The sequence below is a fragment of the Zalophus californianus genome, chromosome 8 (genome assembly GCF_009762305.2).
Source record: "Zalophus californianus isolate mZalCal1 chromosome 8, mZalCal1.pri.v2, whole genome shotgun sequence".
NCBI classification, from domain to species: domain Eukaryota; kingdom Metazoa; phylum Chordata; class Mammalia; order Carnivora; family Otariidae; genus Zalophus; species Zalophus californianus.
In genome coordinates, this window is record NC_045602.1 from 61,049,253 (window position 1) to 61,121,341 (window position 72,089).

Sequence of the window (72,089 nt, forward strand, 5' to 3'; positions counted from 1 at the left end):
CCTCCCACTGCCTGTTTGATCTCAGAGCTCCTCAGGCAGACTTATTGTCTGCTCAGGGTCTTCAGCCTTATTATTTAACTACTTTACGCAGCTCAGAGCTGAGCGCAGACTGTGAATCTGCCACTCTGCTAAGAACATCAGCGACTTCAAGACCCTGTCTCATTGCTTTCTACCCTCCAAGGATGCACTTTCCAGTGGAGAAAACTGAAAACCCCATCAACCGAAGGATAACATGCCAAACGAGAGGGCCGTAACAGGTGCAACGCTGGGCTGGGGATAGGAAGGTGTTAACCCAGACTGGAGATATTTGTGAGGATCTCACTAAGGAAGCAGAACATGAGCTGGAGCTTGCGAGCTGAAAAGCAATGCATTGGGGAAAAATAAAAGCGATATGTTGGGGTGAAAACTGGGGGTGGAATGGAGGGCAATCCAGGCAGCATGGCAAGAGCAGAAGCATAGGCATCCTTTGTGGGGAGAAGCATGGCGTTCAGGGGACGGGATAGAGGGGGCTCAGATTGGCTTGAGTTGGATGGGAAGAGTTGGCAGGACACTCCATTTTACAGACCTGCACCCCTGGGCACATCCTGAGTCATCTGGTTACCTAGAACTGCTCCCCTGTGAACCCAGGCCCGGGGCCTTTGGTTTTCTAACTCTTTACCTTATCAATCAGCTCATCAGCTTCATCGAGACTGCCATTTTCTGCCCGTGTCTAACCATGACCTTCCAACCACCTCTTGCCCACCCCCCTCCCCGACCTGTGGTTCCTTCACTGCAGCCCGTCTCTTACTAGCATCTTCAACTAATTCACCTCTTTGGCTTTTAGTTTGTAAGACTCCCAATCCTGGTCATTTCGACGACCTCTCTCTCTGCTCTTTCAGGACGTGGAGGTAGCAGACAGCAGTTCCTTCCTGCCCATCCCAGTAGCTTTGACTCTGCTGCCACCAGTCTCAGTTGGGTTTTTATTAAGAGCAGTGGTCCATTCTTGCACACATCCTTAGCCAGCTAAGTTTCCCATCTTCCATTGTGGCCACGCCAAACCTTTGTTCCTCTTGGCAGCTTGTTCTCAGCGCAGAAAATGGAAGGCTTTCGGGTACATGCTCCTCAGATATTTAAGGTCTTCCCTGCACACCGACTGATCTACTTTTTGTTAGTTACCTGCGGCTGCACTCAAAACTTCGTGGCTTAACGTAACATTTATTATCTTTACGGTTTGTGGACTCTGGCTGTGGTTTAGTTGGCTGCCTCTCTGTCAGGATTTCTTGTAAGATTGCAGTCAAGGGACTGGCTTGCCTGGCTGAAGGATCCTCTTCTGAGTCTTCTGAGGTCCCTGCCGTGGGCCTCCACAGAGGGCTGCCTGACAAGCTGGCCGCTGGGCCCCTGGGAGACGTGGTCCGAGGGAGAGCAAGACAAGGGGGCCCAAGACAGGGGCCACAGTCTTTTTATAACCTGATATCACAAGTGGCAAATCATCCCCTCTACAGCATTCCGTGTGTTAGAAGTGAGTCAACAAGTCCAGCCCCCACTTAAGGGGAGGGGATGACACGAGGGCACGCGTGCGTACCCTGAGGCCGAGGTCACGGGGAAACGGTCTAGAAACTGCCTACCGCGACTTTCCCACTTCTTGCCACATGTTCCTCCGGGATCCCGGCCTGAGCTGGTTGTCATTGTGTACCAGGGCTCCTGGGCTCTCCATCTAGCTCGACCGTTGTTCCAGGAGCTCCTTCCCCTCAACCAGAGGGCAGGTTCAGAAATCTCCCGAGTTAAATATCAGCCTTTCCTCCACCTTGATCTGTGACCCCTGGCCTCTCCTCCTTCCCCTGCTGCTCTTGAGAATGTGACCTTTCTTCCCTGCATTCACTTCCACCTCCACAGCTCTCTCCGCTAAGGTCATCGTAAATGCCAGGTTACAGGGCTACCTTTTGAGCCTTTCCTTAGCTGACCCCCACAGTATTTCATGCTGGTAGCTCTCCTGTTTGGCGGCTCGGGCCTTGCAGACTGTGCGTTCCCAGGCCCCCTCTTTTTGCACTCACCGCCCGGTCTGAGATTGCCTGGCTTTACCCACACACCTTGGCTTCGCTCCTGAATTCCCACACCAAGCACTCCCAGCCCCTCTGCGTTCCAATGCCTGCGGTTTGGGCGATGAATCTTGGTCGTCCAACTCTGAGGGGAAGGAAACACACTTCTTGGCCTTGTTTAACTCTGCTTCAGTCTGCACGGAGCCCCCCTTCTACTGAGCTGGCAGGAAATCAATCTCAATAATTGTGGAATGCCCGCCCCACCCCCCGCCCCACGCAGGGGGGAGGGTAGTCACAATCAGCTCCTCCCATGAGGCCCTTCTAGGCAGAGCCATTGCTCTTTGGTTCTGGCCGATCATTGCTGAGATGTTCCCTGGTCCCACCACATGGTCCCTTCAGGTCCAGTGCCCTTGCTGCTTTGGGATCTTGGGCAAAGTGAGTGCTCCTGGGCCTGGCGTCCAGCCTTCCTAATGACACTGATCAATTGCCCTCTCTCGAGACTGACACAGAGCAGCGTCCAGACCCCAGTCCTCGGGGACCTGATATGTCCCCTCTTCTCAACCCCAACCCCAGGGGCCAATCTCTGCTCTCTCATGAAGCTCGCACAGCCCCCCCCCCCCCCCCCCCCAGGCCACCAAGCACAGACAACCACAGACAACCAGCCTGCAAAAACATGTCAGGAAAGAGAGTCCTACAGGCCTGACCGCCTGTTTGGAATGCAGGTGATGGAAAAGTGCAGCAAACAAAACCTACATTAATATTGCTGAGAGTTTGGCAGTGGTTTCAACAAATAGCACTCACTCCCTCATGAGTCTGTAGGAGACAGATGGAAATCAAAACTTTCACTTTACTACAAATAAAGGTGATTGGAGGCCATGGGTCTGGGTTTGCTCCAAGTGGCTAACTCTCCAGACCAAGCCGCTGCAGTCCCAGGGGGGCACTCAGCGCGTGGCCAGACTTGAGTCCCCGGGGGGCCAGGCTGTGCTCAGTTCCTTCCCTGTGCTGACTGATCAGATGAGCCGCCCCCTCCCTGTGTCTGTAGTAGGAGGACCCCTCTCATGAGGCTAGCTGCCCCTTCACAGATATTTCTAAACACAACCCTGCCACACCGTGAAATCCAGACAAGGCCTCCCTCCTGGGCTCCGGGCCAGTGTTTCTGGCTGTCTATCCTCCCAGGACCCGTCTCCCTGCCTCTGCCTCTCCCATCCCCCAGGTGGCAGGATTCTGCCTGCATTTCCCCCGCTGCTGCCTCTACCTTTTCCCTAAAATGCACCCAATACTCCTTTCAACATGCCCCTACAACAACATAAAATATCCAGAACCTTCGTCCTTTGCACTTGAGGTTTTCTCTTGCCGCCCTCCCACCTCCCCCAGCTTGCTGTCTGCCTGGACGACTCCTAACTGCCCTACAACATCCAACCCCAAGGTCATTCCTCCCTGACACCATCTGTGCTCCCACCGTGCAGTGCAACCCAGATGTGGGCCAGCTTCCCTGCTCATCTGCGGGGTCCTTCCGTGTAGGGGCAAGTTTAATTCTTGTGTGTGTCCGGGATGCCTATAGTCGATGCCTGGTGGGTATTAGGGGCTCAGTAAATACTGAGAAATGAACGGCCTCCTGGATCCTGTGTCCCACTGGCCCCATCAGATTAGCCTTGTCAAACCGATGTCCTCCTTCCCTCCTTCCCCCTTCCCCGTCCCCTTCACCTGGTGACCTTGTTGCAGCTAATTGGCTCAGAGCTCACAGGGAATTTAGTGGTGCTTTCCCTCTGGTGTGCTCAGCTGGAGGCAGGCGGTGAGTGGGCCTTGCTGGAGGAGCGGCAGCTTTGTGCAACCTCAAGGCCTCCTGCAAATCAGACTCACTCGCCTTCACTTCCTGTGCTCAGGGAGATTAGATACGGCCTAATCAACGTCGATTGTTTCTTCTTTTCTTAATATTTGAAACTACCCAGTACCAGTTGCCATCCTAGTGGGTGGCTTTCAGAAATCCCCTCTTTTCTGGTGTTTGACTTCTTTTGAGTTTCAAGAAACCAATCTATTTGGAAAGAACCTGCACTTAGAAGTTCTTTGAATTGCTGAGCAGCCCTGGTGGCAGGAAGTGACTTGGGATCTGGGTTAGACGGGCTGGTCTCGCTCCCAGGGGAGGTGGGAGTAGTAATGAGGGTTAGGGGCAGCTGGGTCTGCGTGAGGCTTTGGAGCACCGCCATGGCTGCGTTTAGGGCTGCAGTCTGATCTGACATCAGAGGAAGGCTGTTCAGGCCACAGAGCGAGCAGGGCACATGGCTGGTGCACCCACTCTGCTAGGTGCTCTGGGCCCTGGGCTGGCAGGGACAGCCTTGATAGGCTCTCCTCTCAGCCTGACTGGTGCTCACCTGTAAGCGGACTGAAGACCACGCCAGTAAAGCTCTATCACAATTGAAGGCGTCTTACACACTTTCTCCAAATGAAACGGCTGTTGTGAGAAGTGTTTTCCGAGACGGGCTTGGTGGCCCGGTAAGAACCACTTACCTGCACATCACTGCATGGGAGGTAGCGATCTAGTCCTTTCGTTGCCTGGGGAGACCAGCACTGGCTTGCTTCCTGGGTTCTTCTGATGTGTTTTAGGAGAACGGGGGGGGCCACTGGGGGTCAAGCGCCACGCATAGTGGCAGGATGTGTTACTTTGTGTAACCCTCCTAATGCCTCACAGTTTTTGTTTTGTTTTTTACTGAAATCCACTATGTGCCAGGAGCTTCTGGATTGTCTCTCTTAATCCATTTAGCAACTCTTTGAGGTAGGTTCTATTACAATCCCCACTTTTTCAGAAGAGAAAACAGGCCCAGAGAAATGAAATAATTTTCACAACTTCTTACAGTTAAGTCAGTGAGAGCAGGAATCTGAGCCGAGGCAGTCTGACCACGGAGTCTCTTAACCACTTCACTCTACTTCCTTCCTATGAAGTAGGTACTTCAGGTAGGTAGGTAGTCCCACCTCACGCATTGGGAACCTGGAACCCAGAGAGTTTAAGCAACTTTCCCAAGGTCCCACAAACAGTTGGAGACACAGCTGAAGTCTGTTCCAAAGCCTACAACGTTCTCTTACTACCTGCTGGGTAGAAAGTCAGGAAGTTCTGTATGTCTTCCTTTTAAAAAAGGAAAAAGCCCTCCTCCTCCTTCTTCCCCATTCCTGGTTTCTGCTCCCCAGAGGGAGTTATTTTCAACTTTCTAAGACTTTTCTCCTGTTATTTCTTTTTTTTTTTTTTTTTTTTTTTAAGGGTAGCACTAGGATTTATTGAACTGTGCCTTAGTACAGGCGCTGGGGCTTGCCCATGGTGCTCTTGATGTATAAAGCCCGGACGTTCTGCCAATTCTTCTTGAGCAAGGACACCAGGAAATTGACTGCTAAGTGGATGTTGTACACAAGCTCGTCATCTGTCATCTTCACATGGCCAACAGCCACTGCCAGACACAGCACCTTCTTCATCTGGAATTTGATGGTGGACTTCACTTCATCCACTTTGGCCACCATGTTTTCATTGTGGGTCAGCAAGGAAGGGAACTTGCCAGCCTTATTCAGGCCTGGGCCCAGGATTCGTGGAATCTGCTTGATCAGAGATTCTGAGGCCAAAAAGGCGTCATACTTCTTGGCCAACTTCTTAACTAATTTCTTATTCTTGTTGAGTTTCTTCAGCGCCTCAATATCCATGTGGGGAATATCCACTGCCTTGGCCTCATCACAGTGCTGCTGATCCCCCAAAACACATACGGAGAACTTGGGGCGGGGAGTGGACTTAAGCCTGACGGTGCCTGAGAAGCGTTTGTCCTTCTGAGGGTCATAGTTCTTCAGACTGATCTGCAGTTCCACCGTCTCCAAAAACTTCCGGCACTTGCGCTGGTTCCCGTGCAGGACTTCCCGCACCGCCTCGTACAGGGTGTCGCGGGAGACTTTGCTGCTCATGGTTCTTCGCGCCGCAGTAACCGGAAAAAAGCTCTCCTGTTATTTCTAAAGCATATGCCTACAGTACTCTAGACTTTTCAGTTTTAGATATTTTCTACTTATTACCACCAAAAATGAGGATTTCACTCTCTTCGACGCTCTTTTCCCTCCCTCACCCCACTTCTCAGTGTAGATACAATTGGGAGCTAGTTCAATATTCTCTACTGATATTATTACGACTATGTGAATATTCACAACTGAGCCATGTGATATACTCTGGTTACATTTCATTTTCATTTAGCTTTCTCATTTCCCTGAAATTGTGTCATTTTAAAAAGTTTGATTGTCCTCAACCTCTGAAGGCAACATTAATATCCTCTGACTATGATTGAGCCTAAGATATACCTTCATTTTCAGTTTTCTTTTCTTGCTGATAGCTCTCCTGGGTCCATTTTCTTTCTGCTCCAACCTAGACTGACTGCTAAGGAGTGCTACACAGATGTTATTCTGGGACAACCTGTCCGTCCATCCCATTTTTGTGGAACCTTGCCAGTCTGTTGGAATACTTTCATGTTGCAGCTCCCTTTGGAGGTTTGAAGGGCAAGCGTCTCAGATGGGGGAAAACAAAGAGAGCAGGGTTGAGTGCCACTTACACAGATGGAAGTGGCTGAGCGGGGCTAGAACTGGGCTTTCCTGCCTTAGGGGCTCCCTGCAGGAGGCCACAGTGCCCCCTGCAGCCTGGCACCGATGACCATTGTTACTGCTGGCCAGGCAAACCTCAAAAGTTCCAGACTCAGGGCACCTGGGGGGCTCAGTCGGGTAAGCGTCCAACTCTTGGTTTCAGCTCAGGTCGTGATCTCAGGGTCTGGGGATGATGGAGCCCCAGCTCAGGCTCTGTGCTCAGCAGGGAGTCTGCTTCTCTTCCTCTGCCCCCCACCCCATTCTCTCTCTCTCTCTCAAATAATCTTAAAAAAAAAAAAAAAAAAGTCCCAGACTCCACGGAAGAGTGCAAGGAGGCAGAGATCTGATCCACACCTCCACCTAACTTCTTTCAAAAGTGGGAGATAGAGTTGAACGCTAGACTTTGAGTCATACTTCCTGAGTCTGCCAATTAATAGTTGTGCAATTTGGAGCTGGTCACATAATCTCTCTAAGCCTCAATTTCATTTGTAAAATAATTAACAGTGCTACCTCATAGGATCACAGTAAAGATTAAGCACCATTAATATTTTAAAAAGGCATATCTTAAATGCTTAGTAAATGTTAAACACTTTCATAACAATGGTCTAGAATTTCTCAGGAGGTAGTAATACTTTTACTATTTAACCCCAGTTCTCTTGTATCCTTAAGTTCCTGGTCCGTGTTGGGATATTTATATGATAGCTGTGTACAATAGAATGTTTTTTCTGCCAAAGAGGTATTTATTTTTACTGAAGTATAGTTTGACACACGTTACATTAGTTTCAGGTGTACAACATAGTAATTGGACAAGTCTGTATGTTGCACTACACACCACAAGTGTAGCTACCATCTGTCACCATACATCATTACCATACCATTACCTGTATTCCCTATGTTATACTTTTGATCTCTGTGACTTCTTCATTCCATAACCGGAAGCCTGGACCTCTCACTCCCCTTCACCCATTTTTGCCCACTCCCCACCCCTTCCCCTCTGACAACTACCAGTTCTCCATATTTATGGGTCTGTTTCTGCTTTTTTTATTTTTTTAGATTCCACTTATAACTGAAATCATGCAGTATTTGTCTCTCTCTGCCTGACTGACTTTGTTTAACATAATACCCTCTAGATTCCATCCATGTTGTCATGAATGGCCAGATTTCATTATTTTTTATGGCTAATATTCCTCTCTCTCTCTCTCTCTCTCTCTCTCTCTCTCTCTACCTCTACACACACACACACACACACACACACACACATATATATTTCACACCTTTATCCATCTATCAGTGGACACTTGGGTTACTTCCATAGTTTATTGTAAATAACGCTACAATAAACATGGTGCATATATTGTTTTGAACTAGTGTTTTCATTTTCTTTGGGTAAATGTCCAGTAGTGCAATTACTGGATTATATGATAGTTCTATTTTAATTTTTTGAGGAATCTCCAAACTGTTTTTTTCAGTGGCTGCACCAGTTTGCATTCCCACCAACAGCGCACAAGGCTTCCCTCCCCACCCCACACTCTCCTCAACACTTGTTTCTTGTGTTTTTTAGTTTAGCCATTCTGACAGCTGTGAGGTAACATCTCATGGTGGTTTTGATTTGCAATTCCCTGATGATGAGTGATGTTGAGCATCTTTTCACGTATCTGTTGGCCATCAATGTCTTCTTTGGAAAAATATCAATTCGGGTCCTCTGCCCGTTTCTTAATTGAATTACTGGTTGTTGTTTTTTCCCTCTTTGGTGTTGAGTTGTGTAAGTTATTTATTTTGGATGATAACCCCTTATCAGATATATCATTTGCAAATAAGTTCTCCCATTTCATAGGTTGCCTTTTTGTTTTGTCGATTGTTTCCTTTGCTGTGTAAAGACTTTTTAGTTTGGTGTAGTCCCAATAGTTTATTTTTGCTTTTTGTTTCTCTTGCCTGAAGAGACATATTTGAAAAATGTTGCTAAGGCTGATGTCCAAGAGATTACTGCCTATGTTTTCTTCTAGATTTATGGTTTCAGGTCTCACATTTAAGCCTTTAATCCATTTTGAGTTTATTTTTGTGTATGGTGTAAGAAAGTGGTTGTTTCATTTTTTTTTTTTTTTTTGCATGTGGCTGTCCACTTTTCCCAGTACCATAGAATAGAATTTTCTAAACGAGTATTTATGCACTTGAGTGACACTTGGTTAGTAAGGTATATTTGTCCTTCAGTTTACCCCAGTCCACCCTCTAGGGATTGAGGACATTCCTTGGCCGGGTGAGGTCAACTGACCAATACTAAAATAAATACGAACCAAATGTCCCAATTCTTACTGATTTTTGGCTTCTACATTTTTTATTATCAATTGATACAAAGGTTTTTTTTTTTTTTTGTAAGATTTTTCCTGGGGAGAAATGAGTATCTGTACTTCACCTACTTCTTCCATATGCCTTATGCTGTCCTTTCAGTACTGTTTTGCTAGAACAGTTTGCATCCTAGTACAGACAGACTGAATAAAGAAAGATGATACAAGTTTGAAATGAACTTTTGGAGAGAGAACATCTAATGCAGTGTATTTCAGACTGTAGCTCTTGACTCAGGAGAGGTTATGAATCTTTAGTGAAATCACTAGCACTTAAAAATAACCTTTATCACACTTAGTAAGGAAAACATTTTGTGTGTGTGAAATTTAATTATATACGTGCATACATAAATTATATATACACACACAGTCATGTATGTATGTATACATGTGCCGGCTTGCAATATCAAATGTATTTCTTACTAAACGTTAGTTGAAAGGGTTTGTAAAATGTGTCTTAATGATTTTCAGTGAGTTTTGCCTCTGCAATTTAGATCCTTCATCAGGTGTCTCTTCTACATAATCAAATTAAAAAAACAAAAAACCAACCAACCAAACAGGACTTTGTTCTCTTCTTGAGCATCTTCTGAGCACCCACTGCATAAAGATTCTTGGGTAAAGGTTACTACTCTCAAACCTACAACCTCTTTGGGGGAAACAACTGAACAGTATGCAAGTTAGAATAACTGAAATATTAAAAGGTAAAAGTAACATGTTAGGAAGGTAGGGTGATTTACTCTGGCCAGGTTATCAGAAGGCTTTATGCAGCCATTAGGCCCCAAAAGTCAGCAACTGGAGACTGGCAAGTAAGGGTTGAGAAGTATGCTATTTTGAGGACTAGTAAGTAAAAATTTGGCTGGATCACATAGTTGGAAAGATAGTTTTTAGAACACATGCTTTAAAAGCAGTAAATTCTATTTTGCCTTAATACCTTCATGCATTGGCATCCATAAAGCACCTGCTAATTTACTTTAAAACATTTCAGCATGAAAACAAACAACCCCCCCCCCCCATATTTCAGCACAGTGTGATAATTCTGTTAAAGTTCTAGAAGCCCTTCTGTCATCCATAGCTCAATAAATAGAGGAGGCTTTGTTAATGTCAAATGTGTTTCCATTGGTGCCATGAATGGCTAGCTAATAATCTAAAATGATGTAGACACAGGTTATTTGTGAATTCAGTACTAGTATTCAAGATATGTGGATTGGCTAAAAACAAATCACTGTTAAATTAACAAGAATGTAATACTCTGTAACTTGTACTTCTGTAGATAGTACCCAAGGCCTGATTGCTAAATGCACCTCTGTCCAGTCATTAGTAGAGAATTCTGGTTGCCTTTTGTTGACCAGAGTGACAGATTTTGCCCCCAGTACTCAAGGCAGATGCCACCATGTGCTACTGCTTGTTAATGTTTAATGTTGGTGATACAAATTGAGTTATGAGCTTTGCTTTCATATTCAGATACTGGATACCATTATCTGCTAGAAAGAGTCTGGGTGGTAAATGACCAAATGGGCTGTCAGTTTGAGAAATAACTAAGGTATCTTGAGTTACTCCCCAATAATATCAATCATCAACACCTATTTAGCAAAGCAAGTTTATTTGATTACTTATTCCAGACAAGCGAGGCTTGTGTGTACAACTAAGAAAGAAGACAATCCAAATAAAAGGCAGGAAATATTAGTATGAACTACACAAATAGCTATCTAGAAAGGAACAGCAGCTGCAGCATTCATTTTACATAATACTGTGGAGTGATGTAGCACCATGTACCTCAAAGATCTCCTAAGTACTTTATAAGGTAATTATGTAAGTCTTTGCTAAAATGCAGCAGTAGCTTAAAAACTGTAGCAAGTCCAATGATAATCTTCTGTTCAACTAACTTCAAATATAAAATTTTATCAGAAAAATCCAGAAAAAATGGGGAATTTGGGAAGGATCTGATCTTGTACAGTTCTTTCAAAAAAACCAAAGGAATTTATTGAGACCTGTTTTCTTCCATCATCTGCACTACTCATCACTACCATCATGACCTAAATTCTAAGCTCTGGGAGATTTAATAGGTAGTTATTTAAACACACACACACATATTATTTTTTAAAACTAAAGTTCTATTTATTGGTCTGTTCAGTCTGTTCTGCTCTGAACCACAAACATGAAGGAACAAGAGAGAACTTTAATGCTACTGAAATCAAAGGATTAGGACCCTTAATGATTCCAATGATCATTCTAAGCTATTCTACTCTGATCAATCTTAGGTTGAAATTTGTTAAAGTCTGACCCTGTTAATGGATCTAAGTAAACATGAGGACATTCATAAATTCGATAGTAAATATTTTTTTAAATACTGATTAAGGTTCATCTGCAATATATAAAGAAACTCAAGAGAAATTTGGTGTTCCAGATTCCTCCAACAGCCCACTTTACTAGTTAGAGCCATAGTACATTTTTAGAAATGTACCACAGAAAAATCTTACGGAAAAAACCTTGGAGTCTGGGATTATTCAGTCTTGCAAAACTGTGGTTCCTAACAATGCACCATCACCCCCTTTTTTTAAAAAAGGGTCATGAACCACTTTGAAAAGCTGATGAAATTTATGAATTCCCCCCTCCCCTGAAAAATGCATATAAATAAAAATTTCTTATATACACTTGCAAAGGATTCCTCCCAAAGGCCCATGATCCCCAAGTTACGAATTCCTACTTCAAAGCTGAGGAACACAGAATAAGGTTAGCCCATGTGGACACTGTCCATCTTCACTTTATTGCTACTGTAGTCAAGTACTGACTGTTGTAGTCAGGATTGTTGCCTTAAGACACCCATTGTAAGCACCAATGGTCTTAAAATCCATTCTGCTGCCCCAATTTTACAAGGTTTTAAGCCAGGTACCCCCTCAAATGAGTTAAGCCCCTCAGATTTAAGCTAGCAATTATTTTCCTTTGATATACACTATTCTTCAGAGCCAGTCCTGAACACTGAGATTAAAATTTAATACCCTTATGAAAATGAACGTATGTCTACATATTGGAGGTTATTTGACTTTATAAAATATATTTCTAGGTATAGTTTCAAACTCGAAGTAACATTTCATTTATTTAGTGCCTCTGAACATAACATACGATCCCAGACCATAACTTCCCCTTTTACTTACTTGGAACCAATACAATGGAGCTCTCCTACTACAGTCACAAAATGTACTGAAAGTTCTACCTACTGTTTAGGATAGGAAACACTTCATTTCTGATCAAACCTGCCATCTCAAAAGCATCTCATCAACTCCCCAGTTACCAAACAGGTTGAAGAATGAGATCCTCGAGGTGTCTAACACTGAACCATTTGGCTATGTCTCAACCCCATGCTGAATGGACCTTTAAAACAAGAGAAAATGACTATACTGGTGGACAGGGTTAAGCCTGTAGCTTTCTTTTATTAAAAACTCCACTAGTCACTCCAAAGAATCTGTTTAAAAAGGAGGGTAAACATGAGAATTCTTAGAGACCCTGAAGACTGATAATCGAAGGGGAAAATAGGTAGGTTATTAAACACAGAAATGCAAACATATCACATATATAAAATTTACTCAAATCTTAAGAATTTTTCAAAGTCTGAAGTCAGGTGACAGTTATTTAGTCCTTTCATAATCATTTACTTTTGCTTGAAGAGTATTTATAGAACAAGTCTTGGAATATCTGAATAAAGGAAAAGAGCCAAAAGAGCTTTCCAACCGAGCTACAACTTGGTTTATAGGATTTCATTCTTGTTTTTTGCTATGTAAAAAGTGAATAATGGGACAATCATTACTTTTTCCTTGCTCTTCTAAGTTTTCCTTTGTAAGAGTTAAATGCTAGAATTTCCATTTCGGAAACCTAGGGATCAGGGAACAGGCATGGGTGAAGGATACTGCTCTCTGACAGAATTCCAAGCATTTCAACTTGGTGGTAAGGGGCTCGCAAGAGAGTATGGACTGTTATTCCTTGGGCTAAATGAGTCCCAATGAGTCCTATAAAATATACAACCAAGTATTTTCCCTGCACTATTCAAATGTACCATTTTGTGTTTTTCCTACCAGAACCTACTAAATTGCTGAGTGAAAAGCTGAAGAAGGTAATAAATACTAGCACTCCTGGCTGTCCAATCTATACATTTTCATTTTAAGAATAATTCAAGCATAATCCACATTTAAAAAATTAGACTAAAGAGAGACAGTAAAGGTTTTAAAGTTTTCTCTTTGAAAAGATGGTATCTTACAGTACATACAAAAATACTCTGAAAATACATACGACTTCATTTACAAAACACTGAATCAACATATTACAAGAATTACATGGTTATGGATTTTAATAAACTGAGCATGCATTCATGAAACTTAAAAAATATTAAGAAATGCATTGAAAAAAGCAGTGTAAAAAAAGACAACTCATATAGTTAAATAAAAGTTACAAAGGTCCTGAGCCAATTAATGGTTGGTAACAATGTCATTCAAAAATGCCTTTAGGTTTCAGTAAAATCCACTGCTTATTTCTGCATGCCTAGTCCATGAACTGTTTGAAGTTGTGGGGTAAGTAATGGCCAAGAATTACCATGCCAAGTTAATTTTACACCTCAAAAATACAAGTTTGCCATACTTCAAGGTATCTTATTGTTGGTGCTGGAATGAATTGCTCCTCAGTAAAAAATACCAGTCAACTAACAAGAATGGCATGAGCTAGGATATGTAACAATTTCACCATTCACATACTGACTTTCAGTATCTTGGTTATATTTTGATTCTTAATAAAGATGCATTTCAAAGGCCTCCATGGGAGGCAAAATATAGAGAATTTATGGTGCCCAACTCTTATGTAATCACTGGACTAATCCTCCCTGGTAACTATGCAACATTTGGACAGAAAGGCACAAAAAAATAAAAATTTAAATATTCCATGTGCCATTCTGGAAAAAAATAATTTAAAACAACAGAATAGACAATAAGTACATCTACACAAATGAGGAAAGCAGAAAAGATACCTCACATTCATTTATCTCAGGTTTCACAAAGTGGCTTCAATGCTAAAGTAAATGTGTTAACATTTGAAAAATTACAAGACAATTTTTTTTGTGTGTTTTCAACTTTTTCAGTTCTATACAATGATTATAACATAAGACTTAAAAAAAAAAAAAGTTCAGGACTTGTTTTATCCGTGTCCAAAGAGCCAAGAACTGGTTCCCACAACAGAGAAACAAGCATCGAAAGTTAAGGCAGTAAAACCTCCAACGCAAAGCCGTTAATACTGCAGATGACAATTTGATAGCAGGTGATCCTCACAGACGTGTACGTAGCAATCAATGAGAGAATGCTACGGCATCTGCAGGTCAAAGTGTGAGAGTTCAAAAACCACTTCAAGGTCGTTAGTCCGATGACTGAAACTTTCACCTCATCTTATGTACGACAGCCACTTCTATTTTAAAGAGTGGCTGCATCTATGCCACTAAATGATTGCATATTCACTTAAGTAAGGAGGCACTGCTTTTACCGATTAAGGGTCAGTCGAATGGAATTTTTGATGACTCGGATGTTATTTGCTGGAACTGGAGATGATGAATCTGGTAGTTCTTTACTGGGTAGTCTCTATTAAAAAGGAGTAGAAACAAAGAAGGAAAAGCAAATATATATTATCAAGTCCCAACTAGTAAATCAGTCACAAACTGAGTTTTCCTCCAAATCCCTTAAGCTCTTAGACACTCACATGTGTTAGATATTTTCTTCCAATGTTCACAGACATTTCCTTCTTTTGGGGACTTTTTTATACAGTTGGAGGTGAGAAGCAGAGGTACAGGGAAAAGGTCCAAGTGGGAGAAGTGTATGTATAGGAAAAAGGACTTTGTTAAATTACTTGCCACTTCTGGATTGAGAAATGCAAAAGAACATAGTCCTCCTCAAAGGCAATGGTAAAAAGAAGTAGGAAGAGCAGGGTCACTAAGCAGGAAACTCTTGGAGTGCTAAGTGAAAAATGGATGTGGTACAGAGGAAAACTGGATATCCATTTAGTTTCTGTAATACATTCATGGAGAAGAACACTGTAAACCCCACTTGTGAGATACTTTTTTCAGGAAAACTGACTTTGTACCCAGACCAGTTTTTTTCAGTGATGGTGAAATTCAGGGGTGTCTAGATGAGGGTTTCTGAGGATACTAAAGAGGACTCTATAGTGAAGGCAAATGCTGAGCTCTAAACTACAGACAGGTGTGTGATGGCAGCAGTGTGCGGAGTTAATTACCCTCCCGTGTTACCTTAGCTAAACCTGTATCCTACCCACGGCCATTCAAAACACATGAAAAATTTCAGACACATAAAAGTAGAGAATAGGACAATGAAGACTTCAGTGCCACAACCAAGACATTATTAAAATTTTGCTACATTTGTTAGGTTTATATTCTTGTCCTTTATACTTGAAATATTTTAAAGCCAGACCCAGGCATGTCATTTCATGCTTTTGTACTTAATATCCATATCAAACTTTTTTCTTCCATTATCATTTATAGTTTATACACCCATATTTTTTGTAAACCACTCTTTATGTTAAAAGAAATTTTATGACTTCTACAACTAATAGAAAGTATGATACTTTCTATTTGTTTTTAAAATGGCCAGTACATTGTGAGGAACCTGGCAGTGTGACAGCTGATTGTGACAAGTACTTTATTCTTTAACAGGGGGTTAAAACAAGCCATGTAAACTCTCAGAGAAGGGCTGTCTTTGATATATATACACAAGACTGATTTTTGAGCACCTGCTTATTAACTTCCCATGCTTAATAATACCATATTATTAGTTTCAGTGGTAATTCTTTGAAAAATAAATTTTTAAATTGAGATTTAGGGGCTCTTTAGCTCATGTTTTAAAGGTCTTACTATGAATACCGAAACATTTGGCTCTTCCAAAATATTAATAAGTACCAAGCCTAAGTTTTGATAGTAAGCAGTGGTGTACAACAAAAAGAGACTATCAAGTGTTGGTAAGAAATTACTGTGCTGAGCACTAAATTTCTTTAAAAATAAACAAAGGCTGAACATAATCTGAATAAGTAGTGAAGTCTTAAACTACTTCCTCTTTTCCTCCCTTCTGAGGTACATATATTTAATGACCAGACACTGCTATTTCTACCCCAACTCCCAACTATATTGCTGGTCTTTGAGGACAGGGACAAAATCTTATCCTGTTCTTTCACTCAGTGCAAGGATCTTACACTTTTTGTACCTGTAAATCACCTATGAATAAGACTTTGTTACCTTCTTGCGTGATGTATCAATAGTTGGAATAGGCATACATTCTCCTCCAATAGCATCCTAAAAACAGAATTATATACAAATGAAAACTTTCTTTCCTTTGTACGCTTATTTCGACACAAAACAAAACAACCCAGGGCGCCTGGGTGGCTCAGTTGGTTGGGCGACTGCCTTCGACTCAGGTCATGATCCTGGAGGCCCGGGATCGAGTCCCGCATCGGGCTCCCTGCTCAGCAGGGAGTCTGCTTCTCCCTCTGACCCTCTTCCCTCTCAGGCTCTCTATCTCTCATTCTCTCTCTCTCAAATAAATAAAATCTTTAAAAAACAAAACAAAACAAAACAAAAAAACCCACACAACCCAAACTTCACAGACCTATCTAATCTGATCCACTTTCAAATACAGTACTTTTCCTGATACATGGCTCTTTTAAAGCAATATTTTGAGGCACACTATTAATATATTTACCATTGCTTTTCTTTTTCTGTCTTCAGGAGCACGTGATTCCTTAAATGTTGATTCAAGTCGAATAAACTAGAATATAAACATTAAAATGAATTGCTATTATTACCTATAAAAACCATACAATCTATATAAGCTTAGAAACTAGTGATAAGGCTTTCATCAAAACTATTGCAAACATGGGTTGGTGAGGGAAAAGAATTTAGACTAAATTCAGCTGCCACCATTAACTTCTACAATTGGAGTGATCTTTTTGGTTAAATCAATTCAGATGATAACAAAGTAGTCTTACCACCACCTACTGGAGGCAGAAGACATCAACATTATAACACATAATAAATATGATTAGTTACCAATAATGACTTCTGTAAGTCAAGGAGAAACTTAGACCAATCATTCAAATTTTCAGATCTGTTACTGATTTGAATTTAGGATGAACAATCAGTATTATTCCTTCAGGGTTTGGGCAAATTTTCTTTTTAAACAGTCAAATCCTAAAGGAGCACTAAGACAGCTATGCAGAATTGTTAATTTCTTTAGTGCTAGTTTAACTTAAAAAAAAAAAAGAACTACAGAATTACCACTAAGGTTGTAGCTTTACCTTTTCTATGTCTTTCAACCTCTTAGAAGACCCATCTATGGATGGGGAATGGGATCTCTTGTGTGTAACATTCTTAGCTGACATTCCATTAAGGTGTGGTTGTCCCTGGGCAGGGTTGTGTGGTGTTGGGATTCTAGGAATGACATTTCGTCCTACTACAGTAGGAATGGTGCACACAGCTGGGGGTGATACAGCTTTTACTGCAGAATCAACTTCTGAAAAGGAAAGAAAAATTCTAGTAATTAAATGTATACGTAGTAAAATCATTACTAACGAAAGTGCAGATACCTACTTGCACCAATGACTGGGATAGATAGTCCTTGTGCTGGTGGGACACTCAGTGGCTTTTCTACAATGACAGCAGCAGGCTCAGCATTATTCCTATTAGAAGTTTTGAATTATCATTAGTAATTTGCGTTACTTATTTAAAAACACTCTTAACATTCAGGATTATTTCTTTCAAGTGCTCCTACTTTTAACGTTTCATTGAAGGAAGACAAAAGGGGAAGAACGGCAGAGGACCGAGTAAAAAGTGAGAAAAGAGAAAGCCTGTCCATTTCTGTGTACTGATCTAATCCTACATCTTCATAAGCCTATCCCATGTCCCACAGGATTATAACAAATTGTCAAGTATTTCAAATGACTAGCAACTGGTAAAATAAAATATATTAATAATTAAGCTAAGGTACAGAAAAGTTTACATCATCCCCAAACTGAAGAATGAAAAGAAAATTCTGAAATACAGACCTTTCTATTTCTCCTGAAGGAGGAATGTCCGGCTTGGAAGGTTTGTTTGTAGACACTGGGGAATTAAAAGGTGTTCCATTATCAGTGTCCCTGGAGCTATCCAAACAATTGCTATCTAGAGATGATCTTTTGGACTGTGGTCCACTTGAACTTCGACTAACATCAGAAAGACTTTGCTGAAAGAGGGGGAAAGCAGTTAGGATTTCAAAAAGCAAATGAAAATAATTACTGGTTTCAATTCTGAAGTACATAAAATAAATTATCTTTTGTGATTAATGAAGGGGAGATTTTAGTTCTAGATTGAATTGTATCTTTCTTTCCTTTTTACTCAATAGGTTTGGGAGCTGTTAAAAGTGCAAATCTGGTCCCAGGATCCTGCGTCTGAATGGAACCATACACTGGAGAGTTAAGATTATAAACTCACCTTTTTCTTCTTCTGAAGAATCTCTGCTGGAAGGTAGTGATGAAGTTGCTTTTTTTTAACATGAGTTGCTTCAATTTTCATTCCTTCCTTTAGCATGTTTATATTATTTGCCTGTCTGTACACTGTAACAATGTTAATATGTTAAATGGGCAACTTCTTCCTGAACTGGGAGGTCTGTTTTCTTTCTCTAAAATGCATACATTTGGTATCTCCCCATAATCTCACAAACACATACACCAATCCTGCTTATAGAACAACTATTTCTCAAACATTTTCACCATGTCACAATCCTATTTAAGTAACATTTAGGGGTGCCTGGATGGCTCAGTTGGTTAAGCATCCGACTCTTGGTTTCAGCTCGGGTCATGATCTCAGGGTCATGAGATCAAGCCCGTGTCAGGTGTGGAGCCTGCTTAAGATTCTCTCTCCCTACCCCCTCCCTGCTAGTGTGCATATGCATGCGAGCTCGCTCGCTCTCTAGAGAAATAAAATCTTAAAAAAATAAGTACCAACTAGTTTTCTCATATCCAACTTCTAAGATTTTCTAATAATTCAATCTCATTAACAAAATAAATGCATGAAAAAAGTTTTTTCCAAATCCTGTTTTCTGTTATTTTCCCAAAAGGCAATCTTTCTCATAATTACTTACCCAAGTCTAAACTAATCCTTATACTAAATATCCAAGATGCAATTTGAGCTCTTCTCCACGAAGCTTCTTTTACTACACTAATCATAGAATGTCAGACCATTAGGAACTATCTAGAAATACTTCCTTACTGTACAGGTGGGGAAATGATGCACAACAGCCCCGAACAACTTGCTGAGATTGAAATACACACAGCCCTAGAGTCCCTACTAGTGCTTTTCACATCTTGTAAGAAAGTTTTATTAACACACAAATTATTTAATGTTCAACTGTGAGTACCAAATTAGATTAAAAGCTTATGAAGACACAGATAAGAAGCTTCTTTTGCCCAGTAACTACTGTGACATGTGGTAAATTATCTAATCTCTTGGGGGTCTCAGTATCTTTATCTAGAGAAGAATATTCTATAAATCTATAATAGAGCTTCCCAACCTCCTGCTTTTGGAAAAATGAGCCCAAATTAGAATGGAAAAATTTATGTTTTCATTCCAGATTGCTTATAGAAGCATCACCAGGAGTACTTGTTCAACTTGCAGATTCTCTGGCTCCTCTCCCAGAGTGGGGGATTCACTGGTGCTGACGTGATGTACAGGAATCTGCATTTTCATGATAAATGTGAAAGCTAGTTTAGAAGAATTTAGAAAACTCAGAAGAGCCAAGCCAAAAATATTAATAGTATGAATATACACTATTCCAGATTAAGACAACTCCAAATTTATAACAGATACATTAAGATATTCCAGAAAGGTGTCATTAGGGAGCTAGATGTGAAAGACACTCTTTCACTGATTCTGAAACGTAACCAGCAAGCTGTACTGTTAGTACATGTAAAAAAATGTAAAAGCCAAGTCATCTTTATGATTGTGCTATCTGTGCACGATGAAAATAAAAATCACCTGTATAGGTTTCTTTATTCGTCTATTTTAAAATAATATCATCATTTGGTACAAAACTCAAAACAGTTGAAGGGCACTGAGTGAAGTCTCCTCGCCCCATCCCCTAGACACACCTGGTTCCTTGACCTAAGAGCAACCAGTTCTGCCAGCTTCTTTTTTTAAAACTATATAGTCTTCCAAAGAATGTATTTATAAGCAAACATGCACACATATACATGTATTTTTTTTACTTATTTATAGAAATGGTAGTGCACTATACATACTGTTCTGCAACTTTCCCTCCACTTAATGTCTTAGAGATGGTTTCACCATGCCTTTACTTTTTTAAATAGCAGCATAGGTTTTCATAATATGAATGTACCATATTCATTTAACCAACTGAAAAATAGAGCCAGCCAGATCCATGGCAGATGATACCATGTTACAGCCGAGGTTGAGAACCACTGGCTCCATGATGACGAAGTCTTACCTGTGTCAGTAAACGACTGTATGTCATAGGTCAAGTCTATGTTAACACTTTCTGCATTTTCTACTCTCCGAAAAATTATTCCAAGGAACCACATTGATACGTAATTGTTGCTATAAAATAAAAATTTTAAGTTTCCATTAACTTTTTTTACAATTTTACAGATATCATTTGGTAGTTCAAACTTGGCTTCTATGAAAGCATAAATACAAACTGCAATGGTTTGGCTAAATTCTTAAAACTGACAAGAGCACTGATCAGTTATCATGTGTTGTTACAAAGAGGATTAAATGGCTTTGTAAACAACCTACTAAAAATCTACTTAAAGATGCTCCAAATTTTGTGATGGAGTTTCTGCTGGGCTCTGTGGGCTACCAACACAGTATGTACTAGTTTTAATACATGACCGCTCATGCTCAAATAATCTTAAACAATGCATACTGTCAAATAACATTATTTAAGAAATATAATATTCATCAATAATTAACTTACTCTTTATGATGTTCCTTATTTCCTGGGAATGACTGGGGATTTACATGGGCAAGAGTAATAAATTCATTTCGTTCCAAGTTTCCAACAAGCACACGAATTTTAGATTCTACTAATCCAACCCTGAAATAGAACAGTGAACAAAATTTTTCCATATTAAATTTGGAAACTACATCTAAGTAACCCAAAAGGCATATTAGGTATGATGCCTTACATGTTCATTTAAAATATTTAGTCCAATATATTAGTGACTGTTTAAAATACCATTTAAGTAAATGACAAGTTACGTAAGTCAATTTCTGTGTTTCCTCCTTCCCCTCATTTAAAAGAACTGTTCTATTTAGTGAATTCCTGATCTAAACTATCCTGCCTATTAAGACCATAAAATAGTCATGATTTGAGCATGAACAAAAACTGTTGGTTAATTGGGTTCTTTCATTTTCAAATCTTATGTCTATACGCTAAGGCTAAGATATGTTTAAATAACGTGGGGAAAAAAAAAGCACTAATATCTAGCACCTAATTCATAATAAACATGCTCATATTTTCATAAAATTGGTACTAGATATTGCATTTAAAAAAGTTTCAGTAAATTCAGATCAGATACGACTAAAACATGAAAGTTTCATCAGGTTTCTGCAACTCTGTTTTCTAAGAAATGTGACTACTGTCAGCTATTTTATTAACTTACAATGATTTCATTAATTAGAATAACTACAAGGACATTTTTACATTATTCAAACACTTGAAAACGCTTACATATTATAATTGTGTGTGCTTCAACAGCACATATATGGAACACCGAGTTACTGCTCAGTGTTATCTAAATAAGAAGTTGGCAAACTTTTTCTATCAAGGGCCAGACAGTAAATATTTTAGGCTTTGTGGGCCAGTTTCTGTTGCAACTATTCAACTCTGCCATATAGCAGGAAAGAGGCCAGACAATATACATGAGTGAGCATGACTGTATTTCAAGAAAACTTTTATTTAAAAATTTTTTAGTTTTTTTTTTTAGTAATCTCTATACCTAACGTGGGGCTCAAACTCACAACCCCAAGATCAAGAGTCACATGCTTGTTGGACTGAGCCAGCCAGGTGTCCCCTCAATAAAACTTTATTTTTAAAAACATGTGGCAAACTTAGATTTGGCCCAGACCATAGTTTCCCGATTTCCAATCTAGACAAATGAAATATTCTTTTTTTAAGATTTTATTTATTGAGAGCGAAAGAGAGTGAGAGCACCCATGTGTCAGTGGGGGAGAAAGAGAGGGAGAGGGAATAAGCAGACTCCACACTGAGCATGGAGCCCGCCCAATGAGGGGCTTGATCCCAGGACTCTGAGATCATGACCTGAGCCAAAACCAAGAGTCAGATGCTTAACCAACTAAGCCACCCAGGTGCCCCTACAAATGAAATATTCTGTTTTAGTGACAGGATTTTTTTCAGTGTCTCTTTAATTATCAATAAAATAATAAGCACTAAACTTTGGAAGTGAAAATAAGACAGTATTGTGTTTTCCCTTTCTGGAGGTCAGACCTGAGGAAAGCACAACCATTTCTGGTGGCCTAACAGCTTCTGCCTGATAGTTAGGGACATCAGTACACTGGAGGCAGAGGCAATGAATTTGGATTTACTATAAAGAATGCATTGCTCCTTGACCAAAAAGACCTCTCTTATCTGCTGACAGAAGCTTTTATGCCACTACTCTCCTAAATTAAAAGAATATAAAAAATGTCTTTTCCTTCTAGTTTTGATGGGGAAACATGATGGCAAGGATGGAAAATTCTGTAAGAGGCTAGGTATCAGAATCATTCAAAATGCCTCACAATTTTGTGTAAATCTGAGAAGTGGCAAAAGGCAAAGAATATACATATACCCTTATTTTATGTTACTTCTAAATCTGAACCATTAATTTGACAGCATTTCTTAAACACTGATGCTGCACTGTCATGTACAACAGTCACCAATATTATTTAATAATTTTAAGGATAAAATGTTTTATAAATGGCAAAGCATCATAAAAATCTTATCACCACAAAGTAAGTATGCAACTTGAATATTAGTCTTACCACTCTAGATGGTTTTCTTCTGTTGATGCACTGGCAGTCAATACTATATAATGTCTATGAAGAATTTTTAGCAACAATGGCGAGGGGGGGAAAAAGCCAGAAACACTGTTAGGGTCTGCTTTTCCAACATTACTTTTTCTTTCTTTCTCTTACTGAACAAAAGAACCAATGCAGACACACAGCTTATGAAAATTAGAACATGCTCTGATTTTTCACAAAATTAATTCTAGACCCTAAAATTAAAAACAATTCACTAAAAACAAAAACCACTAATACTGGGTTAGATACTACTAGAATACACAAACTCATCATTTAGGATTTCTGCTAACCTATTCTCTACCTCACTTGAAATATAAGTGACAACAGTTACCCATCATATATTAACTTTGTAAGTTTAACATTCTTTAAATACACACACACAAAAAATGCAAAATTTAAAATACCTATACTTTTGAAAAAAATTTGGTGGCTCAAGTAGTTTGGACCAGTCTGATTTCCCTTGAAGGATTTCATCTGTGACTGCAAGACCTAAATTAAAAACAAGAGAGAGACTGATTTTGAAGACTGGCTATTTTGTTAAAGCTCCTGTATCACTCTACCCCCAAACCTCTAACCTTACCAAACTCTTGAGTAAAAAAAAAAAAAAAAGTAAATTTATTTCTAAGAACACAAAAATCAATTTCAAACAGACTGGGCTGACTCCATTTTAGACTTAATATTATATTTTGGAAAACCAATTACTGAAAGAATACATACATATTTGAAAGAATTTTTAGAAATAATAGGCATAACTGCACTTTAGAATACTGTTGTAAATCAAAAATTCGTGGGAAAGGGCCAACATGTTTACCTTGTTTAAATTCTTCTACCATTACTGTTCGAGTTGAGGTGGACACATTATACGTAGAATTCTGCTGTGGGTAGGCAGGGGTGATTATGGGCATGAGATGATACCTATCTGATGGATTTACCTGTGAAATTAGAAGCAGAATAATTGATCTATTCTCCTATTTCAGTTGTCCTCACTTCATTTCCCCAAAAGTCTGAAGAATATGAAATATAAATTTAATACTACATTTCCTCAATTCTAAGAAGTACATTTTCTCTCCCCAGCTACACTTATTTCTGAAGTCAGATATGTCTGATATTCAAAGGCAACTCTGTAGAAGTTTCTTTTTCCTCTGAAAAGCTGTTAAACTGATGGTGCATCTTATAAACAATGGTCTTTTAGAACGAGGAAAATACAGTATCATAGCTGCAAAAAGCATTATTAATCCAATGGTTCTTAATCCTTTCTGCATCTGCTCAATGGGTAACTTCCCACAGGTAACTCAGAGGAATAAGCACTCACTCTAAAAGCAAATTAAAATGCAAGGTGAGAGTTATGCTAGCTTAGAACCACGAGTCTGCTCTAAATTGCTCTGCAAAGTAAATCTTTTATATACTTCAGCACTTTATTAGTAATAACTAATTACTTATAAGACAGTTTTTAACAATGGATTCTGACATTTTGGTTGATATACCCATTCATCTATTCTTATATGGGTGATTTTTAATGACATAACATTTGGATCAGAATTTGAGATACAAATCATCTGCACCAAAAAACACAGCAGGTAGAAGGAAAGAACTATAGCTATACGAAGGAAGATGAGCAGGAATAAGAATTATTTTTAGATTACAGTTTAGAGAATTGTCCTTTTCCTAAAAGGTTTAATTTCAATAATAAGTCACATACCCGAGGATCCCAAACAGGCAAATTCAAATTGCTTTCTTCTGGTTGCTTCAGCAGCACAGGATTTGGCCACTCCCTAACATGAATAAGGCAAATTAATTTACATAGGACCTCACTGCGGAAACTATATGGAATGTAAAATCATCAGACTCTCTTTTCAATTTTCATAGAGCAAACATTGTGGATGGGTATTTGGTATTGAAAAAAACAAATGCGCAAGGGAAGGAAGTATACAAAAGAAAAAGCTGCTTATTTTAAACGTGTCTTCTGAAAGGGAAAATACTGTTTAGCCTGTTAAGCTGTAGCTAATTTAAATCTGAATTTTCCAGGGGCACCTCAGTGCCTCAGCCAGTTAAATGTCTGACTCTTGTTTTCAGCTCAGGTCATGATCTCAGGATCATGGGACTGAGCCCAGCATTGGGCTCTGCGCTGGGCATGGAGCCTGCTTAAGATTTTCTCTCTCTCTCCCTCTGCCCAGCCCCCACTCTCTAAAATAGATAGATAAATCTTAAAAAAAAAATTGAGTTTTCCCCTTCTATTTGCTTTCATGGATTTATCTCTGATAATTTAATAGCAGCAAGAGCTAACTTTACTGAAAATACTAATAAATCCATATAGTAGCTATGATTATCACCTCCATTTTACATATGAGACATTAATCTATATGTAGCTAGTAATCAGAGCCAAATCTACTGCGACCACTCTCAAGCTAAAAGCCTACATTTACAGACCCCTCCCAAACCCAGAAGAAAGCGCCATCTGGTGTCTCATCATTGTCTCAAATTTGATGTCCTTAAACTTTTAAAAGGAATGTTAAGACAACAGAAAAAGTCTGTGTGTATCTCTTAAATTGCCAAACAAACTTACATAAAGGCAGAAGTTAGTAAATAAAGTATGCATATGAATACTTACCATTTGGAAAAAACTAAAAAGAACTTATGAACTAAAGTAGAAGCTGCTGCATTTGGATATAATTGGCAAGTTCTTGCAACTAGCATTGCCCAGGAGACACCACCAAGGAATCCCAGCATGTTGGAATAAATACCACGTCCTAGAAAATTAATGTATTTGTTAATTATTGTTAGGATCTACTATCCATGACATTCAACTATAAGGAACAGGATAACTTAGTTCCTAAGACTGTTGCTTAGTTAACTTTTCCCCTCTGGAAATAACACTATACAATCAATAAGCATCCCTTCATGCTAGGTCCACAGTTTTATTAGTAAACCATAAACTGCATCTTATCCCCCAACTTCGCCAAAACAGACACCTCAGTTCCCTGCCTCAGTTCTGACTGCCCAACTGGGCTCTACTGATATAAACTGGAATTTCCCCCTTTTCAATAGCTATGGTTGAGAAGGAAATGAAAGGAAAGAGAAAAGGTATCTGGAGGGTCTACAAGTAGGAAGACTAAACATTTCATTAGTAATCATACTCATGGGCATTTTAAAATCAAGTGTAAAGCTGGACTAACTTCAGTATTTTGCAGAATTTGGATACCTCTTCATAAGGTAAAATACACCATTGATACTCATTTCCTTAAATTATTTCTTACAGCAATCTATAAAAAAGTATTACCATATTTCATCAAACCTATTAGATCCTCAATTACATAATATAGCATTACTTTGTGTCCCACTAAGCAAGAAAAAAAGATACAAAATGTCAATTTCAGATATGTTCAATGTGTAAAATATGCATCTAAGAATTGACAAGACATGGTATTTAATTCAATCTGTAAGGAAAGAAAAATTGATATCCCTTTCTTGCAAATTACTTTATCCTGACTATACAAGGTAACTGAACCCAAGGACAAATCCTACTTGCCTAATATCTTTTTAGATGTGTACTTCCAATATGGTAGCCACAAGTCATGTAGCTTTTTCTTTGGTAACAGCTTTATGGAGATACCATTCATATAGCATAGGATTCATCCATGTAAAAGGTTAAAAATTCATGGCTTTTAGTATATTCATCGAGTTGTGTAACCACCACCATAATCAATTCTGGAACACTTTCATCACCCCAAAGAGAAAGCTTTAACGTCACTCCCCTCCTACTTGTTCCCAATCCTCCCAGACCTAGGCAAGCACTAGTCTTCTTTCTATCTTTTATAGATTTGCCTATGTTGGACATTTCATATAAATAGAATTTACTTCAGTCCTTTTTATTGCCAAGTAATATTCCATATTATGGATGTATCATCAGTTTATGAACATAAGGTTGTCTCTACTTTTTGACGATTATGAGAATGCTATGAGTATCTGTGCACAATTTTTTTCTGAAGATGTATTTATTTGAGAGAGATAGTGTCTGAGAGTGGGGGTGGGGCAGAGGGAGAGAAGCAGACTTCCCCTGAGTGTGGAGCCCAAAGCAGGGCTTGATTCCAGGACCCAGACATCATGACCTGAGCCAAATCAAGAGTCAGATGCTTAACTTTCTGAGATACCCAGGCACCCTGTGTACAAATTTTTGTGTGGACATATGCTTTTACTTCTCTGAGATACTGTTTAATTTTAAATTGTAATTTAATTTTAAAATTCAGTTCCCTGGTTGCACATTTCAAGTGCTCAATAGTCACATGGTTACTTTTTGGATAGCACAGATATGAAGTATTTCCATCATCACAAAAAGTTTTATTGGAGAGTATGGTTTTAGACTATGTAAAACCTGGTGCCAGGAGTATAGCACTACTTAAATGTAGTTACAAATAATAGAAAATGATCTGTGCCAGCTCAGGATTGGGCCTTTTATGAACCATATGCTATGTATATATATTAGTTCCAGGCTTTATTAGAAAAGTGTCATAACATAAAAATAAAGTTGAAACTATCACTGTAGGTTCTTCATTTAATAAATTTACCGAATACCTACTACAAACTACATGCTGCTGGTAATGGGGAGACAAAGATGAATAAGATGGTCCTGCCCACAGAGAACGTGAAGAACAAGGAGGGTTTCATTCTTCCAGTTCTAACTCATTCTGACTGCTTGGCTAAAACCTGAGATGGGAAGTCAGGAGGTTTTAGTTTTCAACCAAGGAACAAGGAGGTAGAGTCACACGTAAGAGCACCATAACCACTGTACCTGAAAAAGAAACAGGATTCTCCAAAATCTACTGGACCTCAATCCCCAACAGAATTAATAGGCTCAGGAGTTTCCATATGTGCTCCTATCATTAGCAACTGAAAATTGTAATTTTATAATGCAAGCTTAAAAGATGTGGGATACTTACGTTTTGCCCATAATTTGACTGCTCTTAGCGTGAGTCTAAAAGTTTCTTTATTTGGCACTAAATGCAAAATTTCATCAGTAACTCTACAACCTGAAAAAGATAAAGCATTCATTTTTCATTATGCAACAAAATCTAGTTAATTCAGACACCCTTCTAATTTCCAGGCTCTCAAATGCTAAAACTATCAAAGATAATAAAATGTGGGCCATTTTCTCTATGTATTTGAAATTTAGCACATAGATGAGAAATTACTTTGCTTTTAAAGAATTAAAAAGTGCATGGGTAATGTGATTCAATATTAAAATAAGAGATGGATCTGAGTATCTTTAGCTTTCTTCACCATTTATCTTTACTGTTAATCAAATGTCCCCAACTTATAAAACTGTTATTGCTTTAACATACACCTTATTTCACAAATACTGGGATTTACTGTTGTACTCTGAAAGTACAATAAAAATGAAATGATAAAACAAAAGATGCCATAAGCCAGTGTTTTGTTCTCAAAGTGCAGTCTTGGACCCTTGGGAATGCTAGGTTAACCTATTTTTTTTTTTAAGTTTGTCAAACCAATTTTTATAATAACAATAAAACTTTGCCTCTTTACTGTGTTAACATTTGCACTAACGGTGCAAAAGCAGTGCTGGGTAAAAACTGCTAGTACCAAAGCTTTAACAACAAATTGTACTATTAAACAATTACCTTCACCACCACACATCTGAAGTTAGAAAACAGGAAAGGAGCCCATCCAATGTTTGAGCAAGTTTAAAGAAACCTGAGCTACCTGTTTTTTTTTAAGGAACACCATTTTTACTTAGAAGAATCCTAAAAAATGAACAAAGTGAGTCCCTCATTTCAAGGAAAACAAATGACAAAACTTGTTACCAATAATAAAATTTGAGCTTTCAGTAAAAATTAGAATTTTGGACAACTAGTATCTGCTACTGTAAGCCTGAGAGCTTTCCAATATGTAAAGGCTTTTCTGATGAGATTGGTGGTGATACTAATGAATGTGATTTTCCTGGATATTTTATAATGAAATGTGTGTTAACATTTTGAAGATCCAAATAACTTTGTGAACCAGTAATTTCCAAATGACTAAGCCTTGATAGTACAAAATCATGTATAGGTAAAAGATCCATTCAAAGAATAAGACAGACCCATAGATTTTAATGTAAGAATATAAAAAGTTAATTGATGTGGTTTTAGATCTGATATTCAAATTAACCTTTAAAAAAAAACTTTTACTCACCAATAAAAAGGAACAAACTTCTGATATATGCTACAAACATGGACAAACCTCACAAACACTATGCTAAGTGAAAAAAGCCAGACACAAAATACCACATATTGCATGATCTCACTTATATGAAATGTCCAGAAAAGGCAAATCTATAGACACAAGGTAGAATAGTGGCTGCCTAGGACTGGGGGTTGGAAAGGAGAATGACTGTAAATGTGTAAGAGGGATCTTTTGAAGATGATGAACATGTTCTAAAATTGGATTGTGGTGCACAACTCTGAATATGGTAAAGACTACAGAATTGTACACCTAAAAACAAATTTTATGACATGTAATTATACCTCAATAAAGCTGTTGAAAAGAAAAAGGATATTGTCACTGGTCACTTTGCTGTATTATCAAAGAATATCCACAATTTTCTGAAAAAGCTATTAAAATTCTCCTCCCTTTTCCAATTATGTATCTTTAAGAGGTCAGATTCTTCCTGTGCTTCAATCAAAACATTCTAAGAAATTGACTGAAAAAACAGATAGGAGAATCTAGCTATCTCCCATTAAGTCAAAGAGATTTGCAAAAATGCAAAAAAAAATGCCATTCTCACACAAAAACTATTTATATTCACTTAGAATGGGTTTCTTATTTTGAAATAAATACTTTAAAATTTTGTTTTTATTTCTAATATGGTATATATTGACAGATATTCCACATAAAATCTAAAATCTATTGATAGATTCCACATAAATGGAAGATCTTTGGGGTCTTCAATAAATTTTTAGAGCGCAAAGGGGTCCTGAGACCATTAAGTCCGCGCACCATTACTACAAACATAAACGTTTCAAATAAATGCATGTCTTTTAAAATGCTAAATGTGGTCAGATTATCTATATAAAGAAAATCACATCGTTTTTAACTGAGTTAATCCAATCCCTTAAAAAGTCCATTAATAGTTCTGCAAAAAAGATCTCTTTGTCTAATTGTTTTCAAGCAGATATCTGAGATTTTTTTTTAGAAGCTTACCATTTAGGCTGCGAATACACCTTATATCAAGGCTTCTCAGTCGAGAGTCGTCTCTTAGATCTAAATTATCTGATATGGTTTGAATTGCCAGTCTTGCAAAGACTAGATCAATCTTTGGAAAGATGCAAAAAAAGAGAAAAATATTACTTTTTCTCCTTCTAGTCCATTCTCCGCCCCCCCCACCCCAACCTCAAAAGTATAGTTCTAATTATTAGTTTGGGAAGTTCTACCAAAACTTAAAAAAGCTTATGTAGACAATCTCACATGGGAAAATCATTGCCAAGTTTTGTGAGGGTAATTAAATTTGCAAATTAAGGGAAAACATTTTAATTTTTTAGCATATATGCCAAGCATTAAAAAGAACATCAAAATCTTATGAATGAATTTCTAGATAAAGATGGCAGATCCAACACACATTTACATTCACTCCCTCTTGAAACCCCACTAAAATATCAGTAACAATTCATTCTGTTTTTTATTTAGTTTTAGTTTTGTTTTTAAAGGCATATTCCACTAGGACGAAGGGACTAAAAGGAGACAACAGCAAAAACTATGGAAGCAGATGGATAAGTGGTAACAGACTTAGCAGATTTAAGAAAGCAGAGATAAAAAATATTGTATACAGGAAAGAAGGACAGGAGGCTGTAAATAAATACATACATAAATAGAAAGGAACACTTAGAAAAATAACAAAGTTATTCTTAGAAATTAAAAATATGACAGCAGAAATGGAAAACAATAGGAAGCTTGGAAGATGAGAAAACCCCCACAAGCAGAAGAAAAATATAAATATGTGGTGGTCCAATATACAGAAAAAAGAGAGAAAACAAAGGCAGGAAATCCAAGAGAATTCAATACAATTTCCAAGAATGCAAGGACAGGAATTTCCAAAGTGGAAGAGGACTACTGAGTGCCTAGCATATTTGGTTGAAAAGACACATACCAAAGTACATTACCATGAATTTTACAACTATGAAGCCTAGGAATAAAAGATCATATTAAGTGTCTAAAGAGACAAAACAGATCACAAAGGACGAGAAATCAAAATGGCATCACATTTTCAACACAGCATGAAAGGTAGAAGACAATGAAGCAAAGCCCAAAATTCTGAGCTACATTTCCCACCTAGAACTCTATACTCAGCCAAACTATTATTTTGGTGTGAGAACCAAATAAAGACATTTTTAAACATGCAGGATCTCAAAAATATGTGCTCTTTCTCAGGAAGCTAGTGCATGAGTGACAGTTAAGTCAAAAAAGAAGAGAAATCCCAGGATGATAGTAAAGAAAGATCCAGGATGCCAGCTGGTTATCCTTCATGGAGAGCAATCGGTGTGGAATCCAACATGTGAGAAGACTCACGTATTTTTTTAAGATGATAATGACAGAACACCCGAGAAATCTAAATCTATTTAGAGGAGATTCAGACAGCTAGCAAAGACTGACTTTGAATTAGTGTTAAGGATAAAAACCAAGCAAACAAAATGCAAAACAATTATTAACTCCCAAGAAACAAAATGCCACAAAGAATGATAATTTAGTATACTTTGTGCTCAGTTTTGAACTTTATCAGATCATAATAATGTAAACACTGAATATTGCTCCAATCAAAATGATAACATAATTATTTTAGATTATAGGAATAAGAAGGTGTATATAAAAATCATGGGGTAGGGATGGAAGTTGGTTCATTTTCCACAGGGAGAAGTCAATAGATATAGGAGAAAGAAAGGTGAGGAACTATTTAAAAACTATTTGATTCTTTAAAATATGTGTCTTTGTCAGTCTGATTTAAAAAAAAAACAAAACTGAAAAAAGCCCTATGTATTAATTCAGTTGCAAAGTCAGAAAAAATATTAAACACTTACTTCAATTCCATCAAATTCAAATTTTATAACAGGTACAAAGGCATCTTCTACAGCCTACAAAAGAGGACAAGAATTAGAACATATAAATAATCCTTTATTTATTTATTTTTAAAAAAGATTTTATTTATTTATTTGTCAGAGAGAGAGCACAAGCAGGGGGAGCGGCAAGCAGAGCAGGCACAGGGAGAAGCAGACCTCCTGCTGAGCAAGGAGCCCGATGCGGTACTCCATCCCAGGACCCTGGGATCATGACCGAGCTGAATGCAGACGGTTAACTGACTGAGCCACCCAGGCGTCCCTAAATAATACCTTAAAGGTATAATCCTTTCTCTATCCTTCCTAACTGCAAATAATGTGAATACCTTTGCTAAAAAGTGAAAATGTTCTTGGTCTCACATTCCAAATAAGTGCTTCTACTCTGTGATTGTGTTAAGATACAGAAAATGTCATGACAGTGGTTATCTAATTTATTATCCTCCTAAAAATATCAGAAACTGGCAGGCAGAACTGCTATTACCTGGGTACTTACTATTGGTTGAGATTAAATTGAAAACTGATTATTTACAAAGAGCTCTAGTATTGGAAATTAAAATATAATCAGAGCTCGTGATTAATCCATTAAAAAAATACAATCAATGTAATTTGGACTTAGTAGAAATGTCATCTTTCTGAGCTTTCCTTACTCCCCCAACCTAACAAATTCTTAACCTCCTTCTCCATTCCCAGATGCCCAAATAATGCAGATCCTTTCAACTTCATCTTACCCTAGCACTTCAGATTGCATTAAAGCTATGTTTGTTTAGTTCTCCTAATCCCTCCCTCCCATAAACTATGTCTTGTTCACTATTGTATTTGTGGAACTAAGAACAGTATCTGACAGATCACTGGTGCTGAAATTTCATTTGCTGAATGAATGGCTAGATATGCCCAAAGAGAATGACTAATTGAATCTTAGACATATTAACAGCTATCATTTGATATGCATCAACCACTTATCAAATATTATAGTCAATGTTTATGTCAATTATCTCATTGATCCTCAGAAAAACCTTATAAAAAGTTATCACTACATCTCCATCTTACAGCTTTGAGGAAACTAGGCTCAAAGAAAATAGGTAACTTAAAATCTAAGAGCTAATATGTGGTAGATTCTAGATTCAAACCCAGATCTGTATTAACTATAAAGCCCATGTTCTTAACCATCTGTTATTTTAATAAGATACAGCAACTTCTTAAGAAATATTTCAACAATCATAAGCCCAAGCTTTTGTTAACGGGTTCAAAATATTACATACCAGAGGATACTTACTCTTAAGTTTCTAATGCCATCTTGATGTTTCAATTTTTCAAAAAAAGACTGAAAAAAATCAGACCTCTCCACATGTCTTGGAGCTACACAAAGTGCATCAATGTCAGCTCCTGCAAATCAAAGTATTTCTAAGTAAGACTATATTAAGTATGTATTACATTTTTGTTAAAACATATAAAAACATTATGTACAGAAGAAAATGTGTACGATGAATAAAGGAAAATGTTAACAATGATTAGCTCTGAGTAGTGAGATAATGGGTATTTTTTTCTTCTGTACTTCTAATTATGAATAACAATTAAGAGCTTGTTATTGAAAGTTCTTATCAGAACACAGAAAAGCAGTTACCTTTCGTGTGTACTCCAAGCCTATAGGAGCCAAACGTGAAAATTTTACCACCAACAGTAGCCACAACAGAAGGTGGGAGATTCTAAAATTAAATTAAATTAAATTAAACAAGTGACATTCAATTGTTGAAATTATTTAGCATAAAAATTGCCTAAATACTACTGATATATACTGTATTTGTCAACTTTGGGAAATTGAGATTTGTGAAATACTTCAGAGCTCTTTGGGCTGCACCTTGAAGTAATGAGAATATTCCCAGAGTAAAGAGAAAACAAATTCAAGCCTACTGTACATGGACACATCTCTCTTAAGAAAAACATTTTTTATCACTTGACCCTACTCATCCGTGTCTTTGGCTATATCATTCTGAAGTCACCAAGGAACTCTTAACTACCAAACTAATGCACTTTCAGTTCTCTATAGTATCATACACTTAACTCATTCCACTTCCCCATTATTTTTTGTGACAAATATGCTTAATTTCTTGATTGAATTTCTGCAACCTTTCTCTAAGAAAGTGGTCATCCTGACATGACCTCCTTATGAGAGGTAATCTAACATCTTTAATGAAATTTTTTAGACTGTACCAGAATTATAAGGCTACCCTTTACCTCTCTCTGGAGCCAATTCCAACTTGCCATCAGGTATTTTCACTCAGACATTTTGATCCACTCCAACATTCATGCTTAAAACAAAATATTCTTCCTATGATAAACCAGGTATCCCTTCTGATTTCTTTCTGTTCCTCATTTTCCTTAATACCTATACCTGTAGTTGTATTCTTCTTGGCTTACCAAATCTTAGCTTATATCCCTCACATGTTACCTCCTTTCTATTCAACTACTATGCCCTTAAGTCTACGCTTTAATAGAATCTTAAGCTACCTTCTTGACCTTATTTTCTCCTACTCCATTTTGTACAAAATTCACTTGATGTTCTTACTCTATTATATAACTCTTCTGCTCAAAACTTGCTAATGCATTATTCTTCTCTGACTACTAAGGTAAGGATCCATGGATCCTGAGAATCTCCACAATATGCTCTCATGGATCTTTCTTGCCTTGTCTCGTCTCCTCATCTTCGCTTCTGAAGCTCCAACTGCCAACATGTTACATAATCCAGTCTCCTTTCCACTGCACTTGCCATTCTCCCTATCTCAAATGCTTGCCCATCCTCTCTGGGTATCTGAATACCACCGGTTTTTTCAAAGTTCAAGTTCCACCTTTTTCATGAAGCCTTCTCTGATGATCCCCCATTGCATAACAAGCTCTTTCCCCTCTGTGCTCCTCCACTATTATCTTTAACCTCTTTTATACTACATTTATTACTGACTTTTTTCCCTGAATACATGTCTTATCTCTTCAACTATATTTAAATTCCTTGAAAATGAGAACTGTGTCTACTATTTCTATTTTTTAAATAATGCCCAGTGCAAGTTTCAAAGAATAATATCCCTTGATTAACTTGAATGAAATTATCTATACAACAGGATATTATGTTTGTTACTTCCTCTGTTTAATGGATATTAATGTTTAAGATTACCACACATGATTTTAGAGCTAGAAAGAAGTCTGTAAATTTAATATGAATCAAAAGGATAGAGAAGATAGGATCTTTTGGTTTACCCTCCTACTTTCTATTTTAGTTTACTTTCCTACTTTGAAAAGCTAGATTCTTGCATGATTTATGAGAAAGTGATACACCAGAGTAAAATATTTTCATCACAAACCACACTATTTAACTAAAATGATCTGTTTGAGTTCTAGATGGTTTATAGCTTAAATATCGCAACTGTATGTGGAATAGTCAAATGATCTTTGATCTAACTCAAATTCTTCTGATATTTTCCGAACTAAAATATGCATAAATAAAAGGAACAGTTGATACAGAAAATGAAAAAAAAAATCGCTTTATCCACGCAGTGGAAGATGTCAAAACCAATTAAAAAATTTTTATAATGAGCTATTTTATTCACTTTGCTTAAAAAAAGAAATCCAAATTATGGCAAAGTCTTTAATTTTTATGCCTAGAAATTAAATGTAAACCAGTGATTGCTTTTTGCAGATTAAAGTATTAATGTGAGTAAAATAGGAGAAAAAGCAATTTAATAAAAGCAAAAAACAAAAAAAACTTTGACCTTGAAACAATACTATTGGATTTTTCTGTTAACTGTGAAGAAACTTTGAAGAAAATTAGGTACATCTCTCAACAAATATAGCCTCTTTTGTGAATAATAATACTTGATTTATCTCAAATGCATTCTATAATAGGGATGGAAGCAAAGAACTTGGCACAACCACAATATTTGACATAAACACCACACAGTAAGTCAAAGCTTGTAACTATGATTTTAAAATAATTCTAGCAAGCTGAGTATTTGGTTTGCACACCCATTATAATTATGGGCTGATCAGAGAGGGACAACAGATTCCTTTAACATTTATTTAATGCCTGAGCTCTGTCCTGAGATTATGTAGGTGACCAAGATAGGTCTTTTTCTTATGGAGCTGATCACCTAGTAGCAGAAAAACAAACATGAATTTTTTTTTGTTACTCATGACTAGCATTTCACCTGCTCAGAATTCAACTTATCTGAAAATCTCAACTACTGATAACCCTGAGAGTTCAGAAATGAGTCAGATAGCTGTTTGGCAGCAAAAGTAAACAACATAAAGACCATTTATTTAAACCCAATGACTGCAGACTTAGCAGAGTCCCATGACCTTATTCTGAGTCCATTGTTGGAAAAAAAAAAAACACAAAACAATTTTAAACATGTACCATAGGTACAGAAAGAAATACTAAAATTTACAATAGAAAGAATTCTAACAGATGCTTATCTAATTTCTAAATCCAGGCAGATTAAGATCAGAAAGAGTTTACAGAGAGACACACTGACTGCTGTAATATATTAACTTCCAGCTAATTGTTAAGGGAAAGACAGGAAAACTATAAAAATTATAAAAACCAAACAAAAACTTAAAATACAACAGTTTGGGCCACTCAGGGAAGGGGCAAATAGTGTCACCCACTTGCACACACCCTACTTCAATTTAGTACAGCCAGTAAAATAATATTCAGTGATGATTCTCAGACATATGAAAATTCAATTACATTCAAAATACTCTAAGCAAGAAAAATGTAACTTTTTTTAGAAGAAAAATAGTTAAGGTACTGGAGGGGAAAAAAGTTGCATAATTATAAATTAGGATTTGCAAACTCCTATGTCTCAGGGGTCAGGAAAGTATGCAAATGTAAGGTATACATAAGAAACACAGAAACTGATAAATGACAGGTGCTGTGTCAGAGAGAGAGCAGGCATTGGTGGGGCCACAAGGCAATGGAGGGCAGGAGCCCAAATCCATTCAAGCCTCTTCCTGCCTTGCGCAAAGGTAGGCCCAATGTTGCCAGATCTGGTATTTCACAAGATGTCTGAAATCTGGCTTTTAAAGTAAAATCCCTTGATATTTAAATTTTGGTAAACTACATCTAATTCAAGCAGGAAATCTATGTAGAATTGTAGCTAGATACTGGGGTAAATTCTCATTTATCTCATTATCATTATTTAGAGACTCAACTGTCTAGACCAATTCATTACCAAGTATACCAAAAGCCTATTACAGATTATTCTCAACTCCTGCATCCTATTACCAGGACTAATGAAGAGGACATAATGAAACTGAATTCAATGTAGTTTAGAGCCTTACCTTACTCTCACTGACATCAGAAATCCATTCTTTTACTAAATTGTTCAATTTACCAAGAACAACGAGTCTATAATAAAAAAAAAAAATCCTTTAGATTAAAACTAAGAAAACCCAAAAACAGTATTTAAAAAAGTAGTTAAACATATAGGCAGAACCTTTATGTTGGTGTTAAGAGTAAAAGCACATTATACATGGGCTAATGCTGTCACATCTATTGATACATGGCACATCTCTTTGACATTCTTAGGTCCCTAAGAGTTCCAAAGAAATGATAAATGTGATGATAGTATTTTGGTCTTTGAGCTATTCTCAAAGTTCAAAAAGCCTAATAAAAAAATCAAAATTACCTTCAGTAAGTCTGCAGAGGCCAACTGAATTGTCAACTTTCTTGGCCTTACTATGGAATAAAATCAATTCAATGTGGTGGTAGAGGTTAGCATTCTCTCACCTACAGTCATAGATCTTTGGATAATTAAAATGGGTAAATTAAATATTGGCTAATTTTTATGAAATAGTATCACTTAATAACAGCAGTTTGATATTAAACCAAACTTTCAACCAATAGCATATGTAAATCCACATTAAAAAAAAGAGAGAGAAGAAAAGTAGAGTTTAGACATCTCAAGGATAACATATAAAAAATGAAATTCCTGAGATATCCAAACTTGCTTCTCCCTCAGCCTTCTCTGGGTAATGGAATTCCATCCTTTGAGGTGCTAAGACCCAAAACCTTGGCATCATCCTTAACCTCTCTCTCTCTCACACATATTCCAGTCATTAAACAACACTACCTTTAAAATATATCCACAACTCTACTTCTTATCACCTCCACTAACATCCCCCTTAGTTCAACACCCCCATCCTTTCCTCCCTGGATCTTTATAATAGCCTCCTAACCAGTCTCCTGACTTGTGCCCTTGATCCCTCTTCAGGCTATTCTCAATATAGCAGCCAGAGTGATTGTGTTAAAACATGAGTAAATCATGTCAATCTTCTGCTCAAAAACCTAATGGCTTCCAATTTGACTCAGAGTAAAAGCCAGAATTTTTATAGTGACTTAAAGGTCCTAAGTGACCTTGCTCTCCAAGCAACTTCCCACCTCATGTTCTTTAAGCTCATATTCACCTGCTTAATCACTCTGCTCTGGACACCCAGGTTACTTACTGTGTAATTCCTTAAATATACCAGGTACACTCCCACCTCAAACCTTCTGCCTAGAATGCTCTTCCCTCAAATATCTACATAGTTCCCTCTCTCACTTTGAAAATTTCGCTCAGTCGTTGAGCATCTGCCTTTGGCTCAAGTCACGATCCCAGGGTACTGGGATCAAGCCCTGCATCGGGCTCCCTGCTCGGCGGGAAGCCTGCTTCTCCCTCTCCCACTCTCCCTGCTTGTGTTCCCTCTCTTACTGTTCTCTGTCAAATAAATAAATAAAATCTTAAAAAAAAAAAAAGAAAATTCCACTCAAATGTCAATAACGCCTTCCAGATAACCTCCACTTCCAGCTTCATTTTTCTCAGCAGCATTTGCCATCTGTAACATTGTATTTATTTTATTTATCTGGCTAATTGTTAGTCTCTTCCCCTAATCTCCACCTAAAATATAAGCTCCATGAGGGCCAAAATTTCTCTTCATTTTGTCATTTTTTGTATCCCTAGGCAGGGGCATGGGAGGTACTTTATATTTGCATAATTAATGATTAAATAACATACTGTAAAATATTTTGCATTTTTAAATGACATACCTGTGGTTCAATTCTTCCTCATCTTCAAATACTCCAAAGGGTTTCATGGCATCAATTAATTTCTGTGTGTAAATATGATCAATTTCTTTAGGACATGCCAAACTAATTGGAGAAGTGATTCCATAATGCTTTTGTTGACGCTGGCTGTCCAGCATGGTGTTTCTGTTCAAGAAAAATGAAACAGCAGAAAAAATTTAAAGTATCATATCATACTGATATATTTAATCTCTCAATCCACTCATTAATTTAGCTACCTTAAAAGTTTACTTAGTACTTTGGTTGGGGCAGGCACTTTTTGGAGGGGGGGAAGGGTATTTTGTGTTTATTTTGATGAAGGGCTATTCATACTGCCTCCAGCTTTCATGGTTAGGATGTCTTTTCAAGCCAAAAGCAGCATGTGTTGGCATCAGGACAACTGTGCCAGCACCACTTAGCTCAAATGCAAAAAGCCTGAATGGGAGCTGGGCCAGAGCCACCTCCACTACACCCTGCGGACTTAAGTCAAGTACCATCTATATTCAATCTTTGAAAAGCAGTCAGCCACTTGAAAGAAAGCTCTGAGTAAGAACAATGTTTTCCCCCCTCAGGAAAGAAACAAAAACATCCCATTAGAAGGTCCTTGTGAAATATCCTGGCGTTTAAAAAGAAATCACAACTAGATTTGTCCTTGAGAAACTTCCATTAACATCCTTTGCTGAAATCAGAATTTATAGTCCTAACGTTTTGTGACTCTAGTTAATTGTTCTCTACATTTAGATTGGCACCCAGACCATTTTCACACTAAATAACTATCAAATTCTTTACACTTTTATCGGCACAATACAAGCCAACCTCCAAAAGATTCTAGCTATCAGAAAATTATAGTCTTGAATAAAGTACAATCGAATTTCTGAGTTTGGATTTCAGTAATTTCAAAATAAATTTTGGGACCAACATGGGTCGGTAAAACTTTTTATTTTCCTAAGAAAGTAAAAATAAATGTACACAATAACCAACTAACCCTACCATCTATCTTCACCATTCGATGTTCAGGACCCTTAACAACAAAAGTAAGAATGTAATCTCAAAATATAAAAGAACAGTCGGGGCGCCTGGGTGGCTCAGTTGGTTGAGCGACTGCCTTCGGCTCAGGTCATGATCCTGGAGTCCCGGGATCGAGTCCCGCATCGGGCTTCCTGCTCAGTGGGGAGTCTGCTTCTCCCTCTGACCCTCTTCCCTCTCGTGCTTTCCATCTCTCATTCTCTCTCTCTCTCTCAAATAAATAAAAATCTTTAAAAAAAGATAACAGTCTTCTAAATGAATAAATTAGCTCTGTAAACAACAACACGAAAATACAGTAGTGATTGTTTTTGAATTTTAACTGGTCAAAACACTGACTTATTGCCACTAAGTTCTCAGAGGAAGGCATGCTCTTTAGCTAAAGATTTCATTAGGTAAGGAGGGAGAATCAAACCGAAGATAAAATAGCCTATATATCTTCATAAATGATTCAAAGAAACAAAAGGGAAACACCAATACTAGCAACTTTAATTTCTTTCTGTTATTAATTTTCCTGTGGAACAAAATTTCAATTAGCTACTTCAAGTAACTTCTTTTTAAAGATTTAGCTTTTTACCTCTAAGAGAGCTATTTTGGTATTGTCTGTGTGTTTAAATATGTATGGTAAATGGATGGGACAGACTGATTATATGTGATTATTCAATTAATTTTGACAACAACCCTAAGAGGTAGGTGCCGAATAAATGCCATTTTATAGGTAAGTACCCAAGATCCAAGGGATAGGAAGAGCCAGAATCTGAACTCCAAATCCCAAGATCTTTCCACCACTCCATTCTCCCTTGAACAAATACCTTTGTTCTGATACTATGATCTTGGGTCCCCCTTTCTTATCTGTATGCTGAAAAAGTTGGCTATCAAAGCTTCCTACCCTACTAGAACTAAAATTCCAAATCTATGGTTCTGAACCTCCCTCATGGGTGGGGGGGAAGCCAAGCAAAAGAATCCCACATTCCCTTCAACTCATCAATTTCACTTATAAGTAAACACCCTAGATAAATTCTAGTACAAGTGTACAAGGAAACATGTACAAGAATGTTCACTGCCACACTGTAACATTAAAAACTTAGAAACAACCTCAAATAATCACTAACAGGAAAAGGACTAAAATAGGGTGTATCCCTACAATGGAATACAATACAGTAATTATTATGAATTAATAAGAGTTGAAAATATTAACATGGACAAAGTTCAAAGATACTATGTTGCCTAAAGAAGTTGCCAAATGACGTCCGATACTAGTTATAAAAAGCTTAAAAAGAAGTAAAACAATGCCCGTTATTATGGACACTTACATATGTTGTAATAGTATTTTTAAGAACGCAGCAATAAACATCAAGTTCAGGACTGTGAGGAACTCTGGGGAGGGTGGTGAATGGAATAACAGGAGGTAAGAGAATCTTTAAGACATATCTGTAATGCTTGATTTCTTTTAAATAGAGATATGTATGTGTACACACACCCCCACACACATATAGGATGTTATGCTTTGGGAGAGATGGATGTTGACTACACAATTGATGCTTATGTTATTCTCTGCATTTTTGTCTAAATTATTTCCTAATAAACCAAAATGTTAAGGGCTACAACAAAATCTTGCCAAACACGAAAACCGTTTCTGACTTATCAATGTGTGAGCAGGAGGTATAGACCGGTAGATATACTGTGGGCCGGTGGGGGAGGCCGGGGGAGGGCGAAAAGATCATAGCTTTTATTAAAAAGAAACGCATGGGCTGGGATAGGTCATTCACTCCTGAAGACCAGGAGACAGCCGGTCGGGAGGGAGGAGGGGGAGGTAGGGGGATGGTATTTGCGCCAATGCAGACAGGAGCAGAGACGAGCTCAGACAGTGCTGGGGGCAGAGAGTGACCGACAATTTCTCCCCACGGACACCCGCGCCTCTCCCGCCACTCCCTTGTCTGGGGGCGTCCTCCGAGGCGGGACAGGCGAGGGCAGATGGGGGCTCCAGGAGTCCCCGAGTCTGTGCAGGGGTGGCCAGGTGAGCCTCCGGGTGCAGGGAGGTGCCCTTGCCGACCGGCCAGGAACGGGGAAGGAGACTACTCGGGCGAGCTCCAGGCAGGGCGCGAGGGGCAGGGAACGGACACCGGTCCCGGGCCGACCACCCTAAACCCACTCTTCTCCGCTTCGCCCCCAACCGCCGCCCCCCACCACTTACGCAGACATCTCTTTCATCGCTTCCTGCGTCTCCCTCACCGGCGAGTATCGTTCTCTCTGGAGTCAAGTTCTTGCTCTTCCTTTCTCCTCCTGTCGACTTTCCTCCGGTCGCTTGTAGCTCGCTTGCTCGCTCACTTTCTCACTTACTACGGCCGAGGCATCCAACCGAGTAGTGAAAACACCACAAAACCGGCTCTATTTATGACAATACAGCGCGGCCGACGCCAATATGGCGCCGCTTCCCAGCCTGCCCCTCGCCCGCTGCGGCCCCGCCCCTGGAGGCCTGGACCCGCCCTCGACCCCGCCCCCTCCTCCTTTTGGTCCCGGGAGGTTCCGGGGGCCCCGCCCACGGGCGGGGGCACAGGCTCTGGCTGTAAACGCCGGTCGGAAGGAGCGTTTTGTACCCTCCTTTGTCCGTGGGACTGTCAATCCAAGCAAACCGCTTGGAATGTAATTAGGAACATATTTTCCTTGTTTCACTAATGAAAGACTATATTTTTAAAAAAAGATCACAACCTTGCCTAGCAAATACTGGTTTAACTCTTCCGTTATCCTACATCTTTAATTAGTCATAATCATACGTAATCAATCCACTCGAGATTTTGTCGTGATAGGGTCACACCGAGGAACGTGTGACTACAATTATCCCAGGGAAAAGCAAACTTGTAAATTGGAGGCTAATCTGTTCACTTCATCTCTACGTCCCCCTGATTTATGACATTGTGGCAGTTGAGGGGGGGTTGAAAGGAGAATCGCTAGCAGTTTGCAATAGGAGGATAAATACAAGAAATAATTTAATAAACTAAATCATTACAAGGAAAAGGATGTCAAGAAGCTGCTTTTTCTCGGAATGTGACTCAGAGTCATAGGAAATAGAGGTGATTACTTATAAAATTATTCATTCATTCATTCAAAAATATTTATTGAAAACCAAGCATTGTTAGGCACTAGCAGCTTAACGGTGCATAAAACCAGATGTATTCTTTAACCTTATGAAGATCAGAGTTTAGTGAGGAAACAATCAAATATAAGTGATATTCTTCTATTGTAGAACTAAAAGCACCTACTATGTGTCAGGCAGTAGAGATAATTCCTGTCCTTCAGAGTTCACAGTCTAGTGGAGGAGGACAAACATATATACAGAGATCATTGAAATACAGAGGGGCCAAGGGATTTAGGGAGGCTTAAAGAGGGCCACCTATTGGAAGTTGGATCTAAACGCTTGATTAGATTCAGGCTAAACACTGCATCACACCAGGAGTCACATTATGAACCTCTGGTAGTCCCATCATTGGTCATAGTAAGATTGACTACTGGGTTTAGGTACTGACAGTCATCTTGGAACTAAATAGTAATCTGTGGGGTGATAACTTTGGCACTAGGTGAATATCCAGCTGTCCATCAACCTTTCACCTAATGGTTTCAGCATCTGTTGATGGTATTGGTTTAATTATTTCCTTAGAGGAAAATTGTGATTTTCCAATTCTGTCTACATTTATAGCTGGCATTTTTCTGGAAAGAAGAGCTTTTCTTCATTGACTAGGACTATTAGGTTATTCTGCAATATCAATATGATTCCTACTGCAAAGGAAAAATATTCCTTTCCCTTCTAGAGTTAAGAACTTGGTATAATGGCCACCTTCAAAGAAGTTCTTGTTTATTTGCTTGATTATTTTATTCCTTTTATTTATTTATTTATTTATTTTGAGTTTCATATGGACTCATTTTTTAATATAGTTAGCATGTTTCAATCAATTACAGTCATGGTTCTTTTGATGCTAAAATTGTCCCAACTTTGGTCAGTGGGTTCCTCTGTCAAGCTGGTTCCTTGGCTAGTGTTTAAAAAAAATTTTTTTAAGTCAATATGATAGGTGGGAAAGTGGTGTTTCTTTGTGGTTTTACATATCCCTAATCAGTGGTATTTCACTAGCAATTTATATTTCTTACTCAGTGGATTCAAATGTTTTGTCCATTTTCCTTGTAGTATAACTGTCTTTATACCAGTAATCCAGACTCACCCCTACAAATGAGATTTTCTCAGGGCTTTCTGCTGGTCTGTTTCAGCTGCAACCTCCCTCTGCTTGAGTTTTTCCTTCTGATCATCTCTTGCTCTGGAATGAGTCTTGAAATAGCTTATTCAGAAAGGAGGTACATTTTCCTAGTTCTGGCATATTTGAAAACATGTCCTTCAAAGCTTGGTAGATGGTGCTTTATTGTTACCTGGTGAGTCTTAAACACTTGTAAAATTCTTATCTTTGAAGTCTAAAAATTCTGTCCAAATAGGCCTTTGTATGGCCGTCTTTTTCCTAAAATGTGTCTGGAACATAATGAACATTAACAATGTTTTCTGACTACTTTTTAAAAGATCAGATTAAGTTCCCCCTTTTTTTTACTTAAAAATTGCTTCTGTTCCACCCATCAATTAGCTCTTTTTTTGTTTGTTTGTTCAGGTAAACAGAATTGCAACTTCGGAGAATGTTAAATGTTCATGCAAGTAATTCAGGGAAAAAATTTTTAAAAATTGTTATTTTAGCTTTTTAAATATCTACTGGGCTGCCTATAGCACAAGTAGGGTATATCTGTCTTGCTCACCAGCTCATCCTCAGAACTTAACATGTGTTTAATAAAGATTTGTTGAAGGAATTGATTTCCAATATTATTTTCCCTTATGTCTTTCCTCATCTCATCATCTCTTCATCTTTTTGCACTAATTGGTAGACAATTTCCACTTTGCCTTCTGCCTCTAACTTAATATTCTGATGTGTCTGAATGTTATGTAAGTATTCTGTTGGAACCTTTCCATCTCTGAACCACCTTTATTAACTCAAAGCATTTCCTTTACCTGGCAGATTGTTGTAGCAGAGTATTGCTCACACTGGTCATTAGCAGGTTATGACTAACACCTTTTAAAATATGACTAGAAGAGTATGGTATTTCAGGTAGGATCATCCAAAAATGACCTTGGAAACTGAGGCTGGGGATGCCCACATATTGTGCCAGAAAGAACTAGGGTCTACCCTTCTACCAGCAGGAGCAGTTGTGCTCACACTTAGCTTCCCAGGAGGGCTTTCTACCCATTGCAAAAGGGGCTACAACTTCTTCTTCTTCTTTTTTTTTTAAGATTTTATTTATTTATTTGACAAAGAGAGAGAGAGAGAGTGAGAGAGCATAAGCAGAAGGAGTGGGAGAGGGAGAAGCAGGCTTCCCACCGAGCAGGGAGCCTGATGCGGGGCTCGATCCCAGGACTCCAGGATCATGACCTGAGCCGAAGGCAGCCTCTTAACGACTGAGCCACCCAGGTGCCCCAGGGCTACAACTTCTTAGGGGTCCCTGAGATCCCCAGCTGTTGGGCAGCTGGCACCTAAGGTCAGTCACCCTGGCTCTGAATAATCTCTTTGCCCACATTCTGACGAGGCTGCTTTCTCACAAGTTTACTCTAAGAAGATACCATCTTGGGGACATGATCTTCCATTGGAACACACATAGCACCTAGCCATAGCATCCTTCTCTCTGGGATGTCTGGAAGAGCTAGACTAGGCCATCTTCTCTTTCTGACTCTTGGCTTCTAATTTCCCCCATTAAGGCCTGTTCCTTAACTCAAGCTGAATGACCATGTGGAATTCACCCTAAGCCCTGTTGCGTGATAGGTAGTGACCACGCAGAGACTCCCTACCCACGCTGAACAACAAAAATAAAATATGTGGTTGAATTTGCTCTCAATGGATTCATGTCCAGTGCTGCTCAGTTGATTTTGAACAGATAGGAGTTGGAAGTTGTCAGAAATTGATATGGGTCCTGTTACAGAGTATGTGTTTGACTCCATTCCCCACCCTGCCCTCCAGTTCTGGAGATGGAGCCCTCAGTAGGCAATAAGATCATGACAGTAGAGCCATCGCCCTTAAAAGAGGAGACAGGAGAGTATTTGCTTCTGTCTTTTTTTTTTTAAGATTTTATTTATTTATTTGACAGATAGTGAGAGCAGGAACACAAGCAGGGGGAGTGGGAGAGAGAGAAGCAGGCTTCCTGCTGAGCAGGGAGCCCGATGTGGGACTCGATCCCAGGACCCTGGGATCATGACCTGAGCCAAAGGCTGAGGCTTAACGACTGAGCCACCCAGGCGTCCCTGTTTGTACAACTTTTTAAAAAAAGATTTTATTCATTCATTTGCCAGAAAGAGAGAGAGGCAGACACTCAACTGACTGAGCCACCCAGGCGTCCCCTGTTTGTACAATTTTTAAAAAAGATTTTATTCATTCAACAGAAAGAGAGAGAGAGAGAGCACAAGCAGGGGGAGTGGCAGGTAGAGGGAGAGGGAGAAGCAGGCTCCCTAAACAGATCAGGGAGCCCGACTCGGGGCTCCATCCCAGGACCCTGAGATCTTGACCTGAGCCAGAGGCAGACGCTTAACTGACTGAGCCACCCAGGCATGCCACTTGTTTGTACAATTTATTGTTTTTTGTTTTTGTTTTTTTAATATGAATTCAGTGCAGAGGCTCCTGGGTGGCTCAGTTGTTAAGCGTCTGTCTTCGGCTCAGGTCGTAGTCTCAGGGTCCTGGGATCAAGCCCCACATCGGGCTCCCTGCTTGGCGGGAGGCCTGCTTCTCCCTCTCCCACTCCCCCCGCTTGTGTTCACTCTCTTGCTGTGTCTCTCTCTGTCAAATAAATAAATAAAATCTTTAAAAAAAATAGTATGAATTCAGGGCAGAGAAGGGACAAAACAGGTGCCTATTCATTTTTCTGTATCTAGAATAATATGTAAAGTCCTAGATATGCTTTAAGCAATTCAAGAGTCCATTGATAGATGAGTTTGCCCTGAAGAGGAATTCCAATTCCAAGTATCTGGATTTTCATGGTTTATGTTTGTGGGGTGAGGCCCCTTGTGTCTCCGAGTATTTTCTTGCATTAAAAAACCTGCTAGCTTCATTGGAAGAGACTTTGCTCTGTGGACTTAGATGCGTCAAACCAAGCAAGGTAGCAATCAACAGCTTTCCTGGGGGCTGGCTTAACTGCCTGAAGTTAGGGACCTCAGCAACCCCTCCCAATTGTTTCTCCCCTACACATTCAGAAGGGCAGGAAAAGTCTTTACACCAATTTAAATCTTCTTCCCAGAGCTCGGGGGATTAACATATAAACTCAGTGGACAGAGCAGGTAGGTTTCCTGCTTCTCTCCAAATTGAAGGCAAGATTAATTACGGTGCTCACCTGTTTCTGAACCAGGACTGGTAATGGATCCTGGCTGTGCGCTCCCCGAAGCCGCTCTTACCCACGGTTCTCTGTGGACTCCCCGGCTTTGATCAGCCCATTCCCTCTCAGCAGGCTAACACGGTAGCCACAGGACACAAGTGCTTAGTTTACAATCATGTTAATTTTGCTTTTTGTTTGTCTTTAGCAGTTGGAGATTAATGAGTAAAAAGGGTGTTTAAATTTTCAACCAGCCTTCTTTTAATCACTTGGCCGCATTGTTGCTGGCAGTTTTATTACTTTGATTTCCTGAATTAATCAGGTGTATCGTTTCCTCGTCCAGTGTTGGGTATGGTGTGGCAAACGAGAGTCCTACCAGGAACTGCTGGTGCTGCTCTGGATGCCACGAAAGGCTGTTGTGAAAATTCTTTAGGGTCTTTGTCATGATTTGTCATAGCATTTTGTTGCTGAATGCATCCCTGGCATTTTAAATAAATCAGGGACATTTCCAAAGTATTTTTTCAAAGGATGCTGCTAGGCTCATTCTTCATAGCTACAGAATCCCAAATTAGCCTTTATCTGTTGGGATGGTGAAAATTAATTCAGATCTTGGAGTAAATTCTTTAGATGAGGCTGTTGCTACTCCCAGCTCCTAATTCTGTCTTCCGAACTGAGGAACACAGACTCCATCCATTCCACTGCAGGTTTTCTTCAGAGTGTGCTTCTGGCATGTACACAAACAAGCTGGGCCTTGATGATTCTGTCTCAAAGAGGCTTCATATCAAAGAAATCCCCCTCAGGTCTAATACATTGTAATGCAGTTTTGTATACACAGTGCCATTGGGTATGCGTCATTCCTGGCAGTAAGGGACAAGGATAGCTTTGCTTTTTTTTAAAAGATTTTATTTATTTATTTGACACAGAGAGACAGCAAGAGAGGGAACACAAGCAGGGGGAGTGGGAGAGGGAGAAGCAGGCTTCCTGCCAGAGCAGCTCCATCCCAGGACCCTGGGATCATGACCTGCGCCGAAGGCGGACGCTTAACGACTGAGCCACCCAGGCGCCCCATGGATAGCTTTGCTTTAACATAGCAATGATCTTTCTTGCTTGCTTTTTTTGGTAAGATTTTATTTTATTTTTTATTTAAATTCAATTAATTAATGTATAGTGTAGTATTAGTTTCAGAGGTAGAGTTCAGTGATCCCTCAGTCTTATATAACACCCACTGCTCATCATATCCCATGCCCTCCTTAATGTCCATCACCCAGTTACCCCATCCCCCCACTCTCCTCCCCTCCAGCAACCCTCAGTTTGTTTCCTATGATTACCGGTTTGTCTCCCTCTCTGATTTCGTCTTTTTTTATTTTTCCCTCTCTTCCCCTTTGATACTCTGTTTTGTTTCATAAATTCCATATATGAGTGAGACCATATGATGATTGTTTTTCTCTGGTTGACTTATTTCACTTAGCATAATACCCTCTAGTTCCATCCATGTCATTGCAAATGGCAAGATTTCAGTGTTTCTTTTTTTTAAATGTTTTTTTTAAAGATTTTATTTATTTATTTGAGAGAGAATGAGATATAGAGAGCACGAGAGGGAGGAGGGTCAGAGGGAGAAGCAGACACCCTGCTGAGCAGGGAGCCCGATGTGGGACTCGATCCCGGGACTCCAGGATCATGACCTGAGCCGAAGGTAGTCGCTTAACCAACTGAGCCACCCAGGCGCCCCAAGATTTCAGTGTTTCAATGGCTGCATAATATTCCATTGTATATATATATATACCACATCTTTTTTATCCATTCATCTGTCAATGGACATCTGGGCTCTTTTCATAGTTTGGCTATTGTGGACATTGCTGCTATAAACATTGGGGTGCAGGTACCCCTTCAGATCACTACATTTGTATCTTTGGGGTAAATACCTAGTAGTGTAATTGCTGGGTCATAGGGTGGCTCTATTTTCAACTTTTTGAGGAACCTCCAGACTGTTTTCCAGAGTGGCTGCATCAGCTTGCATTCCCACCGTCACTGTAAGAGGGTTCACCTTTCTCCACATCCTTGCCAACATCTGTCATTTCCTGACTTGTTAATTTTGGACATTCTGACTAGTGTGAGGTGGTATCTCATTGTGGTTCTGATTTTATTTCCCTGATGCTGAGTGATGTTGAACATCTTTTCATGTGTCTATTGGCCATTTGGATGTCTTCTTTGGAGAAATGTCTGTTCATGTCTTCTGCTGATTTCTTGATTGGATTATTTGTTCTGGGAGTTGAGTTCAATAAGTTCTTTATAAATCTTGGATACTAGCCCTTTATCTGGTAAGACATTTGCAAATATCTTCTTCCATTCTGTCAGATGTCTTTTGGTTTTGTCGACTATTTCCTTTGCTGTGCAAAGCTTTTTATCTTGATGGAGTCCCAAGAGTTCATTTTTGCCTTTGTTTCCCTTGCCTTTGGAAATATGTCTAGCCAGAAGTTACTGCGGCTGAGGTCAAAGAGGTTACTACCTGTGTTCTCCTCTAGGATTTTGATGGATTCCTGCCTCACATTTAGGTCTTTCATCCATTTTGAGTCTATTTTTGTGTATGCTGTAAGAAAATGGCCCGTTTTCATTCTTCTGCATGTGGCTGTCCAATTTTCCCAACACCATTTGTTGAAGAGACTGTCTTTTTTCCATTGGATATTCTTTCCTGCTTTGTCGAAGATTAGTTGACCATAGAGTTGAGGGTCCATTTCTGGGCTCTCTATTCTGTTCCACTGATCTATGTGTCTGTTTTTGTGCCAGTACCATATTGTCCTGATGATTTCAGCTTTGTAATATAACTTAAAGTCTGGAATTGTGATGCCCCAGCTTTGGCTTTTTTTTTCAACGTTCCTTTGGCTATTCAGGGTCTTTTCTGGTTCCATACAAATTTTAGGATTATTTGTTCCAGCTCTGTGAAAAAAGTTGATGGCATTTTGATAGCAATTGCATTGAATATATAGATTGCTCTAGGCAACACTGACATTTTAACGATATTTATTCTTCCAATCCATGACCATGGAATGTTTTGCCATTTCTTTTTGTCTTCCTCAATTTCTTTCATGAGTGTTCTATAGTTTTCTAAGTACAGATCCTTTACCTCTTTGGTTAGGTTTATTCTTCAGTATCTTCTGGGTTTTGGTGCAATTATAAATGGGATTGAGTCCTTAATTTCTTTCTTTTGTCTCATTGTTAGTGTATAGAAATGCAACTGATTTCTGTGCATTGATTTATATCCTGCCACTTTGCTGAATTCCTGTATGAGTTCTAGCAATTTTGGGGTGGAGTCTTTTGGTTTTTCCACATAGAGTATCATGTCATCTGCAAAAAGTGAGATTTTGACTTCTTTGCCTATTTGGGAGCCTGTTATTTCTTTTTGTTGTCTGATTGCTGAGGCTAGGACTAGTACTATGTTGAACACAGTGGTGAGAGTGGACATCCCTGTCGTGTTCCTGAGCTTAGGGAAAAAAAGCTCTCAGTTTGTCTCTATTGAGAATGATATTTGCTGTGGGCTTTTCATATACGGCTTTTATGATATAGGGGTATGTTCCCTCTATCCCTACACTGTGGAGAATTTTAATCAAGAAAAGATGCTGTATTTTGTCATATGCTTTTTCTGCATCGATTGAGAGGATCATATGGTTCTTGTCCTTTCTTTTATTAACGTAGTGTATCACCTTGATTGATATGCAGATGTTGAACCACCCCTGCACCCAGGAATAAATCCCACTCGGTCGTGGTGGATAATCCCTTTAATGTACGTTGGATCCTGTTGGCTAGTATCTTGGTGAGAATTTTTGCATCCATGTTCATCAGGGATATAGGTCTGTAATTCTCCTTTTTGGTGGGGTCTTTGTCGGGTTTGGGATCAAGGTAATGCTGGCTTCATGAAATGAGTTTGGAAGTTTTCCTTCCATTTCTATTTTTTGAAACAGCTTCAGAAATATATAGGTATTAATTCTTCTTTAAATGTTTGGTAGAATTCCCCTGGGAAGCCACCCAGCCCTGGCCTCTTGTTTGTGGGAGATTTTTGATTACTGCTTCAATTTCCTTGCTGGATATGGGTCCGTTCAGGTTTTCTATTTCTTCCTGTTTCGGTTTTGGTAGTTTATACGTTTCTCGGAATGCATCCATTTCTTCCAGATTGCCTTATTTGTTGGCATATAGTTGCTCATAATATGTTCTTATAATTGTTTGTATTTCTTCAGTGTTGTGATCTCTCTTTCATTCATGATTTTATTAATTTGGGTCCTTTCTCTTTTCTTTTTGGTAAGTCTAGTCAGGGTTTTATCGATCTTATTCTTTCAAAGAACTGGTTCCTAGTTGCCTTGATTTGTTCCCCTGTTTTTTGTTTTTTTATTTCTAGATCATTGATTTCTGCTCTAATCTTTATTAATTCTTTCTCCTGCCTGGCTTAGGCTTTATTTGTGTTCTTCCTCCAGCTCCTTTAGGTGTAAGGTTAGGTTGTGTATTTGAGACCTTTCTTGTTTCTTGAGAAAGGCTTGTATTGCTATATACTTCCCTCTTAGGACTGCCTTTGCTGCATCCCAAAGGTTTTGAACAGTTGTGTTTTCGTTTGCATTTGTTTCCATGAATTTTTTTACAATCTTCTTTAATTTCCTGGTTGATCCATTTATTCTTTAGTAGGAATTTTTTTTTAACCTCCATGCATTTGTTTTCCTTCCAAATTTCCTCTTGTGACTCAGTTCAAGTTTTAAAGCACTGTGGTATGAAAATATGCAGGGAATAATTCCAGTCTTTTGGTACCAGTTGAGACCTGATTTGTGACCCAGTATGTGATCTATTCTGGAGAATGGTCCATATGCACTCGAGAAGAATGTGTATTCTGTTGTTTTAAGATGGAATGCTCTGAATATATCTGTGAAGTCCATCTGGTCCAGTGTGTCATTCAAAGCCCTTGTTTCCTTGTTGATCTTCTGCTTAGATGATCTGTTCATTGCTGTGGCTGGGGTGTTAAAGTCCCCTACTATTACTGTATTATTATCAATGTGTTTCTTTAATTTTGTTATGAATTGGTTTATATAATTAGCTGCTCTCATGTTAGAGGCATAAATATTTACAATTGTTAGATCTTCTTTTTGGATAGACCCTTTAAGTATGATACATTGTCCCTCTTCATCTCTTATTAGAGTCTATGGTTTAAAATTTAATTTGTCTGATGTAAGGATGGCTACCCCAGCTTTCTTTTGGTGTCCATTAGCATGATAAATGGTTCCCCACTCCCTCACTTTCAATCTGGAGGCTTCTTTGGGTCTAAAATGAATCTCTTGTAGACAGCATATTGATGGGTCTTGCTTTTTTAATCCAATCTGATACCCTGTGTCTTTTGATTGGAGGATTTAGCCCATTTACATTCAGAGTAATTATTGAAAGATATTAATTTAGTGCCATTATATTACCTGTAAAGTCACTGTTTTTGTATATTGTCTCTGTTCCTTTCTGGTCTCTGTTACTTTTGGGCTCTCTCTTCACTCAAAGGATCCCCTTAAATGTTTCTTGCAGGGCTGATTTAGTGATCAAAAATTCTTTTAGTTTCTGTTTGTCCTGGAAGCTCTTTATCTCTCCTATAATTTTTTTTTTTAAAGATTTTATTTATTTGAGAAAGAGAGTGAGAGAGAGAGAGCACAAGAGTGGGGAGGGTCTGAGGGAGAAGCAGACTCCCTGCTGAGCAGGGAGCCCAATGCGGGACTCAATCCTGGGACTCCAGGATCATGACCTGAGCCGAAGGCAGTCTCTTAACCAACTGAGCCACCCAGGAGCCCCTATCTCTCCTATTCTTAATGACAGCCTTGCTGGATAAAGTATTCTTGGCTGTATATTTTTCTCATTTGGTACCCTGAGGATATCATGCCAGTCCTTTCTGGTCTGCCAGGTCTCTGTGAATAGGTCTGTTGCCAGCCTTATATTTCTACCTCTGTAGAAATATGAGGTTCTCTGTTGAGGACCTCTTGTTCCAAGCTGCTTTCAGGATTTTCTCTTTGTCTCTGAAATTTGCAAGCTTTGCTATTATATGTCTAGGTGTTGACTTATTTTTATTGATTTTTTTTAATTTTTTTATTGTTATGTTAATCACCATATATTACATAATTTGTTTTGGTGTACTGTTCCATGATTCATTGTTTGTTCATAACACCCAGTGCTCCACGCAGAATGTGCCCTCCTCAATACCCATCACCAGGCTAACCCATCCCCCCACCCTCCTCCCCTCCAGAAACCTGTTTGTTTTTCAGAGTCCATCATCTCTCCTGGTTCGTCTCCCCCTCTGACATTTTTATTCATTTTTGAGGAGGATTCTCTGTGCCTCCTGGACTTGAATGTTTGTTTCCTTCCCCAGATTAAGGAAGTTCTCGGTTATAATTTGCTCAAATATACCCTCTCCCCCGACTTTTGTCTTCATCTGGGGCCCCAATTATTCTAATATTGTTTCACTTTATGGTATTTGTAATCTCTCGAATCCTCCCCTTGTGCTCCAGTAGTTGTTTATCTCTCTTTTCCTCAGTTTCTTTATTCTCCATAATTTTATATGGAGATATATATTCTATATCACTGATTCTCTCCTGCCTCATTATCCTAGCAGTTAGAGCCTCCAGTTTTGATTGCATCTTCCGTAATACCGTTTTTTCATTTCAACCTGATTAGATTTTAGTTCTTTTATTTCTCCAGAAAGGGATTCTCTAGTGTCTTCTATGCTTTTTTCAAGCCCAGCTAGTATCTTTATAATCGTTATTCTGAACTCTAGTTCTGACATCTTACTTATATCCATACTCATTAGGTCCCTGGCAGTCAATACTGACCCGTGTTCTCTCCTTTTTTTTTTAAAGACTTTATTTATTTATTTGACAGAGAGAGACACAGCGAGAGAGGGAACATAAGCAGGGGGAGTGGGAGAGGGAGAAGCAGGCTTCCCATGGAGCAGGGAGCCCGACACAGGGCTCGATCCCAGGACCATGACCTGAGCCAAAGGCAGACACTTAACGACTGAGCCACCCAGGCGCGCCCCCATGTTCTCTTTTTTGAGGTGAGTTTTTCCATCTTGTCATTCTATCCAGAGAGGAATAGATGAATGAGAGAATGAAATACTAAAATGGCAACAATGACCCCAGAGAAATATACACTAAACAAATCAGAAGAGACCCCAAACCAAATTAAATAAATAAATAAATAAAATAAAATAAAATAAAAATAATATAATCAGACAGGTGGACAGAACAGAGCAATACACTGGATCCTGAGTGTATTTTGGTTTGTTTGTTAGAGGAAACTACACCTCAGAATTGTAAAGAAAGAAAAACTTATATATATACAAAAATAAAATTAAATACATTGAAAGGATAGAATGTAACTGTAAAAATGAACATTAAAGAAGACTTTAAAAAAGAGTAGATAAAATAAATTGGTTGAAAAGGAAAGAGAAAAAAATTAAAATTAAAAGACTAAAGAATCATGAGAAAAAAACCCCATGAATTCTATACACTATTTTCCCCTAGCGCTAGAGTTTTGTAGTTCTCAATGATTGGTAGACTTGGTCTTGGCCGGATGTTCTCGCTGATCTTCTGGGGGAGGGGCCTGTTGTGTTGATTCTCAAGTGTCTTTGTGTGAGGCAGATCAAGTGTCTTTGCCGGAGGCGGAATTGCCCCGCCCTTGCCAGGTCAAGGCTGAGCAATCTGCTCGGGTTTGCTCCCGGTAGCTTTTGTTCCCTGAAGGCTTTCTTGCACAGCTTTAGAGGACGAGAATGAAAACGGCGGCCTCCCAATCCCTAGCCCTGGAGCCGGTTTCCCTGCTCTGATGCCTGGGAGCTCTGCTGCACTCAGGCACCCCGGTCTTTCTGTGACTCCGAGGATCCCAAGACCACACTGTTCCACCTAGGATTCCACCCTGCTTCACCCACTGAGCACCTTTCAGGCAGGGACATCCTTCACCGGAGCAGATTTCTGAAAGTTCCGATCTTACACTCCCCTGCTGTATCACTTTCCAGTAGCCGGCTTACAGAGTTTCCCTTCCCCCGTGGCTTATCTTCCCATATATCACCCCGGATTCACTTCTCCACACCTACCTTGCAGAAAGTGGTCGCTTTTCTATTTGTAGAATTGCAGCAATTCTTCTCTTAGATCTCTGGTTGAGTACACAGGTGTTCAGAATGATTCGATAGCCATTGACCTGAATTCCTGGGACCAGACAAAACTAAGGTCTCCTACTCCTCCACCATCTTGGACTCTCTCCCGAAAAAGATTTCTTAAATAGGACACAAAAAGTGCACTAATCATGAAAGAAAAGATTGATAAGATGGACCGAACTATACTAATAACATCCGTTCACTAAAGATGCCATTAAGAAGGTGAAAAGGCAAGCCAAAGGATTTATATCCAGAATATATAGAGAACTCTTTCAGAGGCACCTGGCTGGCTCAGTCAATAGAGCATGTGACTCTTGATCTCAGGGTCGTGAGTTTGAGCCCCGAGTTGAGGGTAGAGTTTACTTAAAAAAGTTAAAAAAAAATTTTTTTTTTCACATCAGTAAGACAAAATACAGACAAGCTACTTTAAAGATTTTTATTTATTTATTTGAGAGAGAGAATGAGAGACAGAGAGCATGAGAGGGAGGAGGGTGAGAAGGAGAAGCAGATTCCCCGCTGAGCAGGGAGCCCGATGTGGGACTCGATCCCGGGACTCCAGGATCATGACCTGAGCCGAAGGCAGTCGCTTAACCAACTGAGCCACCCAGGCGCCCCCAGACAAGCTACTTTAAAAGGGATAAATGTTTGAACAGATTACACAAAATGACTACTGATACATGAAAATACTGAAACTCATTAGCAATCAATGAAATTAAAATGAAAACAATAAAAAGCACTGCACACTTCTATCAGAATGACTAAAATTACAAAAACTGACAATATTAACTACTGGCAAGGATGTGGGTCTAGTGGGAACTCTCATAGGTTGATGGTGGGGATGTAAATTGGATGACCACGCTGGAAAACTCTTTGGTAATATATCCAATTGAATATACACACACCATAAGATCCAACAATGTTACTCCTAAATATATGCCCTGCAGGAATGTGTACAAAAACACACCAAAAGACATGTACAGAAATAGTATTCATCTTAGCCCCAAACTGGACACAACCCAAAAGTAGAATTGAGAAATCAACTGTGGCATATTCATACAATTGAACACTATTGAGAAAAATGAATGAACTGCAACTATATTCAACCACATGGATGAATTTCCATACAAACATAATGTTTCACAAGATACAAAAGAACATGTGTGGTATGATTTTATTTACATACTTCTCAAAAACAGGCAAAACTAATCCTTTAACATTTTTTTTACTTTTTACTGAATTATAACTTTAGAGAAAATGCACGAATCTTAAATGTACAGGATAATTTTTACATTAGTAAGCACTATGATAACTATCACCCAGATCAAGATATAGAACATTTCCAATACCTCAGCAGGCATATCCTTCACCCAGATGACAACTTCCACCATTAACCACTATTCTGACCTATTTGTACCAAGAACTAGTTTTTCACATATTGCTATTTCTTGACCTGATTGTTGATTACATAGATGTGGTCACTTTTTATTATTCATCAATCTGTACATTTAGAATTTATGCACTTCTCTGTATGTTTGTTATACTTAAATAAAAACTTTTAAAAATTTAATGGTTCTATGACCTATGGTCCCTCAAATCCTGCATAGTGACTAGAATCTTATTCAGACATATTCTAAGCACTAGTTTCTTCTATTTCTGCTATTATAGGCATATTTCATGATTTTATGACTATTATCATGTTATGAATCTGTCTATTTAAACAAAAGACTCACATTAAAATAGGAAGGGGGAACCTTCCTATTAAAACTACTGTACAGTACTATAAAAATCATTGCTTCTCTGTGAGGAGAAATGATGAATGCATGAACTGTTTTTTCTCTCTCAGCTTTCCTGGTCTTTTCTTCTAAAGAACAACCTGAAAGCACTCTGAAGAGGTGGGGGTAGGGACTTAACATTGAGCAAACAAAAGCATCTTCTTTGGACCCATCCCTTTAGATTAAGGTATGGCCCTGAGTTTGGTCTTCAGGATTAAAGTCTGACAATAATACCGCAAGCCAGAATCCCTTATCACGTCTAGTGGTATTGTTCATGTTGAGTTCATTAGTTTCATGCTGGGACTACCTGAAATTCTGTCTGCTGCTTTCTGAGAAAACTTACAGAAGGTGTGGATACCAATGATTATTAAAATTGGAGTTTTATGTAGGAATAGACTTTTTGTTGTTTTTATCTCTTCCTCTGCCCTCCTTGTGTTGCACAACTTTCCCATTAAGATAATATCAAGCTGTTGTTATGGCTAATATTAAAGGATATTATTTTTATATGAGTTAGTTCAAATTTAATCTCCATTTCATAAAATTACCACAAAATGAATTGATGGCTTTAAAAAAATAATCCCTTGTAGAAACAATTAGTTTGGGATATTGTGTCTCCACTATTAGGTAGAATTTTATTTTTTGAAAATTAGAAGCAGTTAATTGCACTCAAATTATGACCCTCCTGAGGAAAGTACTTTGCAGACTAGAATTATTAGTTCCACTTCATAAATGAAAAAGCAAGCATTGAAGAAATTTAATGCTCTGTGTAGAATTAGAGCCAGGAATGAGGCTTAGGTTTTCTGGTTCTGTTCTTGCACTGAACCATCTGACCACAGACAACTCCTAGAAATTAGCTGAGGATATGGGAATTTGTCAGGATAACCTTAATAAATGAATATGCGATAGTAAAAGAGAATCTCCAATCTATGCAATCCTCTTTTATGTTCAGTTTATGAAATGCTATTTAATATATACTGTCACTAAGCTATGAAACCTTACAAAATCGGTCTCAGCTACTAACCCCCGTTGCTTAAGCTAGAAACCTGGGAGTCTTTCTTGACTCCTGCCTTTCTTATGTCCAGTTAAGCTTGAAGTTCCGTCAGTTACTTTTTTTTTCTTTTGAAATAATTTCAGGTTTGCAAGAATAGGGCAAAGATGGTTTTTTCTTGAACAATTTGAGTGTAAATTGCTGACATGGTGCTCTAACGCCCCACAACACCCCTGGAGATGCGTTCAAGTTGTTGTGTGCACCCATAGCTGATTCCTTCTCATTCCTGAGTAGAATTCCATGTGCCATAATTGGTTTGCCTGTTGAAAGACACCTGGATTTTTCTAGGTTTTGGCTATTGTAAATAAAGCTGCTATAACATTTGTGTATAGGTTTTTGTGTGAACATTAGTTTTCCTTTCTCTGGGATAAAAGTCTAGGAGGGCAGTTGCTGGATTGAACGGTAGTTGCATGTTTAATTTTATAAGAAACTGCCAAACTGTTTTCCAGAGTGGCTGTTATCATTTTATAATCCCACAATCAATGTACGAGTGATCCAGTTTCTCCACACACTTGCCAGCATTTGGTGCTGTCACTATATTGCATTTTGGTTATTCTAATAGGTGTGTAGTGACATCTCATTGTGGTTTCAGTTTGCATTTCTTTAATGGCCAGTGATGTTGAACCTCTATTCATGTACTTATTTGTCTTCTGAATATTCTCTTTGATGAAATGTCTGTTCATGTCTTGTGCCCACGTTCTGATCTATGCAGTCCTCTTTCACATTACATTTATGAAATCACATTTAACATATACTTTAAGATGTGAAACCTTATATTCTCAGTCTCAGCTGGTAACCCCTATTCACCTAAGCTAGAAACTTGGGTATCATTCTTGACTCCTGCCTCTCTCATGTCACTCCTGTCTCATGTTTTTTTTTTTTTTTAAGATTTTATTTATTTGAGAGAGAGAGAGAGGACAGCAGGGGGAGGGGGCAAAGGGAGAGGGAGAAGCAGGCTCCCCACTGAGCGAGGAGCCCAATGCAGGACTCTATCCTAGGACCCCAGGATCATGATTTGAGCTAAAGACAGATGCTTAACCAACTGAGCCACCAGGTGCCCCCTGTCTCACATTCTAATTGGATTGTTTATATTTTTACTGTTGAGCCTTGAGTATGCTTTACATATTCCAGATACTAGTCCTTTGTCAGATTAAAGGCTTGGAGATATTTTCATCCAGTCTATAGTTTGTTTCTTCATCCTCTTAACAGAGTCTTTTTAGAGCAAAATTATTTTGATGAGGTCCAATTTATCAATTTTTCTTTTTATAGATCATACTTTTGGGTGTCTAGTCTCTCTCAAGTCTAAGAACTCTTTCCCTAGCCTGAGATCCCCAAAACTTTCTTTTTTTTCTAAAAGTTTTATATTTTGCATTTAAGTCCAGGGTCCATTTTGTGTTAAATTTGGTAGAAGGTGTGAGGTTTAGGTAGGTTAATTTTTTCCCCCCGTATGGATGCCCAATTCCTCCAGCATTATTTGTTGAAAAGGCTATCCGTCCTCCACTGAATAGCTTTTATACCTTCATCAAAAATCAGTTGGTCATACTTGTGTGGGTCTACTTTTGGGTTCTCTATTCTGTTCAGTTGATCTACATGACTATTCCTCCACCATTACCTCACTCTGTAGATCACTGGCTAAATAGTAGACCTTAATATTGGATACAGTGATTCCTCTCAGTTGATTCTTACTTTTTAAGATTGCTTGAACTGTTCTGGGGCCTCTTTCCAGATAAATTTTAGAATAAATTTATCTATGTCTTCAAAAAGCTTTGCTAGGATTCTTATAGAAATTGCATGGGTAAATTTAGGGAGTGTTCACATGTTTGCTATATTGAGTTTCTAGTGCATGACATGATATGTTTCTCCATTTAGTTTTTTTTTTCTTTCATCAGCATTTTGTAATTTTCAGCATACAGATCCTGTACATGTTTTGTAAATTTATATCTCAGTATTTCATTTTCTTTGGAGTGATTATAAATAGTATTAAGTTTCATTTTCCACATGTTTGTTGCTAGCCTATAGACATTCAATCAATCTTCATGTATTGATTTTGTATCCTGTGACCTTTCTGAACTTACTGTTTCTGGGAGGTTTTGTTTGTGTGTGTGTTGTTTTTGTTTGTGTTTTGTAGCTTCTTTGGGATTTTCTACTTAGATAGTAATGTCATCTGCAAATTGGGACAGTTTTATTTTTTTACTTTCTAGTCTGCCTTTTGTCTCTTTCTTTCCTTCTTCCTTCCTTCCTTTTTTTTTTTTTTTTTTGACTCATTGCACTGACTACAACTTTCAGTACTATGTTGAATGAAAGTAATGAGAGAACCTCCCTGTCTTGGAGGGAAAGCATTCAGTATTTTACCATTAAGTATGATGTTAGTTGTAGGTTTTTTTGTAAATGCTTTTTCAATTTGGGGAACATCATTCTATTCCAGTTTGCTGAGAGGTTTTTTTGTTTTTGTTTTTAATGAGTGTTGGATTGTGTTAAGTGCTTTTGTTCTATCAGTTGATATGATCATATGACTTTAGTTTGTTGATATGGTGGATTGCACTGTTTTTTTTTTTAAGATTTATTCATTTCAGAGAAAGAGTGAGAGAGAGAGTAGGGGAAGGGGCAGAGGGAGAAGAAGAGAATCCCGAGCAGACTCCCCGCTAAGCATGGAGCCTGATGTGGGGCTTGACCCCACGACCCCATGACCCTGAGACCATGACCCAAGCTGAATCCAAGAGCTGGTCGCTCAACCACTGAGCCACCCAGGCACCCCTGCACTGACTGTTTTTAAGCATGTTGAACCAGCCTTCTATACCTGGAATAAATCCCACTTGGCTATGGTGTACAATTTTTTTACATGTTGCTGGATTAGGTTTGTTAATATTTTGTGGGGGATTTTTGTATCTAAATGAGATATTGTGGGATATTGGTCTGTAGTTTCCTATTTTTGTACTGTCTTTGGTTTTGGTATCAGGGTAAACTTGCCTCATAAATAAGTTGAGATATGTTCCCTCCTCTTCTATTTTCTGGAAGAGATTACGTAAAATTGGTGGGTTGTTTCTTTTTTTTTTAGATTTTATTTATTTGAGAGAGAGAACAAGCAGGGATGGGGAGGGGCAGAGGCAGAGGGAAATGCAGACTCTCTGCTGAGCAGGAAGCCCAACGTGGGGCTGAATCCCAGGACCCTGAGATCATCATGATCTGAGCTGAAGGCAGACGATTAGCTGACTGAGCCACCCAGGTGCCCCAAATTGGTGTTAATTCTTTAAATGTTCTGTTGAATTCTTTAATGGGACCATCTAGAATCAAAGATTTGTGTGTGTGTGGTGGGGGTGGGGGAGGGGGTGGGGGGTGAGGGTGGGCGGTGAGCTTTTAAATTACAAATTGAATTTCTTTAATGGCTACAAGACTACTCAAGTTGTCTGTTTTTTCTTGATTGAATTTTGGTAGTTTGTGGTGTTTAAGCAATTTATCCCCTTTTTTTCTGAGTTGTCAATCTTATAAAAGTAAAACTATAGTATTTATCACCCTTTTAGTAGTTGCAGAATCTGTAGTGATATTCCCTGTTCCATTCTTAATATTGGTAATTCATTTTTTCTTCCCTTTTCCTTGTTAGTCTTGCTAAAGATTTATCAACTTTATTGATTTTTTTTCAAAGTTCCAGCTTTTTTTGTTCATTAATTTTCTCCATTCTTTTTCTGTTTCAAATTTGCCAATTTGTGCTCTTATCTTTATTATTTTCTTTCTTCTGCATGCTTTGGGTTTTTTTTTCCTCTTCTCTATTTTTTTTTTAAAGATTTTATTTATGTATTTGACAGAGAGAGACACAGTGAGAGAGGGAACACAAGCAGGGGGAGTGGGAGAGGGAGAAGCAGGCTTCCCGCTGAGCAGGGAGCCCGATGAGGGGCTTAATCCCAGGACCCTGAGATCTTGACCTGAGCTGAAGGCAGATGCTTAACAACTGAGTTACCCAGGCGCCCCTTTCTAATTTCTTGGTGTAGGAACTTAGATTATTGATTTGATTAGAAACCTTTTCTTTTTTCCTATGCAGCATTTAATGTTATGAAATTTCCTGATTTCAGCATTGCTTTAGCTGAATTCCACAAATTTTGATATACTTTCATTTTCATTCAATTATGTGTTTTTGGCTTGAGATCTTCTATTTTACCCACACATTATTTAGAAGTGTGTTGTTTAATTTCTAAAATGTTTGGAGATTTTCTTGGTATTGATTTCTAGTTTGACTTCATATGGTAAGAGAACATGCTCTGTATGTTTTTAACTCTTAAGTTTGTTGAGATTTGTTTTATGGCCAGGGATCTGGTTTCTCTTGGTGAATGTTCTGTAGGTATTTGACAAAAATGTGTATTCTGCTGTTGTTGGGTGTTGTATATTAGATTCTGTTGGTTGATTATGTTGTTCAGTTCTTCTATATCCTTACTGATTTTCTGCATAAGTAGTTCTATCAATTGTTGAGAATGGAGCGTTGCATCCCCCAACTATAATTGTGTGTTTGTCTATTTCTCCTTTCAGCTCTATCAGTGTCTGTTTCATATGTTTTGTGGCTTATGTATATTATGAGCTTCATTTGCTTGGTGGATTCACATTTAAGATTGTAATGTCTTCTTGGTGGATTAACACTTATCATTTTACCTTTTATCATTATGTCATGTCCCCTTTTGTCTCTAGTAACTCTCTTTGCTCTAATGTCTACTTTATCTGATATTAATAGAGCCGCTCAGACTTTTTTTTTAAAGTAGGATCTGCACCCAGCATGGAGCCCAGTGTAGAGCTTGAACTCACAACCCTGAGACCAAGACCTGAGCTGAGATCAAGAGTTGGACACTTAACCAACTGGTGCCCCAGATTTTTTTGATTAATGTTTGCATGATATAACTTTTTCCGTCCTTTTACTTTCAACTTATCTATGTCATTGCATTTGAAATGAGGTTTTTTTGGACAGCACATTATTAGATGATTATTTTTTAATACACTCTGATCTCTTTAACTGGTATGCTTAAACCATTTATATTTAAGGTAACTATTGATATGTTTTGACTTTTTATAAATTTTCTGCTTGTTTTCTCTATTTCTCATTCCTCTGTCTCTCTCTCTTTTTAAAGATTTTATTCATTTATTTGAAAGAGAGAGCATGGACAGGGGTGGAGGAGGGGCAGAGGGCAAAGTAGACTCCCCCTGAGCAGGGAGCCCTATGTGGGACTTGATCCCAGGACCCTGGAATCCCAGGACCTGAGCAGAAGGCAGATGCTTAACCGACAGCGCCACTGAGGTGCCCCTCCTCTGTTTCTCTTTTTTTGAATACTTTTCAGGATTTCTTCTTGGTTTATTTATAGTGTTTTTAGGTATTCGCTTTGTAGTTTTCTTAATGATTGTTTTAGGTATTCCAATATACATTCATAACTTATCAAAATCTACTGGTATTGATGTTATGAATCTTTTTTTTTTTTTCCACCTCCAGTAGTGGCTGACTACTGTAAACATGAATTGTCTCTTTCTACCCCTGGATTGAAGACTTGAGCACTTGTGATTATGCCATTATACTGAAGCAATCCCACAATCAGAAGCTTTGTGCAGCTCTTAAAGAGGATGTTTCCGAATATTTTCAGAAAAAGACTCAAGATTCCTGTCCTTCCTTATATTTTTTGCTTCTAATGTTTTAGCATTCACTCACTGTTTCACACAGCCACATGGAAAAAGAATTTCTTGAACCCTGGAGCAAGGGAGGAATGGAACTGGCTTTTTCGGTAACCAAATAGTAGTTGAATATCCACCTGTGTTTCAGTTGTCATTGCATGTATGCCAATTTCAGTATCTTACCTGGAATAGTAATAGGAAGATCTCTGCAGCAGGTATTATGGAGGAAAGGCTGTAGTTGAACTCATAAGGCCCATCAGTTTGGTTATTTCTTCATCAGGTTCCAGCAAATGAAGCACTTTTTCTGTAAGCAGCTATCAACCTGCTGCTAAGCCCTGCTTTGTTGCTGTTGTTTTCTGTGGAGTGCATTAAGGCTTTCTTTTGTTCAAATGCTTTAAAAACATGTAGCAGCTACTATTCCATTTTATCTGAGCATCTTTTATAATAAGTAAAAGAGCATCTAAATCTCTTACAATAGCTTGCTTTTAGCTGAAAAATGATGAGGGGGCCCACCATTGTTTTACCTTTGGCTAGTAATCCTGTTATACTATGCTTTACTATAATTACCTTATTGAACATATAGCTAAAGGATGTGGATAAAACATTTAATGTTTGTGATTCCTTAATCATTCTTTACCTTGTTTGTTCCATGCAGTGACAATTGCATGACACCTAAACGAGTTTCCATTCTATTAGTGTTTCATCAATCAGATCCATTGTGCTATTACTTTTAGGGAGATGCAAAATCATCTCAGCCACCAAGGAAAGTAGGAGTTGATTTAATCATTATTATTCCACAGAGCCGTCAAACTTATAGATGCCATGTTTTCTCCACATGCCCAAATGTCCACATAAACAACACCAAAAGAACACTTTCAATAAAAGCACTACCCTTTTTGTGCTCAGCAAATTAAATTCTGGAAAAGATTTTCCAGTACCTTGTGTTTTTGAAGAAACTTTATACCTAGGATTTATAGGTTGGGAATCTCAGAGGATTTTTTTACTTCACCTAGGGAAAATGGTGGAAGTCTGATTGGTGAGATCACAATATTTGTGGCTACTTCGTTTTTCTCTAAAAGTTTCCTTTTTAATTAATTAATTTATTTATTCTTGTTTTCAAATTTTTTATTTAAGTTCTAATTAGTTAACATATAACATAATATTGTTTTCAGAAGTAGAATTTAGAGATTCCTCACTTACATACAACACCCAGTGCTCATCACAAGTGCCCTCGTTAATACCCATCACCTGTTTAGACCATTCCCTGCCCACCTCCCACCATCAACCCTCAGTTTGTTCTATCGTTAAGAGTCTCCTATGGTTTGTTTCCCTCTCTCTCTTTTTTCCTCCTTCCTATATGTTCATCTCTTTTGTTTCTTAAATTCCACATATAAGTGAAATCATATGGTATTTGTCTTTTTCTGACTGACTTATTTCACTTAGCATAATACACTCTCACTCCATCCATGTTGCTGCAAATGGCAAGATTTCAATCTTTTTGATGGCTGAATAATATTTCCATCTTCTTCATCCATTCATCAGTTGATGGACACTTGGGCTCTTTCCATAGTTTGGTTATTGTTGATAGTGCTGCTATAAACATCGGGGTGCATGTACCCCTTCAAATCTGTATTTTTGTATCCTTTGGGGAAATACCTAGCAGTACAATTGCTGGATTGTAGGGTAGCTCTATTTTTTAATTTTTTGAGGAAACTCCTTATTGTTTTCCAGAGTGGCTGCACCAGTTTGCATTCCCACCAACAGTGCAAGAGGGTTCACCTGTCTCCGCATCCTCGTCAACACTTGTTGTTTCTTGTGTTGTTAATTTTAGCCATTCTGACAGGTGTGAGGTGGTATCTCATCGTGGTTTTGATTTGTATTTCCCTGAAGATGAGGGATGTTGAGCATCTTTTCATGCCTCTGTTAGCCATCTGTATGTCTTGTTTGGAAAAATGTCTATTCATGTCTTCTGCCCATTTTAAAACTGGATTATTTGTTTTGTGTGTGTTGAGTTTGATAAGTTCTTTACAGATTTTGGACACCACCCCTTTATCAGATGTCATTTGCAAATATCTTCTCCCATTCTGTAGGCTGCCTTTTAATTTTGCTAATTGTTTCCTTTGCTGTGCAGAAGCTTTTCATCTTGATGAAGTCCCAATTGTGCAGTTTTGCTTTTGTTTCCCTTGCCTCAGGAGACATATCTAGTAAGAAGTTACTACCGCTGATGTCAAAGAGGTTGCTGCCTGTGTTCTCCTCTAGGATTTTTTTTAAATTTATTTTTGTTATTATTATGTTATGTTAATCACCATACCTTACGTCATTAGTTCTTGATGTAGCGTTCCATGATTCATTGTTTGCGTATAACAGTCAGTGCTCCATGCAGAACGTGCCCTCTTTAATACCCATCACCAGGCTAAGCCATCCTCCCACCCCCCTCCCCTCTAGAACCCTCAGTTTGTTTCTCAGAGTCCATCGTCTCTCATGGATCATCTCCTCCTCCGATTTCCCCCCTTCATTCTTCCCTTCCTGCTATTTTTTTTTGATGGTTTCCTGCCTCACATTTAGGTGTTTCATCCATTTTGAATTTATTTTTGTGTGTGGTGTAAGAAAGTGGTCCAGTTTTATTCTTCTGCATGTTGCTGTCCAGTATTCCCAACACCATTTGTTGAAGAGCATGTCTTCTTTCCACTGGATATTCTCTCCCACTTTGTTGAAGATTAGTTGACCATAGACTTGTGGATCCATTTCTGGGTTTTCTATTTTGTTCCACTGATCTCTGTGTCTGTTTTTGTGCCAGTACCATACTGTCTTGGTCACTACAGCTTTGTAATATAACTTGGAGTCTGGAATTGTGATGCCTCTGGCTTTGCTTGTCCTTTTGAAGGTTGCTTTGGCTATTTGGGATCTTTTGTGGTTCCATGCAAATTTTAGGACTGCTTGTTATAGCTCTGTGAAAAATGCTGGCCGTATTTGGATAGGGATTGCATTAAATGTGTAGATTGCTTTGGGTAGTATCAACATTTGAACAATGTTTGTTTGGGTAGTATCAACATTTGAACAATGTTCGTTCTTCCAATCCATGAGCATGGAATGTTTTTCCATTTCTTTGTGTCATCTTCAACTTCTTTCATCAGTGTTTTATAGTTTTCAGAACACAGATCTTTTACCTCTTTGGTTAGGTCTAGGTATCTTGTTTTTGGTGCAATTGTCAATGGGCTCAATTCCTTGATTTCTCTTTCTGCTGCTTCATTATTGGTGTATAGAAATGCAACAGATTTCTGTATGTTGATTTTGTATACTGAGACTTCTAGAATTCATGTATCAGTTCTAGCAATTTTTTGGTGGAATCTTTTGGGTTTTCCTTTCTTTTCTTTCTTTTTTTTAAAGATTTTATTTATTTATTTGACAGAGAGAGAGACAGCTAGAGAGGGAACAGAAGCAGGGGGAGTGGGGGAGGGAGAGAGAAGCAGGCTCCCCGATGAGAAGGGACCCCGATGTTGGGCTCAATCCCAGGACCCTGGGATCATGACCCAAGCTGAAGGCAGACCCTTAATGACTGAGCCACCCAGGCGCCCCTCTTTTGGGTTTTCTACATGGAATATCATGTCATCTGCAAAGAGTGAAAATTTGACTTCTTTCTTGCCAATTTGGATGCTTTTTATTTCTTTTTGTTGCCTGACTGCTGAGGCTGAGGCTTCCAGTACTATGTTACATAGTAAGGGTCAGAGTGGACATCCCTGTCTTGTTCCTTACTGTAGAAGAAAAGTTCTCAGTTTTTCCCCATTGAGGATGATAGTAGCTGTGGGTCTTTCATATATGGCCTTATGATGTTGAGGTATTTCCCCTCTAACTCTATTGTATTGAGGTTTTTTTTTTTAGAATGGATGTTAAACTTTGTCAAATGTTATTTCTGCATCTATGGAGAGGATCATATGGTTCTTTTCCTTTCTTTTTATTAATGTGGTATATCATGTTGGTTGATTTGCAAATACTGAAGTTCTAATATTTTCTTCCTGTATTCCAGTGAATGATCTTGTGCACACCCTGGTGTGTGCGCACCTCGCCTTGGGGGACCACTGACCTATAATAAAGTTCAAGCTCCTGAACCTGGTGTAACAAAGCTCTTGAGATCTGGTCACTCTTTGATCCGTCACCTCTCCCTGCTTTGACCTTATTCTCCAACAACACTGAATTACTTGTAGTTCCCTGCCTCTGTGCCTTTGCCCTGTACCTAGCATGCCATTTTCTTTCTTTGCTTGGCTAACTCCATTCATCATTTTGTCTCATTACAGACATTGCACTCTCCAGAAAGTTCCTTGGCACTCCTTCATTCCTCCTTTGAGGCTATGTTAGGCATCCCTCCCAAATTCCTAGTGTGTAGTTCTATTCTTACACTCATTAATTGTATTTTATTGTTGGGGGGGGACCCTGAACTAATTTAGCTTATGTTTTTTGCAAACTTGGAGGATTGGGGCTGAAATAGAAATTAAGTTGAGTTACAGGAAAGTAGAAAAAGTTGTATTTTCTGTACACTTGAGAAGTTTTCAGGCTGAGGTTTCAACCTACCATCCTTACTGACCCTGACCCTTGGCACAAGGAATCACACTTTACCCAGGGGTTAGGTTCAAAGATGAATAAAGTATGTGTGTATATATATATATGGTATATATATATAGGTAAAAATATATCACTAGGTATAATGCTAAGAAATAGATGGCACTGTCAAAGGAAGGTATTTGAGGAGAATTTAAGAAGGGAATGTCTCACTCACTGTATTTACTCTTGCATACATTTCTATCACCAGGTGTATGGATTTTCCCTACACTGACCAATTCTCTGACACCAGCTGGGTGTCCTCAATTAAATTCAGTTCTGACACTAACCAGAATTAACACAGACCCCACAGTTTAAGGGATCAGTCCCATAAGAGTGCCCCCACTTCAGATGCCATTCACAGGTAATAGGTCCCCAGGTTATTCACAACTTCCATTCAACTTGACTATGAATTGGAGGTTCCCACAACCCCTTCCTCGGGTTCAATAACTTGTTAGAGCAGCTCACAGAACCCAGGAAAACAGTTTACTTATGATTGCTGATTAATTACAAAGAGCATTTTACAGGATACAAATCAACAGCCAGATTAAGAAGTACACAGTGCAGGAGCTTCTGTTCCCAGGGAGTTGTCCTGTGCCACCCTCTTGGGCCATGGATCTGTTCACCAAACCAGAAGCTCTCTGACTTCCATACTTTGGGGATTTTTATGGAGGCTTCATCACATAGCCATGATTGGTTATCAACTCCACGTCCAGCCCTTCTCCCCACTCCTTAGAATGGAGGAGAGAAGGGCTGAAAGGTCCAAGCTTCTAATCATGGCTGGGTCTTTCTGGTGATCAGCTCCCATCCAAAAACCCACCAAAAGTTGCCTCATTCGAACAAAAGACATTCCTATCACCCAGGAAATTCCAAGAGCTGTAAGAGCTTGACATTCCTATCACCCAGGAAATTCCAAGAGCTGTAGGAGCTCTGTTAGATGCTCCTATCCCTCAGGAAATTACAAAGGTCTTAGGACCTCTGGGTCAGGAACCAGGGTCAAAACTAAATATTACAACAAAAGATTTTCCTAGCACTCCTATTTGCAAGGGTTTTAGGAGTCATGTACAAGGGGCAGAGACCAACATATATGTTTCTGCCTATTTCACAGGGACTACTTCCCAGAGTGTTGACTGTGTGCAGGTAAGCCTCGAGGCACTGTCCAGTATCTAGGCCTTGTACAGGCAGGTTCTGTTTCAACTCCATGGGAGGGAGTAGTTACATATACCCAGAGGCAGAGAAAGCTGTATGGACAAGGTCCCCTCACAGGAGCAGAGACCTCTGAAGTGACCATGCTGGGAAATAAACACTCTGACTTTGCTCTCCTGCCCTTCTATCTTCTCCCCGGGCCCCCCACCTTTAGTTGAACCCAACTGGAAGCCAGAGGGCAAAGCAGCCTGTTGATGCAGTCTTGGGCACAGAGCATGGTGAGGAGGGTGGAGAGAGGACCAGGAGGGCAAACAAGACACCTGGCACAGCAGATAACCCAGAGCACCCTTGAAAATCCCTAGAACTGGGCGCCTGGGTGGCTCAGATGGTTAAGCGTCTGCCTTCGGCTCAGGTCATGACCCCAGGGTCCTGGGATCGAGTCCCGCATCGGGCTCCCTGCTCCTTGGGAGCCTGCTTCTCCCTCTGCCTCTCTCTCTCTCTCTCTCTCTCTGTCTCTCATGAATAAATAAATAAAATCTTTAAAAAAAAAAAAAAAGAAAATCCCTAGAACTGCCCCCAACCCCTCCTCCACTTAGTCTTGAGGTTTCACATATGAAACCTTTAAATAAGTGACTTGGCATAAAGTGATGGCAAATGCTAAAATCTTTCCTTTATTCCTTTTCCTCTGAGAGGACTGCTCTCTCTCTCAGCCATTCAACTCCAGCTGTTTGGATGAAATTGTGGGGAATTCTGTAATGTAGAAAATTAGCAAAATATCAGACATCACAAATTCAAATGCCTTCAGGAGACCAGACAGGTGATGGAAATCAGACCAAATAAAACACAGATGGATGCAGCTGCAGGCAGGCAGTGGGTGATCTCTGGTTTGCTCTCCTAATGATCTCTCCTTTCATCAGCCTTTAGTTAACAGTGATGAGCAACTAGTGTTGGCTAATCATTTCTGGATGCAGAACATGATGGATATAAAGCAGTCTCTCCTAAACCCTTCAGAAAGATCAATCCCTCTAATAAGTGTGGGCAGGAGGGTGGAAGTGCTTCTGGAGTCCTACTATGTGCAAGCACTGTTCTAAATGCTTCACCTGCATGAACTCCTTTCATCCCTTCCAGGTCCCTATAAGATAGGAGTTATTATGATCACTCCTCTACAGGTGAGGAAACTGAGGCACAGAGAGGTTAAGGAGGGACCAGGTGACCTGCTACATCTCTTCAGCAGTACATTCTGGGCAGAACTATTTAGCTTGCAAGAGCCAAGAGGATTATTAATTTCTGAATGTGATTTGAATTTAATTTGGCTTAAAACATTTGAGGTATCTAGGGGTGACTGGGTGGCTCAGTCCGTTAAGCATCTGCCTCCAGCTCAGGTCATGATCCCAGAGTCCTGAGATCAAGCTCCGCATCAGGCCTCCTGCTCAGTGGGGAGTCTGCTTTTCTCTCTCCCTCTGCCCCTCAACTCCTGCTCGTGCTCTCTCTCACGTGCGCTGTCTCAAATAAATAATCTTTTAAAAAAATGATTTGAGCTATCTAGAATATTTCAACTTTGAAATATATTATAAATTATATCATTAAGAAAATAGTAAATCTGGAAAATAATATTTGCTTTGGAAGTACTGGATATTTGGCAACAATCATGGCTGCATTAAGCTCCTGGGGCAGGAAGTCATAGCCACCCTCTCTTAACTTGTTTGGACACCTCCTTGGGCCTCTTGGGGCCTGTGGGTTTTCCAGTGCTACATGTGCATGCTGAACTTCAGACGCATTCCTTTGGAATAGCTAAATTGTGGGAGAAGGTAGGCTTTGTGGGAGGTTCTTCATCCTTGGCTACCTTAACCCACCACCTGCAGCTCCTCTGTATCACACAACCTATGAATGTTTGACATCAACACTGAGTATTTAATCACTTCCAAGATACGTCAACATAAGACAAACCATTATTTATAAACTTGTAGCACTATGCTTAATAAAAGTGGTGAGAAAGGACATCTTTTCTTGTTCCTGATCTTAGGGGGCATGCATTTATTCTTTTACGGTAAAGAATAATGTTACCTATACATTTTTTATAGATGCTCTTTATATGTAAAGTTGAGGAA

General features: G+C 38.9%; 2 protein-coding genes across 5 annotated transcripts; both read right to left on the reverse strand.

Annotated features, from left to right (window-relative positions):
- Positions 1 to 5,239: 5,239 nt before the first annotated feature.
- On the reverse strand, positions 5,240 to 5,980 carry LOC113938434 (60S ribosomal protein L10a-like). Its single transcript, XM_035729043.1, has one exon. It carries the CDS (start codon positions 5,946 to 5,948, stop codon positions 5,295 to 5,297), a length of 654 nt encoding a protein of 217 aa, XP_035584936.1. The 5' UTR covers positions 5,949 to 5,980; the 3' UTR covers positions 5,240 to 5,294.
- A 7,176-nt stretch (positions 5,981 to 13,156) lies between these two features.
- Positions 13,157 to 42,690, reverse strand: PAPOLG (poly(A) polymerase gamma). Of its 4 annotated transcripts, XM_027621858.1 has the most exons (22): positions 42,451 to 42,690; positions 39,219 to 39,380; positions 37,475 to 37,541; positions 33,768 to 33,849; positions 33,420 to 33,529; positions 32,111 to 32,164; positions 30,243 to 30,354; positions 27,986 to 28,075; positions 25,660 to 25,798; positions 24,751 to 24,823; positions 23,863 to 23,983; positions 23,456 to 23,540; positions 23,013 to 23,066; positions 20,947 to 21,066; positions 20,458 to 20,567; positions 18,447 to 18,568; positions 18,023 to 18,198; positions 17,568 to 17,656; positions 17,276 to 17,490; positions 16,681 to 16,746; positions 16,218 to 16,274; positions 13,157 to 14,556 (listed from the first exon to the last, which is right to left on the reverse strand). In XM_027621858.1, exons 1-22 carry the CDS (start codon positions 42,465 to 42,467, stop codon positions 14,458 to 14,460), a joined length of 2,220 nt encoding a protein of 739 aa, XP_027477659.1. In that variant the 5' UTR covers positions 42,468 to 42,690; the 3' UTR covers positions 13,157 to 14,457. The 4 variants fall into 4 exon arrangements, 3 of the variants coding, with proteins under 3 accessions (XP_027477659.1, XP_027477660.1, XP_027477661.1); XM_027621859.1 differs by lacking the exon at positions 23,013 to 23,066; XR_003524632.1 differs by lacking the exons at positions 13,157 to 14,556; positions 16,218 to 16,274; positions 16,681 to 16,746; ... (1 more) ...; positions 17,568 to 17,656; positions 20,458 to 20,567 and having other exon boundaries at positions 18,062 to 18,198.
- Positions 42,691 to 72,089: the final 29,399 nt, after the last annotated feature.

Bases quoted from the DNA above. Each gene is read 5' to 3' on its own strand.
- LOC113938434 (XM_035729043.1), bottom strand. From the start codon at position 5,948: ATGAGCAGCAAAGTCTCCCGCGACACCCTGTACGAGGCGGTGCGGGAA.
- PAPOLG (XM_027621858.1), bottom strand. The intron at 28,076-30,242 runs GTAAGCTTCTAA...TATCTTTTTCAG, and splicing joins GTGTATTCGCAGCCTAAATG to GTTGTAGAGTTACTGATGAA. The intron at 17,657-18,022 runs GTCTGTATTTCA...AACTTCTAATAG, and splicing joins CCTTCAGGAGAAATAGAAAG to GAATAATGCTGAGCCTGCTG.